This window comes from Apium graveolens, chromosome 1, assembly GCF_009905375.1.
Source record: "Apium graveolens cultivar Ventura chromosome 1, ASM990537v1, whole genome shotgun sequence".
Lineage (NCBI taxonomy): Eukaryota > Viridiplantae > Streptophyta > Magnoliopsida > Apiales > Apiaceae > Apium > Apium graveolens.
Genome location: NC_133647.1, coordinates 193,741,323 through 193,813,411, shown reverse-complemented (window position 1 = coordinate 193,813,411; position 72,089 = coordinate 193,741,323). Strand labels below are relative to the sequence as shown.

The 72,089-nt window shown below is 36.2% G+C and overlaps 2 protein-coding genes and 1 non-coding gene across 4 annotated transcripts; all 3 read left to right on the top strand.

Moving 5' to 3' along the window:
- The first annotated feature begins 3,840 nt into the window (after nucleotides 1-3,840).
- On the top strand, nucleotides 3,841-3,947 carry LOC141680389 (small nucleolar RNA R71). Its single transcript, XR_012558323.1, has one exon. It is a non-coding gene; the product is annotated as a small nucleolar RNA R71 (small nucleolar RNA).
- A 20,080-nt stretch (nucleotides 3,948-24,027) lies between these two features.
- LOC141723531 (uncharacterized) lies at nucleotides 24,028-27,267 on the top strand. Its single transcript, XM_074525362.1, has 2 exons — nucleotides 24,028-26,830; nucleotides 26,997-27,267. Exon 1 carries the CDS (start codon nucleotides 24,039-24,041, stop codon nucleotides 26,826-26,828), a length of 2,790 nt encoding a protein of 929 aa, XP_074381463.1. The 5' UTR covers nucleotides 24,028-24,038; the 3' UTR covers nucleotides 26,829-26,830; nucleotides 26,997-27,267.
- A 1,850-nt stretch (nucleotides 27,268-29,117) lies between these two features.
- On the top strand, nucleotides 29,118-36,230 carry LOC141674724 (uncharacterized). Of its 2 annotated transcripts, XM_074481431.1 has the most exons (4): nucleotides 29,118-29,959; nucleotides 33,363-33,587; nucleotides 33,862-35,897; nucleotides 36,012-36,230. In XM_074481431.1, the coding sequence occupies exons 1-3, from the start codon at nucleotides 29,674-29,676 to the stop codon at nucleotides 35,592-35,594; spliced, it is 2,244 nt and encodes a 747-aa protein (XP_074337532.1). In that variant the 5' UTR covers nucleotides 29,118-29,673; the 3' UTR covers nucleotides 35,595-35,897; nucleotides 36,012-36,230. The 2 variants fall into 2 exon arrangements, with proteins under 2 accessions (XP_074337532.1, XP_074337529.1); XM_074481428.1 differs by lacking the exons at nucleotides 33,363-33,587; nucleotides 33,862-35,897; nucleotides 36,012-36,230 and adding an exon at nucleotides 30,201-33,316 and having other exon boundaries at nucleotides 29,135-29,959.
- Nucleotides 36,231-72,089: the final 35,859 nt, after the last annotated feature.

Genomic DNA, 72,089 nt, shown 5'->3' with positions numbered 1-72,089 from the left:
TATCATCCTTCCTCGTAAGATTTCCCACTCTTTGGCAACGATCACACCTTAAAACAAACTGATGAGATTCCTTAAATAAAGTAGGCCAGAAAAAACCTGCTTGCGAAATACGAGACTGCTAAAAAAAACCTGCTTGCAGAATATGAGCTGCCGTCTTCTCACCACCATAATGTCCACCATAAACTGTGGAGTGGCAGTCTCGTAATATCCTCTCCGTCTCACAGAATGTGATACATCTCCTGATGATCTGGTCAGCTCCCTGTCTAAACAAATACGGTTCATCCCACATATACCACTTCACCTCATGCAGAAACTTCTTCTTTTGAGCTGTATTCAAATTAGGAGGCATTATATTGCTGACAAGATAATTCACAATATCTGCGAACCATGGCTCTTCCTCCTGAACTGCGAACAACTGCTCATCCGGAAAAGATTCGTTGATCAATGTCTTATCATGTGAAGTAGACTCAGGATTCTCCAATCTAGAGAGATGGTCAGCTACTTGATTCTCAGTACCTTTTCGATCCTTGATCTCTAACTCAAATTCCTGTAGCAAGAGCACCCAATGAATGAGTCTAGGCTTCGAATCCTTCTTGGAAACCAAATAGCGAATGGCCGCATGATCAGTGAACACTGTCACCTTTGTCCCAAGCAAATAAGATCGAAATTTTTCGAAACCAAAGACTATATCCAAGAGCTCCTTCTCAGTAGTGGTGTAGTTCATTTGAGCTCCATTTAAGGTTTTTCTAGCATAGTAGACCACATGAAAGAGATTATTCTTGCGCTGCCCAAGAACTGCGCCCACCGCATAATCACTCGCATCACACATCATCTCAAAAGGCTCTGTCCAATCAGGTGCTGTAATAACTGGTGCAGTTATCAAACTCTTCTTGAGGGTCTCGAATGCCGTCAAGCATTCATCATCAAATTTGAAAGGCACATCCTTCTCAAGCAAGTTGCACAACGGCTTAGATATCTTCGAAAAGTCCTTGATGAAACGCCGATAAAAACCCGCATGACCAAGAAAACTACGGATTCCTTTCACAGAAATAGGTGGTGGAAGATTTTCAATGACTCCCACCTTGGCTTTGTCCACCTCAAGACCCTTGCTAGAAACCTTATGCCCAAGAATAATGCCTTCACGCACCATAAAGTGACATTTTTCCCAATTGAGCACCAAATTAGTTTCTACACACCTTTTGAGTACTGCACGAAGATTATTCAAACATTCATCATACGAATGTCCAAAGACGGAGAAGTCGTCCACGAACACCTCGACATTATTTCCAATCATATCAGAGAATATAACCATCATACATCTCTGAAAAGTGGCCGGTGCGCCACATAAACCAAACGAAACTCTGCGAAAAGCAAACGTGCCAAATGGACAAGTGAAGGTAGTATTTTCTTGATACTCTGGTGCAATACATATCTGATTATACCCCGAATAACCATCCAGAAGACAATAATACTCATGACTGGACAACCTGTCAAGCATCTGATCAATAAATGGAAGAGGGAAGTGATCTTTCCTCGTGGCCTTGTTCAACTTTCTGTAGTCCATGCATACCCTCCATCCTGTGACTGTATGAGTGGGGATGAACTCGTTCTTCTCATTTGCTACCACAGTAATACCTCCTTTCTTAGGTACACATTACACGGGGCTCACCCAAGAACTGTCAGAAATAGGATAAATGATTCCTGCATCCAGCCATTTCAGAATTTCTTTCTTCACCACTTCTTTCATGATAGGATTAAGTCTGCGCTGTTGCTCAACAATCGGCTTACTACCCTCCTCTAGCAGAATTTTATGCATGCAGTACGAAGGGCTGATCCCCTTGATGTCTGTTATAGTCCATCCGATAGCCAATTTGAATTCTCTCAAGATCCTCAAGAGCTTGTCCTCCTCACTACCTGAAAGGTCAGATGCAATAATAACAGGTAAAGTAGATGCATCACCTAAAAAAGCATACCTCAAGTGTTCAGGCAATGGTTTAAGCTCCAAGGTAGGTGCTTCCTCAATTGATGGTTTGAGCTTTCCTTCAGCATTCTTGAGGTCAGAAGTACCAAGAGATTCAAATGGCATGTCTAGCTTTCACCTCCAAGGAGAAGCATTTAGATATTGTAGTTGCTCATTGCCATCCTCATCATCACTGTCAAAATCCCCCACTAAGGCTTTCTCTAATGCATCAGTCATTAGCATATGATCAAGTTCTGAAGTAACCGCAGAATCAATCAAATTCACCTTTAAGCACTCCTCGTCTTCTGTAGGGAATTTCATTGCTTTGAATACATTGAATGTCACATCCTGATCCTGCACCCTCATAGTAAGTTCACCCTTCTGCACATCTATCAAGGTACGGCCTGTTGCCAAGAAAGGTCTCCCCAAGATTATGGGAATCTTCTTATCTTCCTCGAAATCCAGAATAACAAAGTCTGCAGGAAAGAAGAGCTTATCCACCTTTACTAGCACATCCTCCACTATGCCTCGCGGGTATGTAATAAAATGATCAGCCAATTGTAGAGACATGTAGGTGGGCTTTGGATCAGGCAAGTTCAACTTTTTAAAGATCGACAACGGCATCAGATTGATGCTTGCTCCCAAATCACACAGGCACTTGTCAAAAGACAACTTGCCAATGATGCAAGGAATGGTGAAGCTACCTGGGTCTTTAAGCTTTGGAGGTAACTTTTGTTGTAGCACAACACTGCATTCTTCCGTTAAAGCAACGGTCTCAAGTTCATCCAGTTTCACCTTCCTTGAAAGAATACTCTTCATAAATTTCACATAACTAGGCATTTGCTCCAGAGCCTCAGCGAAAGGTATATTAATGTGAAGTTTCTTGAACACCTCCAGAAACATACCGAACTGCTTATCCAGCTTTTGTTGTTACAATCTCTTAGGGAAAGGTGGTTGAGGATAGAGCTGTTTCTCCCCTGTATTACCCTCAGGCAGAGTGTGTTCAACAGTAGTCTTCCTTGGTTCCGCCGTTTTCTCTTTTTGCTTAGCTTCTTCATCGCCAACTTCAGCTTGATCCTTCTTTTGCTTTTTCAGCATCAACAACTTTTCCAGACCTTAAGGTAATAGCCTTGACTTGCTCTTTAGCTTCCTTCCTGCCTGGCACTTCAGTATCACTGGGAAGTGTGCCAGGTTGACGATTGAGCACTGCATTGGCTATTTGACCGATTTGATTTTCCAAGGTCTTGATAGAAACCGCCTGACTTTTGCACAGCAGCTTAGGTTCCTCAAAATCAGCACTAGAGGGTGGAGCTGCACCTCCTTGTTGAGGATATGATTGCCTTTGAGCATAATGCTATGGTTGCTGGAATCCAGGTGGATTGAATTGTTTACTTATGCCTTGCTGATATGGTTGCTAAATAGCATTCTGATTATTACTCCAGCTGAAATTTGGATGATTTCTGTTGTTAGGATGATAAGTAGCTGGCACAGGCTGCTGCGGTCGCTGATAATTGTTCACATACTGAACAGATTCATTAATAAGAGAACACTGATCCGTAGCATGAGAACCTGCACAAAGCTCACAGACCATAGCTATCTGATTGACTCCATAGGTGGCTAGAGAATCGACCTTCATAGACAGCGCTTGGAGCTGCGCTGCAATAGCTGTAGCTGCATCAACTTCCATCCTACTTGCTACCTTCCCATGAATCATCCTTTGAGTTGGGTTTTGATGCTCATTTGCAGCCATAGTCTCAATAAGATTATAAGCCTCAGTATAGCTTTTGGCCCACAAGGCGCTTCCAGCTGCTGCATCGAGCATAGGCCGAGATTGGGCCCCCAAACCATTATAGAAACCAGTTATCACCATCCAATCAGGCATACCATGATGTGGACACTTTCTCAACATCTCCTTGTAGCGCTCCCAAGCTTCGCATATAGATTCTGTAGGTTGCTGCGCAAACTGAGTAAGAGCACTCCTCATAGCTGCAGTCTTCGCCATTGGATAGAACTTCACCAGGAACTTTTGCGCAAGATCTTGCCAAGTAGTGATAGACCCAGCTGGTTCAGAATGTAACCAGTCCTTAGCTTTATCCCTAAGTGAGAATGGGAAAAGCCTCAACTTAATAGACTCATCAGTCACACCATTATATTTGAAAGTACTACAGATCTCGACAAAATTCCTTATGTGCATGTTGGGGTCTTCAGTCGCAGCACCTCCGAAAGAAATGGAATTCTGCACCATCTGAATAGTGCCCGGCTTGATTTCAAAGTTATTGGCCTCAATAGCCGGGTGCATGATGCTAGACTGAATGTCATCAATTTTAGGCCGAGAAAAGTCCATAAGAGCTGGATCAGCCGAAACTATACGATCACCCATGATTACTGGCTCTTTCTGCTCACTTCCTGAATCCGAATCTTCAAAATCTATCTTCTCCGGAATATCAAGAACTTCGTCTGTCTCCTCAGCCGTATATAAAGTCCTCTTGCGAGTACGAGAACGGGTTTACATAAACGCTCGCTAAAGTACCTGAAACACAACCGGAAACAATAAGTAACATGTCTTAATCACTGAGTCCTAATGACCACTGATGGTAAGTACATAAACTAAACAAATACGTCGAGTCCCCAGCAGCGTCGCCAAAAACTTGTTAGGGCGAAAACACGCGCTAATAATACACGCAAGTATACGCGTTCGCAAGTAATATAGAATACTTTCTAGTTCGTTCCCACAGAGACTCAGACCAATTATGTTCAACTAACTCTCACTCACCAATGTATGATTACTTCTCAATGTTAAGGCAATAACACTTAGAATTGATTAACTAATTATTAACTACAATTAACTACGAGAATTAAACACTTAATTAACAATATTTAAACACACATGAGATCACAACTTCATTACTACTTCCTTCAATAGTCATGGTTATTACCCTTAGCATGCAACAGTGATGATATTAATCGAACAACACGAAACTGATAAAAGCCAACTTTCATTGTACTAATACCATTCTACCAAGCATCCACAATTAAGATAGAAGTTGAATAGGCATCAATTATGTTGAGTTCCTATATGTCTACAGAAATTGACAACATAACGATTTAAGCACAAGTTATTCTTTTGATTACATAGGGCAAGTAAAACGGTTAGAGTTGCCCACTAATCATGCATACTCGTACATGAACCTATGCTAGCATGACAAGTTCTAAATCTCAAGATCCACCATCGCTTCACAAGAGATTAACACCCTATCTTATATGTTCGCGACGCACATAAGACGAATAAGCACAACCAATACTAGATATCATACAATCATCACACACTAAGGTATTAAACAACTAACTAAAGAATTCCATAGTAAATCCGTTACGACCCCATGATCACGATTAGTCCATGATAGCACTCATCGTCATCATGGGTTCATATAAAAACATGATAATAACACACGAGAATAATAACTAAAACTACTTATATTAAACCAGAGTACGTCACAAGAGTAAATAGGTTCAAAGTAAAGAAAACTAGCATCCAACGTTACAACGAAATAAAGAATCACAAGAAAATATGCTTCTTCTTCGTTGCGGTGTGCTAAAACGGTCTTCTTCCTTATCTCCTCGCTCTTCGATTAATACTACGATCCAACCTTTGTGAAACGTCTCTGAAAACTACTTATATAGGAGTCCCATAAAACCCAGCTAACTCAGAAGTTGGAAGTTAAACAGAATCAGGAGTCCAAAATAATTATTCTAAAATTCCGTCCCTGAGCGGCCGCTCAGCATTCCTGAGCGGGCGCTCAGACCCCTTCTGGAAAATGCTCTATTTTTCTCCCGTTTCTTGCTGCATTCTGGCTCCTATCTTCCTGCTTGCAATGCCAAACACATGCCAAGGCTTATTCTTGATGAAATCTCTCCACAAATGCAAATAATACCGTGAAATGCACAAACACTAGAAAAACGCATCAAATACACAAAATACTTGATTTCAAGACACCAATTCAAGCCATTATAAGACGTTCTAAGTGGTATAAAATGCCACTTATCACTCATATCTTTCTAATCGTCACATAGACGTTATAAGCTTTTATCTACCATTCGTTTTACCCAAATCTGATTTACGGATTGAAAGTTATAGCAAAAACCGCCAATCAACAACCACATAGGCTTATAACACATCAATCAGATAGCACGTAGCACATAGCACGCAAGATATTCGATCAAAATAATTTTTCAAAGAAGATTCGGGGTCAAAAATGATTTTCCAGGTATTTAATACGAATTTTGGAACATTTTTCGGAATTAAAACGGGACTCCGAATCATTTTATAATTAAATAATAGGGTTCGAACACCCGAATCTGACTTTAAAATAATTTTATAATAATTATCGAGCCTTGAAAATAATTTAAAATAATATTTTAAAGCTCGAAACTACATTTTGGAATTTTTAAATTCAATTAAATAATTAAATCCCATTATTAAATCAATTAAAATCAACTAATAATTAATTAAATTAATTAATCAATTAATATTAAATTAATCAATTAATTAAAATAATTAAAAATTAATTAAAATTAATTAATAAAATAAATCAGATTTATTTTTGAAATTAATAAATAATTGGAATGAATTTTAGAATTAAAAATGAATTTTTAGAATTTATAAATAGGATTTTGAATTAATTTTTAAATAAAAATCTGTAGAAACAGATTTTTAGAAACAGAGTTAAGGGAAATTGGATCGAAGGCGGGTCGGAAAAGAACCCAAACGGGTTGGGAAGAACCGGGTCGGGGCTGCCAAGAACCACCGGCTGAAACCCAGAATCCGGCGACACTTGGGAGCTTCGGCGAGGCACCGATCTCAGTCAAAACATCGCGATTTGGCCTTCCTTTCGACTGTGTTTCAATCAACATCCTAACAGAAATCCAATTACTGCAATAACAACCCCAGACTGTGCCCGTATATAAAATCCGGCGATATCTCCATTAAAACTGGTCAGAAATCCGGCCACCTTGACTGACCACTTCCGAGTATCGTTCTATACAAATAAATACTTGAATTGAATATAAATGATGCCAGGAAACTCTTTATATCATCAAAACTAATCCATAACCCCCGAATCAGAAAATCCTAAATCTCAATTAAGAACATTCATCACTTATAAACCTTAATTTAACAATCCGAGAATCAAACCCAATTTTGAGCATGTTATTGAACTCGATTTTTGACATATAATATACCAAAATGACCAGGAAAAAAAGATCTACATGATTATGCTATCAAATCATATCAAAAATATCAAGAACAAAAATTCCTAATTTAATCCATAAATAATTCGAATTAAAATAATTAAATCAGAAAAATACCTTGATTTCTGCATAAAAATGGATGGTTGATTCAGAAAGGTATTTTCGAGAGCTTCGTTTTGATATATTGCATGCCCAGATCGGAGTTCGATAACGCCTTCATTCATGCGTTTGATTCTCAAGAACGTAACATTTTTAAGGTTTTTCCTCTATAAATTCGATATTTTTACTGATCGATTATGATTATATGAATAAAATGAAATAATAAAAGGACTATATATATTTATGGAATATTGGTTCGTTTTGGATCATTTTGAATCGATAAATTAGTTACTTAGCCGCTAAGTAACTGTAAAAACGATCCGATTTGATACCCGTATTGGATAATTATCCAAACCGGGCTTTTTATATAACACTTTGTACAAAAATAATGTAATAATATCCTGTCTTTTCGAGAATACGGGTTTTGTTGATTCACCGAAATGATTACTATATCCAAAATCTTGCGTCGGGCCACGCACATGTCAAACTGTAATCCGGATTGAAAAAGTCAAAACACGGAAAATGTCCGGAATTACCAGATTAGGTTAGGAAGGAGTATTCGGAAAAGTTCCGGGTTATAAAAAAGTAAAAACGGTTGAAGTTGGACGGTTCCCGGCTTTATAAAATAATTTTGTAATTATTCAGAAAATAATTAATAAGTTCATAAATTAATATAAAATCATATGACAGTCCAAAAATTACCAGAAAAATATCTTAGTTATCTAAATTTTATTCTGGACATAAAATTAACATACTTATACTTTACCACATATCAACATCCACATAACAACACCAATCGTCAAATAATTCACCAAAAAGTCACATAATAATCACATAATAATCATTTATCGATAAAAATAATTACACGCAATATCCCAGATATTACACATAGGAGTGGAGTTTGCTTGATTCAGTAGTGACATGAGTTGCTGGTGCTGTTCAGGATTTAAACTTGCATTGTTGGCATTGGTATTGATCTTACATGAGTCTTCAGAGTGTACACCACCAGTATCTGCATTACTACAGTGTACTTGAGCCACCATCTTGTTATCAACACCAGTAGATGATTTAGAGATCCTCTGAGAATTAGAATTAGGCTTGTTCCTTGGAGGAAATCCAATTATGTGATAAGACCTTTCCTTTGTGTGATTTGTTCCATGACAGTGAGTGCACTCAAGGCTTGGTTTCTTCCCTTAATACCTGTTGGTTTTGTTCTCAGAATTGAACACAACTTTCTTGTTCTCAGATTTGGCAAATCTATTACTAAAATTTCCAGTCACATGCCTTGACATGAGTGTTGCAGATTCAGGAGGTGCATTGTGCAGATGAGAGTAATTTCTTTGTCTCTCATCTTGTTGAAGTAACCCTAATATCTGAGTAAGTTTAGGCATAGTATCCATCATCAAAAGTTATGTTAGATATATTTGATAATGTCATGTCTAATATGATTTATGTTTAGTTTTCAGATCTTACTTAAACAGGACAAATCAGTACTTAACTGGATATCAACACTTATACTGAAGACAGAACTTAAGTTATCAATACTTAAGGTTCAGGAGATATTTATCAGAAGATAATATCAGGACTTAAAGAAGACTTTCAGATAAGGAAGGCGGATGATTGAAAGGAAAGAAGATCAAGACAAACGCAAGAAGAGATATGCATGAAGAAGGAATTATATGAAGAATAGAATACTTGGAAGAAAAGATAACTGGTTGATATATTTTAGGAAGAAGAATTATATTCCATATCAATTATCGATTATCTTGTAACTGTGTAGTATATAAACACAGACATAGGGTTTACACTATAAGTGTTATCATTATCGAGAATAATATTCATTGTAACCCTAGCAGCTCTCGTGATATTTGTTCATCACTGAGAGAGGACAGTTCTACATTGTAACAGAGTTTAATAAAGTTTGTTTTCTGTTACTTGTGTTCTTTGAATTCGATTTGATTGTGCTATACACTGTATTCAACCCCCCTTCTACAGTGTGTGTGACCTAACAAGTTGTATCAGAGCCTATCTGTTAACACACAAACAGTTTAAGATCTAAAAACAATCATGTCTGAAGCAGAAACTCCAACCAAGCCCACCAAAACTGAAGAACCTCCAAAGACTCAAATCCATAGTCGATATGAGGCTATTAGATTTCCCATACTGAAACCATCTGAATATCCCATATGGAAGGTGAGGATGGCTATGTTTCTGGAAGCTACAGATCCAGAATATCTTGACAGAATCAATGAAGGACCTCACAAGCCAACCAAACTCGCTGTTGTAGTTGCAGGCGAAGCAGCAAAGTCTGTACCAAAGGAGAAGAGTGATTACACTGCTGAAGATATCGCATCAATTGCTAAGGATGCTAAGGTACGACACTTGCTGCATAGTGCCATTGATAATGTAATGTCAAACAGGGTAATTAACTTCAAAACTGCAAAGGAGATATGGGATGCCTTGGAGACAAGATGCCAGGGAACTGATTCGATTAAGAAGAACAGGAAGACAATACTCACTCAAGAGTATGCACACTTTGACTCAAAGCCTAATGAGTCATTGACTGATCTATATGACAGATTCGTCAAACTCTTGAATGATTTGTCACTAGTTGATAAGGAGTATGATCTTGAAGATTCAAACCTTAAATTCCTGTTAGCTCTTCCTGAAAGTTGGGATTTGAAGGCCACAATTATAAGAGACAACTATAATCTTTAAGAAACAACTCTTGATGAAATTAATGGGATGCTCAAGACTCATGAACTTGAGATGGAACAAAGAAGCAAGAGGAAAGGAGGAAAGTCAAGGACAGTTGCTCTTAAGGCTGAGGAAGAATCCCCCAAAGCAGCTACCTCAAGGAAAGGCAAGGGAAAAACGCTCATCACAAAGTCTGATACTGAGTCATCAAGTTCTGATAGTGATGATGACTCAGAAACTGAAAGCTTGCCTGAGATGGATACTGATGAAGAGATGATGAAGCTGTGTGCTCTTATGGTGAAAGGAATCACAAGGATTGCATACAGAAAATTCAGGAAGGGAAAGAAATTTTCCAGGAAAGGTGCAAGTTCTAATAAGAAGAGTTTCAGAAAATCTGAAGGCAAAGGAGGGAAGTCTGACAAAGGAGATTACACAAATGTCAAATGCTACAACTGTGGTGAGAAAGGCCACATATCTCCTGATTGCAAGAAAGTGAAGAGTGACAAAGGCAAGGCTTTTGTCACAAAGAAGAAAAGCTAGACAGACACTTCAGATTCTGAAAGTGAGGTGAACTATGCCTTGATGGCAAATGCTGATAGCAGTTCTGAAGCTGCTGAGTTAAAGGTACCTCAAACTACTTATGCCTTTCATACTGATGATATTAATGAGTTGAGAAGATATCTTAAAACCATGTCCATTAGTTATAAAGATCAAACTTTAACATGTGAAAGATTAACTTCTGAAAATCTTGCCTGTAAAAAGAGGAATGATTATTTAGAAAAAGAGTTAGTCATGTTCCATCAAACTCAGAAAGATAGAGATGATGCTTTCTATGTTAGGGATGAAGTACTTAAAATGAATGAATCTCTAAAAATTGAGTTAGAAAAGGAAAAAGAGATTATCAGGACTTGGACTAACTCTGGCAGAACAACTCAGAATTTGTTAAGTAGTGGAAACTAGAAAGAGGCCTTAGGTTATGGAGATGATAAGAATGATAAAAGAACTGTAGAAATTAAGCCTATAGTTGTTAAACAAAAGCCAAAGGTAAAACTTGTTAAGTTTGTAGCTGTAAAGTCTGAAACTGAGAAATCAGAAGTTAAAGAGGAATAAACTTCTGACAAACTAACACAGGAAAAGCCAACTGAAGTTAACATAGGATTAATGACAAATAAGCAGCTTAAGCATAAGCTGAAAGATGTTAAGAATGTAAACAAGGTAAAGTCACCTAGGAAAAATAGGAATGTAAAGGAAGGTGTGAATAAAAGCAATGATTATAAGCCTGTTCCTAATGCCCCTAGAAAAACATGTCATAACTGTGGAAGTTCTAATCATCTGGCTTCTTTTTGCAGGAAGAATAAGAAAATAAACTCCTTACCTTCAAAGTCAGGAGTTAAGAGTCAGTCTGTTAGATATAGGCCACAAAATCCTTGTTTTCATTATGGTAGTTTATGGCATTCCATTTATGCATGTAAGGAATATCATAGTTTGTAATATGATTATTATCAAATAAAACCTTCTTTAAAGAAAGTTAGCATTGTTCCTTCTAGTGTAAGTTCTGATACAAAGTCTGATAGTGTAAATGCTGATAAGAAAATTGTTAACATAAACTCTGATGCTAAATCCGCTGCAAATGTTAACAAACTTAATAAGGCCAAAGGATCCAAGCTAGTCTGGGTCCTTAAAACTAATCATTAGTGGTATTTGTGATTGCAGGGCAACAGGAAAAACATCCTAGTTCTGGACAGTGGATGCTCAGGACATATGACTGGAAATAAAGCCCTGCTATCACACTTTGTGGAGAAAGCTGGCCCAAGTGTTTCTTATGGAGATGGAAATATTGGAAAAACACTGGGATATGGCAATATCAATCTTGGGAATGTCATCATTAAAGAAGTAGCTCTGGTCTCAGGACTTAAACACAATCTGCTGAGTGTTAGTCAAATCTGTGACAGAGATTATCATGTGTATTTCTTTGAAGAACACTGTGAAGTTGTAAGCAAATCTACATGCAAAGTTGTTCTGAAAGGATACAGGCATGGTAACATTTATGAAGCCAAGCTTTCAACAAGTACTGATGGTTCTGCAATCTGTCTGTTAAGTAGAGCATCAATTGAAGAAAGCTGGAATTGGCACAAGAAACTCTCTCATTTAAATTTCAACAATATAAATGAACTAGTCAAGAAAGATCTGGTGAGAGGACTGCAAAATCAGTATTTGCTCCTGATGGCCTTTGTGATTCATGTTAGAAGGCTAAACAAAGAAAATCTTCATTCAAGAGCAAGACCGAATCATCAATTCTTGAGCCTTATCACCTACTACATGTAGATCTATTTGGTCCAGTGAATGGCATGTCTATTGCAAAGAAGAAATATGCTATGGTCATAGTGGATGAGTTCACCAGATACACATGGGTGTATTTCTTGCACACAAAAAAGTGAAATCGCATCTATCTGGATTGATCATGTGAAGCAACTGGATAAATTGGTCAAAGATTTTATGAAGATCATAAGAAGTGATAATGATACTGAGTTCAAGAATTTAATCATGGAAGAGTTCTGCAAAGACCATGGAATCAAGCAGGAATTTTCTGCTCCTGGAACTCCACAGCAAAATAGAGTTGTTGAAAGAAAGAATAGAACTTTTATTGAAGTTGCACGAACAATGCTTGATGAAGAAAAACTACCAACCTATTTTTGGGCTGAAGCTGTGCAGACTGCTTGTTTTACTCAGAATGCTACACTCATTAACAAGAATATCAAGTTCTAATGAGCCAAGTTCTGATAATTCTGGAAACTCAAATTCTGAAGGATCCAACTAAGAGAGCATAATTTCAGGGGGAGCATCAGAAAATGTTGATGAAGACAGCATGGATCATGGGGGAGCATCCAGTTCTAGAGAAAACCTTCCATCTGCAAGGAAGTGGACTAAATCACATACACCTGACTTAATTATTGGAAATCCTGATGCAGGTGTCAGAACTAGAACAACTACTTCAAATGAATGTCTCTATAATTCTTTTCTTTCTCAGACTGAACCAAAGAAAGTGGAAGAAGCTCTTCAAGATGCTGATTGGGTGCAAGCAATGCAGGAAGAGTTAAATGAATTTGAAAGAAACAAAGTCTGGACCCTAGTGCCAAGACCAAAGAACAGATCTGTTGTTGGTACAAAGTGGGTGTTCAGAAACAAAACTGATAGTGATGGCATAATTACAAGGAATAAAGCAAGGCTGGTTGCAAAAGGATATACTCAACATGAGGGAATTAATTATGATGAAACATTTGCACCAGTTGCTAGATTAGAAGCCATAAGGATATTTTTGGCTTATGCTGCTCACAAAAAGTTTACTGTCTTTCAAATGGACGTGGAAAGTGCTTTTCTCAATAGAGAATTGGAAGAGGAAGTATATGTTGAACAACCTCCAGGCTTTGTAGATTCCAAATTTCCAAATCATGTCTACAGGCTTGATAAAGCACTTTATGGCCTTAAGCAAGCTCCAAGAGCATGTTATGAGACTTTAGCTCAGTTTCTTCTAGAAAGTGGATTTAACAGAGGAACTATTGACAAAACTCTGTTCTACCTCAACCATGGAAAGGACTTACTTTTGGTGCAGATATATGTTGATGATATCTTTTTTGGTTCTACAAATGACAGACTTTGCAAGAAGTTTGCCAAACTGATGCAGTAAATATATCAAATGAGTATGATGGGGGAACTTAGCTATTTTCTGGGCCTTCAAGTCAAGCAGAATGAAGAAGGCACTTTTATTTGTCAATCCAAGTACACCAGAAATTTGCTGAAGAAATTTGGAATGCAAGATTGTTCAAGTGCATCCACTCCCATGGCTACTGCAACAAAATTGGATAAGGATACTGGTATATTAGTAGATATTACTGATTACAGAGGTATGATTGGCTCACTACTCTATCTAACTGCTAGTGGACCGGATATCATGTGTGCTACCTGTCTTTGTGCAAGATTTCAAGCAGATCCAAGAGAACCTCACTTAAGAGCTGTGAAAAGAATTTTAAAGTATCTTAAGGGAACAGCTGATCTGGGATTGTGGTATCCTAGAGAATCGGATTTTAAATTAATAGGTTACTCAGATGCAGATTTTGCAAGATGCAAAATTGACAGGAAAAGCACAAGTGGAAGCTGCCAATTTCTTGGAGGCGGATTGGTTTCTTGGTTTAGCAAGAAACAAAAGTCAATTTCCACATCAACTGTAGAAGCAGAGTATATTGCTGCAGGAAGCTGTTGTGCACAGATTCTTTGGATGAAGAATCAGTTACTGGATTATGGGTTAACATATTTTAAAATCCCTATTTACTGTGATAATCAAAGTGCTATTGCTATGACAGGTAATCCAGTTTAACACTCAATGAACAAGCACATCAGCATTAGGTACCACTTCATAAGGGAACATGTGGATGAAGGTACATTGGAATTACACTTTGTTCCAACAGATCAACAACTAGCAGATATCTTCACAAAACCACAGTGTGAAGCTACTTTTACAAGATTGGTAAATAAACTTGGAATGGTTTCAGGTTCTTTCTCTAAGTCTGCTTAGTTTATGATTCTGTTTCATCAGACTTTATGATTAGTATTTACAGATATTACTATCTTTTTGTATTTTGTGCTTAATTGAAAATTGCTTAAGTACTGATTGTTGTCTGATGTGAATTTCTACACTCTGATAGTGATATGAATGTTTCTGTGACTATTCAATCCAATGAGGATAATTGTGCTAGATGCAGACCTAGTAGTCTTTAATATACTAACAAGTCCCATATTTGAAGTAATTATTTATGTGGAAATCTTTTAACACAAGCAAATTCTGATATTGAGCTTAGTTAAGTTTACTTTGTCTATCTTATTACTAAGTCAAAAACTAGAATAATGCTTCTTATCTGTTATGTTCTGATGTTAGTAAATCTGGTGAATGTACTAAGTGCTGATAAGCCTCACTTATCAAAAGAAACGAAAAAAGTAATAAAAATCAGGTACTCCTTTGAGATCTAGAGTAAAAATGTGGAAGGGAAGACCCAAGTGCATTGCTGGTATTAAGTAATATACATCAGAAAAGCAAAATAAATATTTTTTTGGTGACTTTTCACACTCTATGATTACTGGAGAAATACTCTGATAATAGCATAAATTCTGATAAGCAGTCGTGACTCACTTACATTGGGAAGCCACTGTAAAATGGAATTTCAAAAGATGCATAAAATGAGCACAAAACAGTTGAGGTGGATTCATGCATGAACTCATTCTAAAGTAGACTTCAGAATCATGACAGATTTTGAGCAAAGTTCTTAGTTATGCCTTATTTCTAAGATATACTGAAGTTAATCAGACTTTAATCTTTATCTGATATTTAGCTTACTGCACACACATACACTCCATATGAATGATGAAAATTATTGTGGTGATAAATGTTATTTTAGATGAACATTTAAGTGTCAGTTGCATAAATTCCGAGGACAAGTAATGATGGAAGTTCTGATGATTAAGTTCTGAAGAAACGAAATCAGAATTTGTGTGAAAAATTACAGAAACAGACATTCACTTTTCGAGTTAAGGAATCATGCTCTGATGACTGTTAAGTTCTGATATAAGTCTAAGTTCTGATATTAAATTCTGATTCTTTACTTGACTTATTAGTGGTTAAAATCTAAAACAGTCTTATTTAAAATCAGAATATGTTTGGGTTAGTGGTACTCGTCTATGCACAGTAATTTTTACTTGTTTCGTGTGCGCATTAAATCCTGTTTTAAGCTTCCAATGGCTGTTATTATTCTCATCAGTCTAGGGAGACGAGGTATAATTATTTCTACCTGTAACCATTCAATTTTCCTTGCGTCTCTTGATATTCTATTGGTTATATAAACCAACGCCTTATTCCAGCCAACACATCTCTCATTTTCTCTCAAACTCATTTTTTTTCTCTCATAAAAAACATGGTTCATTTCAACTTAGTTCTGAACTATGACACTTTCACTATCGAGTTGAGGTGTACTGAATGGCAGCAGGAATGGCATGTCGTTGCCATTCCTGATGAAATCTGGGACTCAGTTCCCAAAGAGGTTCTCACAGACCTCTTGTTCTTCTATATGGACTATCATCGCCATCTTGAGCGTCTGGAAGAAGAAAGGAGAGAAGCTCTTCGATAGTAGGAGCGAATCATTCGTCTTGCTGTTCTCTTTGTTGAGAGTAGGAAAAAGAAATAATTGCAGCTATCTGTTTCTCTTCACCGTCATCTTTGTCTGGCTTCTTAGCTTAAGACTAAAGCTGTTGATGTTAGGATTTGTGGATTAGGACAATCTTGTAATTTTAAGCATGTAATTTAAATTTCATGAAATGTATTTGCTCAATATATTAATGAAATTTTATATTTATGCAAGAATTTGTCTCTGAGTCGTTTGATATTCTGATAATATTATAAATCCTGATACTAACCATAGTCTGATGATTTTTTTAGCTCTGATGCAAATCAAGTTCTGATTCTGACGTGGCAGTATTTGTTTACTTGGTTTATTTCTGATCATTCTCTCATTGGTCATATTTTTACAGAAAATTGGTAAAGCAGTAATAATAATTTATTAAGTGGGAACAGTTTTAAAATTTAAAATAAAACTGAACGACCTTGATTAATGGGATTACTTGGTAAGTGGAACGGTTTTTCCTTGAAAAACTGTATGTGATAAGTAATGATTACTAAATACCCGTGCCCATTAATTATCTTTTACTGCTGCATGTCTGACAGGTGTCTCAACGATTACTTTTTCTATCGTGTATAAGTAAAAGAGAGAAAAGATTGTAAAATCTTTTATTTACTTTCATATTTTATCTCTCTCTTTTTACTTTTATTCTCTCTCATCTACTGACGATTTTTCATACAGACATTCTATCAAACACCTTACAGGCAATTTTCTTTCTCACAAATTCTCATGGCACCCAAGGACATAATTTTCGATGGAGCTACGTTTGTTCCTAATAACTTCTCTGCTATTCTTAGCAAGTCAGAAGCACCCTCTGAACTTCACTTCATTCAGGACTTTCTTGCTAGTTCTGATATTGGGTATGCTCTGACTGAACCCGAAGCAGTCTCTGATACTCAAGTACTGGAGTTCTGGAGAAGCGGTGTATATGATGATGGTGGTGCTCAAGGGTCCCCAAGTATTATTTTTTCATCAGGGGAGGATGAGTATGTTGTGACATTGTTTACGGTTCGACAAGCACTGCAGCTACCTGAGAACTGTGTTTATTCTACTGTTGACGAGCCAATTCTTCAAAACATGATGGCCAGTCTGGGATATGAGAGGACATTGGAAAAGCTGGGCCAGTTGAAGAGATCTTTCATAAGGAGGGAATGGAGTTTCTTCTTTGATTGCATAACCAAGGCTTTTGCAAACAAATGTTCCAATTTTGATGCAATTCCCATATTCAGCCAACAAATCAGGTATGCTCTCATAAATCAAACTGATTTTGACTATGCAAGTGCTGTCTTAGGTTTCATTGGGGACAGAATGAATGAAGATAGATCTACTATTTATTTTGCTAGATTCTGTCAGCTTATCTATAGTTTTGTTGTGATAATAAGCCCCGAAATGCTAGTGAATTAATTTCATCATTCAGAATAGCTAAAAGAGCTTTTACTGACTTATTATCTACTGATAATAAGAAGGCTGTGTTAAGACCCCTCTTAATTCCTTTATCTGTCAAACAAGCCTTAATAACCTATGATCCCGTTAAATACACTGCACTATATCCTGATGTCCAACCGTCTGCACATCATCCATCAGCACCTACCACCTCTACTCAATCACCTCAAACTTCTCCACCTCAAACTTCAGAACCTACAGTGTAGCCTTCCTCTTCCAAACCTAAGAGGACTAAGAGAGTACCTCAGACATAACAGAAGAGAAGGAGATTCATTCTGCGAGATGAATCAGATGCTGAGGAACAGGTTCCTGTATTAGAACCTGTTGTTAGAGAAGCTGAGAAGGTCTCTTCTCAGGAGGATGTTGATATTGGGAGTTCTAGGCCCCTAAAAAGGCTTAGAAAGCGTATTTCTGATGATACAGCTCCTAAAGTCTCCTTAAAAGCTGAAAGATTCAAAACATTGGCAAAAAGGCCTGAAGATTCTGGTAAAGGAACGGAAGCAGCAGCTAAGGAAGGGGGTCAGGAATCTCTGATCTCACAAGACCCTGTTGAAGCTCACAATTCTCCTAGTGCTGATCTAGACCTTCATGCAACTCATCAATCTCCAGTTCATGCTGATACCAAGGAGCCAAGTGATGAAATTGACATACATAACTTGGAAGTGCCTCAGGTTTTGAATCTAGAAGCTCCACCAACTCATGTCACTCCACCAACAACACCAATTCCTGATGCTGATTTTAATCCAGAATTGCCTACAACACCTTCTCTACATTTAGATACTGAAGATCAGATGTTAGGTGAGCATCAGAATATGGCTTTTGATCAGAACTTAGTTGGAGATCAGCACTTAGAGGATGATGTTGAAGCCTCCATAGCCTCTCATACTATTCTTTTATTAGAGGATGTTGATGATGCTGATTCTATAAGTTCTGATGCTGCAAATGTTGATGATACTGGTAATGCTGCTACAAATGCAGATGCAGCTGGTCCTTCTGGACATGCACCTCTACAAGCTCCTTCAAAAGCTGAGATAGTCAAGAAGTTTGTTACAGGGGAAGCACCAGTCCCTTGGATTGAAACTCCTAGAGGACATGAGTGGACTAAAGAATGGAACTCAGTCAGTTTTGTCCCTTCTGAAAAGATTCTTGCTCAGCACTTGGCAAAAGCTGATGAGATGCTAGTCAATGATGATTTCAAGACACAGCTAAGAGTTACTTCACTTAGTACAAGGCACCTTCAAGGTCAACAATCTGTAACTCAGGCCAAGGTGGACAAGATTCAAGAATCCTTGAATCAGCAAGATACAATTGCAAAGCTGGACAAGAAGATGTTTTTTAAACCTACCTTTGACAGAATTGCCTACATTGAGAAAACCCAAGAGAAACAACAGTCTCAGATTGATGAAATTTTGAAAAATCAAGCTTCTCAGCAAGATCAACTCAATGAGATCCAATCCTCAGTGGAATTTCTTGTCTCTCTTCTTTTACCTACTGATGCCAAAAAGGGGGAGAAAGTAATTAAGTCCAAATGCAAACCTGATAAGACACTGAAGGGAAAGGATGATAATGACCCGGGAAACTCTGAAATGGGTGGAGGTCATGGTCAAGGTAAAGATCATTCATTAAGAAAAGCTGGAACTACAAGTCATAGAACAAGTTCTGATACCAGGAGAAGAATAACTTCTGATACTGGTTAAAGGATAAGTTCTGATGAACTTTTGAAACTTGATGAAGAAATTTCAAGACAGTTATTTCTGAAAGAAAATCCAGGAATGGACTTTGAGAGTCTAAAGGAAGAAGAAGCTAGACTTAAGTTAGAAAAAGTCATCTCCAAATCTGAAGCTTCTGTTGTTGAAAAGAAACTTCCTACGGCTAAAGGCATTGTGATAAGAGAAAGGACAAATCCTGTGGCAACCAAGGCCAAATCACAATTGCAGATAGATCCAAGGTCCAAGGGCAAAGAAAAAGTTGGTGAACCTGTAAAGGTTTATGTGCCTCCTATGGATGAAGAAATTTCTGATGAAGATGCTAATCTTACTCTGACTTCAAGAAAGATTTCTAAGACAACCTCTGACATGGCTCAAGTTGTTCAGAGTCAAGATATAGTTAGTTCTGATATAACTATGAAGCAAACAACCTCTGACATAGCTCAAGTTGGCTTGATATTAGAAGATAAGTCAAAGGAAACCTCTGACACTGCTCATGTTAAATCCTCAAAGTTACTCCTACCAGGATTCACTAAAGCCAAACAGACTCAACCTTTGAAGACTGCAACAAGTGGTTTTGAAGCAAGAGTGGTTACTGGAAAGGAAGCAAGAGATAAATCTGGATTGGGTAGTGCTGATGAAAGAAGAGTGCAAAACACAACCAATGATCCAACTTCCTTAAGTGAACCAGGTGTTGGAGCAACTCCTGAAAGATTGAATCAACTTGAATCCGTACAAATGGTTTACCATACCTTCTTGAAAGAACACATCTTGTTATATTTCATGACAGATGGAAGGGTTTACCATATAAGGGAAAATGTTATACCACTGAAGTATTTTGAGGAACTAGAACATGTTTTATTCTTAATTCAAGTGAAGGACAGATTAACAAAAAGTGCTGCAAATTATTTGAAGACTCAAATTCAGAGACATAAAAAGCTTTATTCTGTTAAGTCTGATAGCACATACTGTCCCAAGTACAGAGATCACAAGGGTGATATTGTTGAGATGAAGCCTAATACTGCAAAGATCAGAACATATCTTGGTATTATGGGACTTGAATTCAATCTAGAGTCTGACAAAGCCTATGTCATCAGACTAGATCAGGAGTTGAGAAAAGCAAAAATTAATGATTTCAGATATGCTATCTTCCAAACTGGTGAAGATACTGCAGAGCTTAAAGATGCTAAAAGGAGGATGATTGATGAACTCATATATGCTGAGAGATGTTTGTTAAAGAACTATCTCAGAACAACTCCTGACATCGAAGAGATCAGAAAGTGAAGCCAAGTCAAGATCTACAACTGCTCAAATTCTGATGTGTGTACAGGCTGAAGTTGTTATCAGAAGTTAAAGTTGGTAAAGTTTTAAGGACTGTAAGTTGTAGTTATCTAGTCAAATTCTCATGCATTTGTACTTAATATTTTTGACATCATCAAATATCTGTTAAACTTGTATATTATGCTAATTTATAAGTTGGGGGAGATTGTTAGATATATTTGATAATGTCATGTCTAATATTAGTTGTGTTTAGTTTTCAGATCTTACTTAAACAGGACAAATCAGTACTTAACTGGATATCAACACTTATATTGAAGACATAACTTAAGTTATCAGTACTTAAGGTTCAGGAGATATTTATCAGGAGATAATATCAGGACTTAAATAAGACTTTCAGATAAGGAAGGCGGCTGATTGAAAGGAAAGAAGATCAAGACAAACGCAAGAAGAGATATGCATGAAGAAGAAATTCTATGAAGAATAGAATACTTGGAAGAAAAGATAACTGGTTGATATATTTTAGGAAACAAAATTATATTCCATATCAATTAGCGATTATCTTGTAACTGTGTAGTATATAAACACAGACATAGGGTTTGCACTGTAAGTGTTATCATTATCGAGAATAATATTCATTATAACCCTAGCAGCTCTCGTGATATTTGTTCATCACTGAGAGATGACAATTCTACATTGTAACAGAGTTTAATAAAGTTTGTTTTCTGTTACTTGTGTTCTTTGAATTCGATTTGATTGTGCTATACACTGTATTCAACCCCCCTTCTACAGTGTGTGTGACCTAACAAGTTGACCTCTGATATTAGTGAAACTATCACTAAGTCCCATCAGAAATTGAGTTACTTTCATAGTTTCCTCATATTGTTCAATTTCTCCTTTAGCCTTACAAGTACACATGCAGGAACACTTAGGTATATTTGAGACACTCAACATATCATCATATAGCTTCTTAAATTTTATGTAATAGGCAGATATGGACAAACTTTCTTGAACACATTCAGATAGTTCTTTCTTGATTTCGAACAACCTAGGTCCATTGTTTTGAGTGAATCTGATCTGAAGATCACTCCATATCTCAGAAGCAAGAGACACATAAACTAGACTAGAGTGAATATCATGGGTTATGGAATTCAACATCCAAGTGATAATCATGTCGTTGCATCTTTTCCATGAATCAAAATAGGGAGAATCAATACCTGGAGTTTTATATCTACCAGTTACAAATCTTAACTTGTTTTTGGCTGAAAGTGCAAGAGACATTGATCGTTTCCACTCGTTGAAATTGTCGCCTGTCAATGATGCAGATACAAGGACTTGACCTGGATGATCTGAAGGATGAAGGTACAATGGATGATTTGACTCCAAAACGACTGTGCTAAACTCGCCATCAAACTATGATGCACTTTTCTCAGATTGCGTTCGTGTTTGAGAATCGGTTTGATTATTTGTATGTTCACCTGTTAACGCCATCAAGATGTTTGATAATATGCGTTACCTAACTTGTTACAGATCTAAGATCTTGTTTGATTCAATCGATGTAATTGAATCAATTACAAACTATATATGACGATGTATGAAGTGATGCAGAAGCAATAGAAGCTCTGATACCATGTAGAATTGTACAGAGATATGAACAATTCTTGTGTGAGAGAGATGGAGAATGTGAGAGAGAAACACACACAGAGAGAGAGAAATAGAGAGAGGGAGAAAGATAGAAGATCACAATTACATTTCTCTAACTGAATTCTTCAAGAGATGATTACAGATTATATATCAGAATGATCTAACAACTTTTCCCTCCAAATACAAATCTATACAAAATTACTAAAGTGACCTTGCTGTCTTAAACTAATTACAATGCTTTGACTTGGACTGTGTTTACTTCACTTTGCCTGAGTTGGTTTTCTTCACTTTCTTCCTTAATACTTGCATATTGAACAAAGAAGGCACATCAATGAGAACATATAATCGCTTTGAGGGACGACAATGACACAAATGAATGGTCAGGTTTACATTATATTGAGATTTATTTTCCTAAAACAAGAGAAGATAATCTTGCTGGGGCACGACAATCATAAGTTGTATATTTTTTTTGGACACGACAATCATAAACTATACTTGTGTATTACGCGATGAGATAATTTTGACGTTAAAGACTTGCCTCTTATTGTATAGAGATCATGTAAGCTTAATTATTTATGAAAGGACTTGTGTATTTTTGCAAAACAAAAAAAATTAAAAATTAAAAATCACGACTATAAAAGATAGAGTAAATTACAGAGTGATGGCCGTATTTTACACCGATTTTCAAAATAGTGGCCAAATTTTCAAATTTTCAATAAAAGTGGCCAACTTTTCTTTCCGCCTTTCAAAAAATTGGCTGCCATCAACTCCCGTTAAATCTTCTCCGTTAACTAATATATTTAAAGTGTAAATTGCATACTGGTGGCCGCATTTCACACTTAATTATAAATTAGTGGCTACATTTTTAAAATTTTTAAATAATGACATTTTTAAATTTTCATTGTAGGAAGAGTTTTAAAGAGTTTCCCCAGATTGATCCTAGTGCTAGGTGTCGATTAACAAATCATTATCACTTTGGTTATAAGTTTTTCCGATGGGTGGATACTCTTCTCTATACTTTAGCTAAAAATTTTATTCATATTTTTGTGTGAGAAGGTTGAAAAAATATAGAAGTCAGGCACTTGATTAAATTAGAAAAAGTGAAAAAATTGATAATTATTTAAGTTGTGTTTGTACCTATTTGTTTAGCGATATCATATGTTTTTTGTGACGATAAAGATGTGAGTACGGGTAACAATTTGACGAAACCATTCTTTTAAAAGGTGAAAAATGATTTTAACAATTTATAAAAGTTTAACCACTATTTTGAAAATAAGAATGAAAAACAATCACCATTCTGTAATTTACGCTTTAAATATATTATTTAACGGCGAAAACTTAACGAGAGTCGACGGCGGCCATTTTTTTGATATGCGGAACAAAAAATTGGCCATTATTTTGAAAATTTGAAAATTTGGCAACTATTTTGAAAATCGAGGTAAAATACATCCATAATTTACTCTAAAAGATATTGAAAAATGGGTTTGGAAATGAAGTACTGGTGTGCGCAGGCCATAGCTCTAACATTGTAAACCTTATCTACGCAGTGCTCCGGGCGAGTCCACAGATAGATGACCGACGTCAACTTATCTTTCAACATTTCAACTTTTTCCCAGTCTCCTGTTTTTTTACGCGTACATCAAACAGTGTTCATGTTCCTTTATTTTTACATGTATGATGCATCTGGAAAATAAGACATTCTATAATCTTCCTTTACTTTTCCATACCAAAATGCAAAAAAATATGAGTTTACTCGTACTTGTGTACACAATAGCTATTCTTGCAGGTGCAAAATTTGTTTGCGGGACTACATGCATTGAGACCGAGAAACAAGCTCTGCTACTCCTCAAAGAAAGCCTCGTTGACAACTCGGCTTACTTGTCGTCGTGGGCTGGAGATAATTGTTGTGCATGGCATGGAATTCGTTGCAACAACATAACTGGCCATGTCATGCAACTTGATCTTCGCAATGGTGATTTAAGAGGTGATCACATAAATTCTTCATTGCTTGATTTGAAGTATTTGACTTACTTAGACTTGAGTTGTAACCAGTTTAACGGGATGCAAATTCCTGAATTTTTTGGGTCCTTTAAGGACCTGACTTATCTCAACCTCTCTAATTCTAGTTTCCAGGGTTTAGTTCCACGTCATTTAGGAAACCTTTCAAACTTAAGGTACCTTGATTTGAGTTATAATTTAGATGAATCTGCATTAAGCATCGATAGCATGAGATGGTTATCTACGCTTTCTTTCTTGGAACACCTCGATCTCTCCTTTGTTGATCTTTCTAGCGCCTTTGATTGGTCTCCGGCTATTAACATGCTTCCTGATTCAATTTCAGTACTTCAACTGCAATCTTGTCAACTACCCAGCAAAATCATCAGTCATGTCACCTTTATGAATGTAACATCTCTTATATCACTTAATCTTGGTTTCAACCAGCTTAACTCTTCTTTCCCTTTATGGATTAATAACAATAGTGCTCTTGAACATCTTAATCTCGGGCATAACTATTTTAATGGCCCAACTCCTGAATCTATTGGAAGGTTGACATCTCTTGTTGAACTTGATTTCTCATTTAATAATTTTAATGGTTCAATTCCGGAGTCCATTGGAAATTTGACATCTCTCAGAAATCTTCATCTATGCAACAATAAGTTTCAAGGTCACATTCCTGAATCCATATGCCTTTTGACATCTCTCCGAGATCTTGATCTTTCATTCAATAATTTTCAAGGTTTAATTCCTAAATCGATTGGAAGTTTGTCTGACCTTTCTGTGATTAATCTTTCAAATAATTTTGAACTCCTAGGTATGATTCCTCAGTCTGTTGGAAATTTGACATCACTTAATGAACTTTATCTTTCGAACAATAAGTTAAATGATCCAATTCCACATGAGATGGGTAAGCTCATGGAACTAAAATACCTCGATATAAGCTCAAATGAATTAAGTGGCAGTCTACCACAAGCATTATGCCGACTGTCAAAGCTTGAACATTTGCACATCAAGCATAATCAACTGAGCGGCCTCATTCCTAAATGTATTGGAGGACTATCCAATCTAGTGAGGTTGGCTATTTCTTCGAATTCATGGGAGGGTTTTGTATCAGAGGATCACTTTGCTAACCTCACAAGGCTCACGTTTTTGGATATTTCTTCAAAGTCTAACTTGGTTTTCAATGTTAGTTATGACTGGGTTCCCCCATTTCAACTTGAACAGATTTACATAAATTCCGTGAAAGTGGGCCCTAAATTTCCCCAGTGGCTTCTAACGCAAAAACATGCTAAGCACATTAGGATGCCAAATACAAGCATATCGGATACCATCCCAGTTGATTTGTTTGTGAGTGTGCTGTTGTCTCAGGCCTACTCTATTGATCTATCTGACAATGATATTTACGGGGAACTAGCATCAGTTTCAGGAGCTCCAAATGGTCTGCAAACATTAGCATTATCAAATAACCGCTTGTCAGGTGCAGTCCCTGCCTTTTTATGCAATCTCACAACCTTATATACCTTAGTTCTCTCCAACAATAACTTTTCAAGAGAGCTCCCACAGTGCTTAGGAAACTTGAGCAGATTGCAGTATCTTGATGTGATGAATAACAGTCTCACTGGTAATATTCCTGTTTCTTTGGGTTCTCTAGGATTACTCAATTATTTAAACTTGCACAACAACAATTTCCAAGGAAAAGTCCCTCTGTCCTTCAGAAATTTGACAAATTTGGTTGCACTTGATGTGGGAAAAAATAATTTAAGCGACATTCTTCCTCCTTGGACTCGGAAGTTATCTAGTCTCAAGTATCTAATACTTCGGTCCAACAATTTCTATGGTGAGATTCCTATAGAGCTTTGCCAGCATGCATCAATTCAAGTTTTAAACATGGCACAAAATCATATCATTGGAAATATACCTCCTTGTTTCGGTGATATTAGCTCCATGAAAAGGCAAACCAGTGATTCAGAATTTTTTCCATATGGTGAATCGATAATAGATGATTCGAAAGGTAATGAACTTAAGTACACCTCTACACTCGGGTTGTTGTTTTCCATTGATCTATCAGATAACAGTATCAGTGGAGAGATTCCAGAAGAATTGATGGATCTCAGTGGTTTGTTGAATCTAAATTTAGCGGGTAATCATATATCTGGAAGGATACCTGACATGATTGGGAACCTGAAAAATTTGGAGATTCTTGATCTCTCTAGAAATGAGCTTTATGGTACCATTCCACAAAGTCTGTCGGAGTTAAATTTTTTAAATCGCTTAAATCTCTCATTCAATAAATTATCAGGGAGAATACCCTCAGGAAACCAACTTCAGACGCTTGATGATCCCTCCATCTATGCTGGCAACAATGAGCTCTGTGGCCGGCCAATGCTGAAGTCCTGCACAGAGTCACAAAATGTTCACAACGACAATGAAGCTGATTCAGATGATGAGCGATTGTGGTTCTATGCTGGGATAGGACCTGGTCTCTTGGTTGGCTTTCTGGGATTCTTCGTGTTTTTGCATTTCATCCACTCTTGAAGGTACTCTCACTCATACTTTGTTAAAGAGTTCTTTAGCTATATAACAGTTTCACATTTTTTTGGGGGGAGGAAGTTCGATAACTGACAATTGCACACGCAATAAAACTCGATAAAAAAATGACTTCTGAGACTATTTGATATCTTTTTTTTTCCCCTTAAATTTTAGAATTCAGAGCTCTGGAAGTTTCATAAATTTGTCAAGCGACTATGATACACGCTGATGTTATTGATACACATCCGACAGTGGTTCAAGTTCCTCATCAAGCCATAGCTTCGAAGGAAGACCATGAAATAGAAGCCTACAAGGAAAAGTATTTCCAGTTGTTTTATATATTATTTGTACTTGAAGTTCTATGTTCATATGTTCTTGTTTCTGTTTCTACGTGTAATTATCTATAATAATAAGGCACAGTGACTGGATGATTATATATTCTGTAACTTCGTCTTATACAACTACATAATTAAAATTTGTAATTCTTTGCATCTGCTAATGATTATTGGAAGTTTCCGAAAAGGGAATTTCACCTGTGCAAAAATTGCAGTCAGAAAGAGCATTTGCCAGGAATGACTCTTTCATCTAAATTTATTTTAGAGAGAATTACATTTTGCACCCCTTATATTTGGTCAAAACTCAATTTTGTATACTTATTTTCATAAATTACAGTTTGCATCCTCCTACTTTGAAATCCGCTTCAAGTTGCACACTTTTTGCCAAATTTTGTCAATTTTTTTGCCCAAATTATTATTTTCAACAACATATATAATCTATTATTGAAGATAAAAGATGAGATATATTGTTGGAGACAACAATTAGGGCTAAAAAAATAGGCAAAAAGGGTGCATGTCGAAGCGGATTTCAAACTAGGGAGATGCAAACTGCAATTTATGAAAATAGGTATACAAAATTGAGTTTTGGCCAAATATAAGGGGTGCAAAATACAATTCTCTCTTTATTTTATCATCTTTTAATTTGACAATTCACAAATGATCTTTAACTGGTCAATGACATGCAATCTTTTAAATTTGATATTACCTGCGGTCTTTACAAAGTTCTTAGATAGTTTATTGCTAGTAATTTTTGATTATCTAAAAGTCTATCCTCCGATTTGCTGATTTTAATTTTTACAATATTGCTATACCATCCTTGATCCTACTAACTTCTTCGTCCTGATGGTAAGACTTTTCCTAATCCTATTTGTTCATGACGTTTCCTATAATAAAATTTATGTTCACTTACAAACATATAGAGTTTAAGCAAGTTTAAGCAAAATTTCCGACTGATGGCATCAAATTTGTAGTCTCCCCATGGTTGTAGCCATAAGGACCCTAAATTAAAATGTGGCCTCTCTCATTCCATTTCCACTATGGATCTAAGAAACCTATTAATAATAAAAAGCCTACGACCCCGTAGGCATGACGTGCCTTCGGAGTTCGTAAGGTATAGTATCTAAAGATCACGAATGATAAGAAATTATCATCGAAAGCTGAATATTCGTAAGCCGTATGCCCCACAACTCAACCTTATCCTCTAAACTTTTACACGTGTCATTCACCAAAGTACCATGTCATATCCCCTTCTTCTCTTTACCCTCCACGTGCCCAAATAGTTTATGATAGTCACCTCTCCTACCAAACTAGAGGGGCTAGTCATATATGAAATAAAAAGGAGAATAAACACAACAAGACAATTAAAAAGAAAATCAACACAACACCTTAAGGACCACAACCTGAAAACACAAACACACCATCACCGACTACTATTCATTTCTAGCTATGGAAATACCAAGACATATGAGCTTATTACTTGTATATGCGTTGTGTGCCGCGACATAATCAAAGTTTGGTTGCAGGAGCATAACCGGAGGCCATAAGAATAGAAGCTGCATTGAGAATGAGAAAAAGCTTGTACTGTTTATACTATATGTCAATCAAGATGAATACTTGTACGTTCATATGTTCTGTTCTTATTATTTATTTCCTATGTTCAAGATCATAATATTAGTACATTTTAGTAGCTTTCTAAATCATCTGTAGTTTAAAGATGACAAGTTTTAATGGAATATCTATAAGTCATCATGAGGACATGTATGAGTTGTATGACCTGAGTGGTGTATCCACTGCTCACAAATGGTCAAGGGATGAACATTATGCTATATTTCTGTCATGTAGAAACTGACTTGCAAACACTTAGTGGTAGACTGCATATTCAAGTCACAAAGGCGAGGGTGACCTTGTCTACAGGGGAGCAAGACTTATGCCTGAGCCCTACACTCAAGGCCCCCAGAAATTTCAACTTTTCTTTTAAGTAAATATGTACGAAGTTGCATGATATATGCATGTTAGGATCTCATAAACTGATTTTGACTAGGGTCCCCGGAATCTCAGGGCGGACCGAGATCGACCTTGGAGTAAAGTAGAGGTAAAATCATCCAAGGGATAGCAACTATCGATGCAGCCTGCAGGGGAGAGCAAGTCTCCTTTTTCCCTTATGCATATATCGATATTTAAATATGATATTTTCCTCAATTTCCTGCTCTTAACTTCATAGTTTTACTAATAGTTACGATTAATTAATGTAAAATTTTAGACTAGGTTTTAATCAGCTTTATGAAGAACCAAAAAAAGCAAAGTCTATTCAGTTGTAGAGATGAAGTCTTCGTTTAGTGGAAGACTAGAAGTTTAAAGATGAGCTGATACTTTTTCTAGTAGTTGTTCATGACTTGAAAAATTTCTTTTACCTGCTCATATATGTACAACCAAATGTTTGATAGAAATGTACATGTTTAGATACTTGCAGCACAAAATTAATTACAACTATAGTTATTAATCTATACTAGGTATATATGGAGATGCAAAAGACTGTGAGTTTATTGTTTCTTGTTTGTGTTATAGGTGTTCTGACAAGTTCAAAATTCGGTTATGGGAACATTATACGAGGACACCGGAATAAAAGTTGCATCAAGGGGGAAAGACAAGCATTGCTACTCCTTAAAAAGAGTCTAAATGATTCATGGGCGAATTGTTTGTCGTCGTGGACTGGTGATGAGTGTTGTTCATGGGATGGAATTGAATGCAACAACCTAACCGGCCACATTATCCATCTTAATCTTGGAAGTTGTAGTCTAAAAGGTGATCAAATGCTTTCTTCTTTACTCTAATCTTAATGTAATGGTAATATTAAGAGCTATTAACTTAAAACCAGTTGAATTTATAAGAAAAAGCTTAACCATTATCAATGCAAAATACATAACTTCTTTGCTAGCATCACTTGGATAGTTTAAATTCTTTTAACCTTTTAAATGACCAGAATATGATTGAATTTTAACGGTAATGATCTTAGGCCTAACTACTTTATTTGATAACTTTTCAGGTTTAATTCCTGAATCAATAGGAAATCTGACTGCTCTTAAGAAACTTGATCTTTATGATAACTTGATTGAAGGTTACATCCCTAAATCTTTAGGGACGGTGACATCTCTTAGCATTCTTGATCTTTCATTCAATGATATGCGAGGTTTTATTCCCAAATCGTTCGAAAATTTGACTGCTCTTTCTGAAGTTGATCTATCCAAAAATAATTTTAAAGGTCCAATCCCTGAATTTATAGGCTCTTGGCCATCTCTTACTTCTCTTGATCTTTCTGCTAATAATTTCCAAGGTTTGCTTCCTCAGTCCATAGGAAATTTATCATCTCTTACTAATTTTCGTATTTGGACAAATAAAGTTAATGGTTCCATTCCACTTGGGGTGGGCAATCTCACAGCACTTACAGACTTTATGGTAAACTCAAATGAACTAACTGGTTGTCTACCCGAGGCATTTTGTAAGTTGTCAAAGTTAGAAACCTTGGATGTCAGTTATAATCAGCTAAGTGGAAGCATTCCTGAATGCATGGGAGGATTGTCAAATCTTTACAATTTGGATCTTCAGTCTAATTCATGGGAGGGTTTTGTATCAGAACAACACTTTGTTAATCTCACGACGTTGATGTACTTGTATATTTCTTCAAGGTCTGACTTGGTGTTAAATATTAGTAGTTCCCAGTGGATTCCTCCATTTCAGCTCCAAGATTTATACATGGACTCTGTAAAAGTAGGGCCCAAGTTTCCCCAATGGCTACTAACACAGAGAGACATTATGTACATAAAGATGCGCAATGCAAGCATATCAGGTGCCTTATTAGGAGTTCCAAATGGTTTGCTTACATTAGACCTCTCAAACAACAGGTTGTCTGGTGAAATTCCCACATCTTTGTGCAATATGACATCCTTGAGGGTACTATTACTCCCCAACAACAACTTTTGGGGAGAGCTCCCCCAGTGTTTAGGAAACTTAACAACCTTGATAGCTTTCGATGTGATGAACAACAACCTCTCTGGTAATATTCCAATTTCCTTAGGTTCTTTGGAATCCCTTATTTATCTAAACTTGCACAACAACAAGTTTCAAGGAAAACTTCCTCTGTCATTCCAGAATCTGAGAACTCTGGTGGCACTCGACGTGGGAAAGAACAATTTGACTGATATCCTTCCCCCTTGGTCCGGTGGGCTACCTTTTCTTAAGTTTTTATCACTGCAGTCCAACAATTTCTATGGTAGAATTCCCACACATCTTTGCCACCATCCATCAATTCAAGTTTTGAACTTGGCAAAAAATCAATTCACAGGGAACATTCCCCTTTGTTTCGGCACTTTTAGTATCATGAAAACAGGTGAAAGTGATGATACTTATCCCTTCATGAGTGGGGTAGATGGTGAAACGGTCATCGATGATGCTAAAGGAAATGATCTAGCATATACCACTTCACTGGGGTTTCTGTTTTCCATTAACTTATCAAACAACAACCTCAGTGGACAGATTCCAGAAGTGTTGATGGATCTCCATGGCTTGTTGTATTTAAACTTGGCCGGTAATAATTTAACTGGGAAAATCCCTGATATGATTGGGAACCTGCATAACCTGGAATCTCTTGATCTCTCTAGAAATAAACTTTATGGTTCTGTTCCACAGAGTCTATCCTATTTAAACTTTTTAAGCCACTTAAACCTCTCCTTCAATGATTTATCTGGGAGAATACCCACAGGAAACCAACTCCAAACCCTTGACGATCCCTCCATTTATGTTGGCAACAATCAGCTCTGTGGTCGACCTATCCTCAAGCCCTGCCCTGGTGACATGAATTCACATAATTTTCAAAACAACAGTAAAGCTGATTTCTATTCAGATGATGAGCACATGTGGATTTACGCTGGGATAGGACCAGGTCTCTTGGTCGGCTTTTTGGGAGTCTGCGCTTCTTTGCATTTTATTAAGTCCTGGAGATATTCTTATTTTGACTATGTCGAACAGGTGTTCAACAAGATAGCGGTTGTCATTGCTTTGTTATGGAAGAAGCTTCTTAACTTAATGTAAATGCCAGTTCTGAGTGAATTATTTTTTCTCCATATGTTTTCTTAAGTGAGATTATGGAACTAGTAAAGCACTATAACATGTGTTGCTGTTGTTCGTATATCAAGTGGTAGTGGTGGGATCAGAGGAACACGTATCTGTAAAATTCTGCATCTTCATATGAATAAGTTTCATAACAGTGTTTTGCGTAGTACTATTGATACTCTATGTCAATCAAGACGAATACTTGTATGTTCATGTGCTCTGTTCTTATCATTGATTCCCTATGTTCCGTTTGATACTTTGTACCTGTATTAGGAAGTCATAATGAGGAGAGTACTGTATGACCTAAGTGGTGTATTCAATACCTACAAGTGATTCAAACTTCAAAATTCCGTTCAACTACAGATATTTCCTCAAGTTATGTTGATGATCTTCTTGGACTAGAACTAGAAATTTTAAAAGCATAGCATTATGACGAATTTCATAAGTAATTATGACTGGGAGGGAACACATAGAAAATTCATTTAAAGACAGTAAGCTTTGAAGAAGCAGGGCAGGCGAGTCTCATTTTTCTCATATTTATGGTCAAGGAATTAAGATTATGGTGTATGTATTCCATGTAGAAAATGACTTGCAAACACTTAGTGGTAGACTCCCTAGTCAATCAGTTAACGGCGACGACAAGGAAGAATAATCTCATTACTCAGGTGATGGTGACGACGACATTGGAGTAACACTGTATGCAAGGGAAGAAAATGTACAAGTCATCTAATAATGATAATTAGTGATGCAGTAACATAGTAACACTCACTAGTCTTTGGCAAGGTTTAGTCAGCTTGACGAAGAACAGAAAACGCAAGTTTATTTAGTAATGCAGAGCAACTCTCCTCTGAGTGGGAGTAATGGGAGACTAAAAGTTGACATAGATGGTAGTGCTGGCGACGACTGACCTGAAGACTACATCCAATGTCGTCGATGATATTTTATAAGTTGTTCATGACTTCACGAACCTACATATACAAATTTATTCGATAAGAATAGATATTAAGTACTGGGAACTGCAAATATATTTTTATTGTAGCTATGGAAATACAAAAACATATGAGTTTACTACAAGTTGTATACACCTTATGTGTTGCAGGAAGTTTAAAGTTTGGTTGTGGGAGCATAATCGGAGACCATCTGAATAGAAGCTGCATTCACAGGGAGAAACAAGCTTTGCTGCTCTTAAAAAAAGGCCTTGTTGATGAGTTAAATCTCTTGTCTTCGTGGGTTGGAGATGATTGTTGTTCATGGCACAAAATTGAGTGCCACAAAATAACCGGCCAGGTCACCAAACTTCATCTTGGAGATAGTCATCTCAAAGGTGATCATACTATCTCTTTGTGCTTAATTTGAAAATCTTGAGAGAGGAGTATCTATCAGACTACGTCTCTTTATTGTTCCTGGTTGGGTTTTTCACCTTGCATAGTTGGATTTTTCACATCTATTTTGTTCTTTATATTACTCGAGACTTATCATCATAGTGTACAGACTATTATACTACTTCTTTCGATGAGCTGAATCGAGAAATGAATTTGCAAGGCATCAATGTAGTTCTGAAAAGCGCAAGCCTAACCATATTATTTGATTATTCACAGGTTCGATTTCTAATTCAATCGGGAATTTGACTGCTCTTACACTCGTTGATCTGTACTACAATTTTCTTGAAGGCACTATTCCTAAATCCATAGGGGCTTTGACATCTCTTACGTATCTTGATCTTTCAAACAATAATCTACATGGTGTGATTCCTGAATCCATTGGAAATTTGTCCAAGCTTTCAAAACATAGTATAGGCAACAATAACTTTGAAGGTTTAATCCCGAAATCTATAGGGGCCTTGACATCTCTCGCTAATCTTGATCTTTATTATAATAATTTTCAAGGTCCAATTCTTCAATATATTGCCAACCTTACATTACTTCATGAGTTTGATCTTACGCACAATAAATTTGATGGTTCGTTTCCTGCCGAGATTGGCAATCTTACAAAACTTTTACGCCTCACCATAAGTATGAATCAGTTTAGTATTCGTCTACCAGAATCATTTTGCCAACTGACGAAGTTGACAGAACTGTGGCTCGATGATAATCAACTGCGGGGAAGCATTCCTAAATGCATTGGAGAACTATCAAATCTAATTAATATGGATCTTGCTTCAAACTCATGGGACGGTTTTGTATCGGAGCATCACTTTGTTAACCTCACTCAGCTTGATTTTTTGCGGATTTCTTCAGAGTCTAACTTAATGTTAAATGTGAGTTCTCAATGGGTTCCTCCGTTTCAGCTTTCTGATATATACATGGACTCCTTGAGAGTTCCTAAATTTCCCAAATGGCTCATTACACAGAGAAAACTTGATTACATTGAGATGACCAATGCCAGCATATCAGATACCATATTAGCTATTCCAAAAAGTGTGACATATATAGACCTCTCAAATAACCACCTGTTCGGTAATATTCCCGCATTTTTATGCAATCTAACGTTGAGGACTCTCCTCGTCTCCGACAACAACTTTTCAGGAGAGCTCCCCCAGTGCTTAGGAAATTTGACATATTTGGAGGGCTTTTCTGTCATGAATAACAACCTCTGTGGTGATATTCCAGTTTCTTTAGGTTCTCTCGGGCTTCTCAGGTATTTAAACTTGCACAATAATAATTTTCAAGGCAAACTCCCATTGTCCTTCCAAAATTTGACATCTATAATAGGACTTGATGTGGGAAAGAACAATTTGAGAGATACTCTTCCTCGGTGGACTTGGAAATTACGGGTTCTCAGGTATTTAATAATTCGGTCCAACAATTTCTACGGTGAAATTCCCACAGATATTTGTCACAGTCCACTAATTCAAGTTTTAAACATGGCAAGAAATGACATCACTGGAAGCATTCCTCTTTGCTTCGGCAATTTTACTGTCATAATTACAAGTTATAACAGCCAAGCTGATGACAGTCCACCATACATGAGACTGAGTTATGATGATATGATTGTGGATGATCCGAAAGGATCTGAACTAACATATACTTCTACACTCGATTCTCTGTACTCTATTGATTTATCAAATAACCAAATCAGTGGAGAGATTCCAGAGGAGTTGATGGATCTCCGCGGTTTATTGAGTTTAAACTTAGCTGGTAACAATCTTTCCGGAAGGAGTCCAGACAGGATTGGGAAACTGGAGAAACTGGAATTTCTTGATCTCTCCAGAAATGAACTTTATGGTCCTATTCCACAGAGCCTGTCATTTTTGACCTTTTTAAGCCGTTTGAACCTCTCCTTCAATGATTTTCGGGTAAAGTACCATCCGGAAACCAACTCCAGACCCTAAACGATCCCTCCATTTATGTTGGCAACAATCAGCTCTGTGGTAGACCTATCCTGAAGCCCTGCCCTAGTGACACGGATTCACATGATTTTCAAGTCAACAGTAAAGCTGATACTTATTCAGATGATGAGCGCATATGGTTTTAGGCTGGGATAGGACCTGGCCTCTTGGTTGGCTTTTTAGGATTCTGCGCTTGTTTGCATTGTATTAAGTCTTGGAGGTATTTTACTTTCACCATGTCGAGCAAGTCTTCGACAAGATAGCAGTTGCCATTGCTTTGTTTTGGAGGAAGTTCCATAACTAAATGTAAGTGCATTTTCTGAGTGACAAATATTTTTTCTCCGTTTGTTTTCTCAAGTGAGTTTATGGAACTAGTAAACCAGTATAACATGTGTTGGCGTGTTGCTGTATTTGTATCAGGTGGCAGGCTTGAAGAAAGATGGATCTGTAAAATTCTGCACCACCAGCACCACCAAATAAATAAGTTTCATACCAGTAATTTTTTTTTCTTTTTCTTGAAAGTTGAAATTCAAAGGCCCAATCGAAATAAACAATAGTCTAACTGATATGACAAATGAGACAGTCTCCTATGTAAATGGGAGAGACCCTTTACTAATGAGACAGACAATAAGACATTCTCAATTAACTGTAGAATGTAAATTGCTGAAATATAAATGTAGTAATATGGAAATTGAACAATGTAAAAATACAGGAGTTTTCACTTGGTTCGGCCCATACACCTAGTCTATGGCCTACATCCAAGTCTCTATGCAAACTAGCATAGATAATGTATTATATCAACTTCAATAAAAGAACTTACAATTTTTTGCTTGATTACAAATGGATAGCACCGAAAGAAACTATTTCCCTAGCAAACCTTGCTACCTAGCACACCTGCTATACCTTAGTCCTCTGACTATCTTTGCTATCCTTGTGGAATCAAGTTTTACCACAACCCGGCACAAGTTGATATGAATACACGTTACAATGTAAAGATATGAAATTTACAACTCAAAACTATTATCTCGTTCAACTAGATATTCGAGTGAAAGAATAGAGAACAAGAAAGATGTATTTCAGATGGAGATTAGACGTGAAAACATTAGTTACAATTCTGAAATCATGAGTTGTATAAATAGCTACAAGATCTAACACATTTGTTATTCAAACAAATGGATAAGATATTATGAAAACTAGTTTGTTTGAAAACAATTTGGATAAGTCTTTGAAAGAATAATCTGTTAGTTTGTTGAAAGAGATAAACTTAGTAAAAGATAAGTGTTTGAATAGTTTAAACTAAGTTTATTAGGGTTTGTTTAAGATGAGAGTTATCCAGTTAAACACGATTTACATAAATCCTAACAAACCTATCCTAGTAAACTGCAGACTCCTGAAGTTGTCTGAACCTCCAAGCTTTGCTCGGACAGTATATCTGATTATTTGTTGCTTGAAAATATATCATCATAAACCTGTGTTCCAACATTCTCCCTCTTTAATGATGATGACGAAGAGAACATAAAAGCTCCCCCTTTCAAAAACACTTTAAGGCCTGTAAAAGAGTTAGTGGCAACAAAAAATATTTTGCAGTTTATGATATAAGTGCAACAGATATATGAATGAGACAATAATAAGAATGAGACAATAGATAAATATGAATGAAAGAAACAGTCTCATAAAAACACCTTAATTAAGCAATTCAAACAAACAACCCACCCATAAACCAGGGTGTCCAGTTGTAGCATAAAAACATATCAGTTAAACACATAAACCAAATCATCCAAAAAACAAGTTCAAGCAGCAACACAAACATAACATAGTTCTTAAACCCAATTGAGACAACGTCTTAAAAACATTAAAACTTCTCCCCCTTCATCATAAAAGGGGTCTTCAATCGGAGCCATCAGAAGAGGAGAGATCCACTTGAGTCTTGCCCTTGCCTTTGCCTGATCCTGAGGACTTGTCCTTTGATTGAGGATAAACCGGAGCCTTTCCATACTCAGAAAACAGCTTCTCAGAGTAATCTTGATCAGGAGCTTTTCCATCTCTTTCCTTCATCCATTCAAAAATCTTCGAATTATACTCTTCTCTGGTCATGCCAAACACAGATGGAGGCGAAACTGCTGGAAGCGGAAGAGGCGCTGTAATTTCCTCAAGTGTAAAATCTCCAATCCAATTTTTCTTCTTATGCCAATACATCTTAACTTTATCCTGCATGGCTAGTAATTGCTATGACAAAAACTTTGTTTCTGAACCGAGTTGGAAAAATAATTTCACAAACTCCTTCTCCCAGGATTTTGCTGTTGAAACCATACCCTCTTGTAAAGAACCAAACTCAAGGTCAATGGTCTTAGCAATTTTTTTGTCATGAGCATATAAAACAGAAAGCTTGGCATTAATACCATCAAGAGATTGACACACGTGTTTGTTAAACAGCTTGTATGATGCTCGCATCATACTCACTTGAGAGGTCAAGGAAGAAAGAGACTCTATTGATGCGAAATGCTGGTTCATGGATGCTAAGGCTTCAGAGTTCTCATTAAGTTTGGCTAAAAGAGAATTTAACAAGACATTTGTGTTCTGATTAAATGGGTCTGAGGCATAGTTTGGTTACTTAGGCAGTCCACCAAAACTCTTGTGGGTTTCATCAAACAAAAGCTCATTAAACTTAGAGACTATGATACCATTCAAGGTCAAAACAGACAAGTCAAAAATAATCGAAATCTTATCAGAAACAACAGTTGGGGTCAACACTCTAAAATACTCAAAGACACGAGATAACAGACCGGGATAAGGGAGGTGCATAGACTCGTGCTTAACACAATGACTCATATTTGAAATAATCAACGAAGCAATGTCACAGGGAATCTTTTTCACAAAAACATATAAAAGAACAGATTCCTGAAAGGTTACTCTATCGCGACCACTTTTACGCGGAAGAACATTAGAATGAAACAACCTAAACAATAACAAAGAGACAGGGGTCAAATCATTTACCGAGGGTTTAACAGAGACTGAGACAAAATTATCACCGAGGATTGCCTTAAGTTATTCCTCATACTGAAGGCCTGGAATCTCTTCAAAAGCCTGGTAAGTCGTGAAAGGACAAAGACCTTGATCTGAGACACCGGTAAGCTTTGCAAGTAGATCGGCCTTGAAACATACCTGACTTCCTAGAACCTTAGAGAAAACAATGTTATCAGATAAAATCCTAAAATTGGCATAGAACTCCTTGACTAACTCAGGGTAGATCACATCTGGGGGCGACATCAACAATGCACAACTGACGGCTTCAAACAAAGACGAAACACCAACCCTATTGAGAAGTTTGAGATCACAGAGCCTTTATTTCAAAATCGGCTTGGATAAAACTTTAAAACCGCTTGCTTTTGCATGTCATGGAAATGAGTCGTGAGACGCTCTACTGGAAGCTTCTGATTCAAGTTTACCAACACGGCGACGCTTGGAGCCTGAGGCACCAGCTGTTGGGGTTTGGTGAGCTACGGACCTTGATCGAGTAAAGTGGGTTGATTGGCGAGCCATGGTTAGAGAGAAGGTAGAGGATCAAGAGAAAAAGGGTAAAATCTTTAGAGAGAATGTGTGAAAGCAGTGAAGAAACCGAAAAGATTAGAAAAAAAAATATATAGGAATAAGAAGAGGAAGAGGTAGAATATGAAACGAAGTGTAGAGTTAACAGGAAAAAGGAGATGTATAGAACTCAAAAGGCATGCACGAAAACCAAGGAGAAGTGAAGTGATAAGTCAGGTCTTGTCAAAGATAATCACAAATAATTTGCATGCAACACGGTAAAACACGCCATCATTAATAATAAAATAATTACTAAACTAAAAATACACAATAACCACGTATTAACATATATATAATAAATATAAATGAGCAAAGAAGATATCCTCGAATAAGAACTAGAATTAAGAAAATAAGAAAACAAATTAAAATCACAAAATAACATACATAAAATCACGTAACAAATTACAAGGAACACATACCTAGTTCACGACGCATTATACAAAAACGATCTTCAGCTAAAGGTTTAATGAAGATATCTGCACGCTGTTTCTCAGTAGATACGTAAATAAGCTCAATATTACCAAAATCCCGTAATATTTGTTGCATCCACAAAATCTGAGCACAACAACTATCAACTGCTATGTACTCTCCTTCTGCAGTAGAAAGAGCTATAGATGTTTTCTTTTTACTATGTCATGCAACCAAACAATCACCTAAAAATTCACAAGCACCACTTGTGCTTTTTCTTTCAACATGTGACCCAACATAGTCAGCATATGAAAAACCGATTAAGTCAAAGGAAGAGGAGCTTGGATAAAACAATCCCAAGTCACTCGTACCTTTCAAATATTTAAAAATACGTTTAATGGAATTCAAATGGGATTCTTTAGGTTGAGACTGAAAACGAGCACACAAGCATACACTGTACATAATGTCTGGACGAAAGGTAGTTAAATATAAAAGAGATCCGATCATACCTCGAAATTTAGTGACATCTACAGGTGTACCTATTCATCTTTCGTGAGTTTAACTGAAGTACTCATTGGTGTAGATTTAGGTGTAACATGTTCAAGTGCAAATCGTTTGAGTAGATCCTTAATGTACTTGCCTTGGTGAAATAATATTTCTACATTAGACTGATTAATTTGAAATCCTAAAAAGTATTATAGTTCACCCATTAAACTCATATCAAATTCCTTATGCATGCAATCAGAAAACCACTTACACAAAGATTCATTAGTAGATCTAAACACAATGTCATCTACATAAACTTGAACTAAGAGAAAATGATCACGTTTATGAAAAATAAAGAGAGTGGGATCGAGTGTACCACGAGTGAAACCATTGTTTACAAGAAATTGACCGAGACGCTCATACCAATAGTGAGGGGACTGTCTCAATCCGTAAACATATTTCTTTAGCCTGTAAACATAGTTAGGATACTTTTCATGAACAAAACCTGGGGACTGCTTGACGTATACTTCTTCCTTGAGATAGTCATTTAGAAAAGCGCTCTTGATGTCCATTTGATAAAGCTTGAACTTCTTGTGAGCTGCAAAAGCCATTAAGATTCGAATAGCTTCCAATCGAGCTACTGGAGCATAAGTCTCATCATAATCGATACCTTCCTGTTGATTATATCCCTGAGCAATCAAGCGAGCTTTGTTTCGAATAATGTTTCCATTTCCATCCTTCTTGTTCTTGAAAACCCAACGAGTACCAATGATTTTGGCATCCCGAGGAGGTGGGACAAGTTCCCAAACATCACAACATTCGAACTGATTAAGTTCTTCCTGCATTGCAACTGACCAGTGTTCATCTGCAACCGCTTCTTGAGCGTTCTTTGGTTCGAATTCAGCAACAAAAGCACATAATATATACAAATTGTGAAGTATGCTACAATTTGAGATTCCTTGATCCAAATTTGTAAGAAGATTATCTGAAGGGTGATTCTTCACTGTTCTGGAAGACTTTGGAAGATGATGTTACTCATTTCTTCTTCATTCAAATTGTCTGCCTGAAACTGAATAGGAGTTGTCTCATTTGAATGAGACAGTCTCATTTCAGCTTGTGAAGATTTATCCGATTGAGAAGTAGTGGATACGCTTGGAGAATCATCAGGAGTCTTTGGAGAATCAGAGGAATCATTAGAACCTTGAGGAGAACCTGGCGAATCACCAGAAGACCGAGATGTACTAGGAGAATCTTGACTGTTAGACTTGTCTGGAAGAGACTGACTCTTTTGAGAAAGAGGCTATCTCATTTGAGAATGAGACGACATATCTGCATCATCTTCTTCAATTTGAGAGAATTTACAAGTAGATTCATTGTAAGCAATGTTGATAGATTCTTCCACTTTGTTCTTGTCCGGATTGTAGACACGATACACTTTGCTTGTTGTAGAATATCCTAAGAAAATTCCTTCTATCGATCTAGGATCGAACTTACCTCGATTATTCTGAGTATCTAAAATAAAACATTTTGAACCAAATACTCGAAAATAACTGATGTTAGGAATCTTTTTCTTAAGCAATTCATAAGGAGTTTTAAGAAAAATAGGATGAATAAGTACTCTATTAAAAACATAACAAGAAGTGTGTACCGCTTCAACCCAAAATTTTCTTGGGAGCTTACTCTCATGGAGTAGAGTTCTCGCAGTTTCCTGTAGTGTCCTGTTCTTACGTTCCACTACTCCGTTCTGTTGAGGAGTACGAGGAGCTGAAAATTCATGAGTAATCCCTCTTGATTTGTAGAAGGTTATGAAATCCTTCGAGAATTTACCTCCATGATCACTACGAATTGTTTTGAGCTTAAAGGAATACTTAGTCTCAAGGTTAGTAATAAGATCTTTAAACTCAACAAAAGCTTTGTTAGGTCACACACACTGTAGAAGGGGGTTGAATACAGTGTTTATCACAATCAAATCGAATATAAGAACACAAGTAACAGAAAATAGATTTTATTCAACACAATAAAATCCGTTACAATATGGAACTGTCATCTCTCAGTGATGAACAACTTATCACGAGAGCTGCTAGGGTTACACTAAATAATAACTTCGATTATGATAACACATATAGTGTAAACCCTATGTCTGTGTTTATATACTACACAGTTACAAGATAATCTCTAATTGATATTGAATATGATTCTGTATCCTAAAATATATCAATTAGATATCTTCTTTTCCAAGTCTTCTATCATCCATATAAATCTTCTCCATGCATATCTCTTCTTTATTTAGCCTTGATCTTCTTTCCTTTCAATCAACCTTTCCTTAACTATTCGTCCTTCCGCACTTAAGTTCTGATATCCATCTTCTGATAATTATCTCCTGATAATTTAAGTACTGATATCCTTAAGTTCTGACTTCCAGTAAGTGCTGATTTCAGTAGGTACCGATATTTCCTGTTTGTTAAGATCTGAAAACTAAACATGAAACACATTAGACATGACATCTCAAATATATATAACAATCTCCCCCAACTTGTAAATTAGCATAATATACAAGTTCAATATATATTTGATGATGTCAAAAATATTAAGTACAAATGCACATGAGAATTTGACTAAGAAACTACAACTTACAGTACTTGTAGCTTTTACCATCCTTAAAGTCTGATATCAGCTTTAGCCTGTATGTTCTTCAGAATTTAGCAGTTGCAGTCCCTGACTTGGCTTCATTATGTGATCTTTTTAATATCAGGAGTTTTCCTGAGATAATTCTTCAAAAGACATCTCTCAGCATATGCAAGTTCATTCAACATCCTTCATTTGGCTTCTTTTAGCTCAGCTGTATCTTCACTTATCTGAAAGATAGTAGCTCTAAGATCATTGATCTTTGCCTATCTTATATCCTCATTAAGTATGATATACTAGGCTTTGTCTGATTCTATGTTGAATTCAACAGCCCTATAACCCAGAAAGGTAGTAACAATCTTTGTAGTGTTAGGCTTCATTTCAACAATCTTTCCATCATGAGCTCTGTACTTAGGATAGTATGAGTTGTCAGACTTTATCCTGTAAAGTTTCTTCTGTCTCTCAATATTAGACCTTAAGAATTTGACAGCATCATCTGTAGACTTGTTCTTTACTTGAAGCAAATATAGCACATGTTCCAGTTCTTCATAGTACTTCAAGTTAATAACATCCTGCCTAATCTGGAATACCCTCCCATCTGTCATGAAATATAACATAACCTGTTCTTTCAGTGCATAGTGGTAAACCATCTGTACAGACTCCAATTGATCCAATCTTTCAGGAGTTGTGCCTATTACTGGTTCAGACGGAGATGTAGGATCTACAGTTATGTTGCTTACTCTTCTTTCATCAGCATTTCCCAAACCAGTTTTATCTCTTGCCTCATTTCCTAGAAGGAATCTACTCTGAATACCTCTTGATGTACTCTTCAGAGTTTGAGCAGATTGTTTAGCTTGGGTGAATCCTGGTAGAGTAGTTGAAGGTTTAACATGAGCAATGTCAGAGGTTATTCCCTTATCTCCTGATGTCAAGCTAACTTGAGCTGTGTCAGAGGTTGCTTGCTTCCTTGTAGTATCTGAATTTACTAACTCCTGACTTTGAACAACTTGAGCTCTGTCAGAGGTTGTTTGAGAATCTTTCTTTTTCTTCAAAATCAAATCAGTATCTTCATCAGCATCTATTTGTTCATCCATAGTTGGCATGTAAACCCTTACAGGTTCATCAACTTTACCTTTGCCCTTAAACTTTAGATCATACTCCACTTGTGATTTGGCTTTAGATGCCTCAACACTTGTTCTTTCTTTAATCACAATGCCTTTAGCCTGTGGAGGTTTCTTTGCTGTTGCAGAAGCTTTAGACTTAGATTGTGACTTATCAATTACAGCTTCCAGTCTAGCTTCTTCTTCTTCCAGCATTTCAAGATCCATCCCTGGATTTTCTTTAAGAAACAGCTTCATTGAGATCTCTTCATCAAGATCTTCAGGATTGACTAGAACTTGTTTCCCTGAGCTTGATTTCTTGCCAGCATCAGAACTTAGCCTTTGACTTGTAGTTCTGTCTTTCTGTAATGAAGAGCCTTTGCTTTTTCTTTGACCTCCACCCTTTTCAGAGTTTCCCGAGTTTCCCTGATCTTTATTTTCATCATCTTTTTCTTTCTGTGATTTAGTAGACTTGCATTTGGACTTAATTACTTTCTCCCCCTTTTTGGCATCATCAGGAAGAAGCAGAGAGACAAGCAATTCCACAGAATTTTGAAGTTCATTAAGCTGAACTTGTTGAGTAGTTTGATTTTGTAAAAGATCAGAAATTTGAGCTTGCTGCTTGTCTTGAGACTTTTCAATATTTGCTAAACGATCAAAGTTAGGCTTGAAAAACTTCCTTAGCTGCTGCTTCCATTCCTTTACCAGAATCTGCAGGCATGTTTGCCAATGTTTTAAATCTTTTTGCTTTTGAAGAGACTGTAGGAGCTGCATCATCAGAATTAATTATTTTAGGCCTTTTCAGGGACCTAGAACTCCCAGTCTCTATATCTTTTTGAGAAGAGACTTTCTCAGCCATAGGAACAACAGGTTCTGTAGGTTGAACCTGTGCCTCATCATCTGATTCATCTCTCAAGATGATCCTCCTTCTTTTCTGCTGTGAAACTTTCTTAGATCTTGATGCTGTTGCTCTAGCAGAAGAAGGCTGCACTGTAGTATGTGCTGATGGATAATGAGCATATTCTGATATTTGTGTTTGAGGAGGGATAGGAGTAGATTCTGATGGTTGTGGTTGAGGTTGTGGTTGTGGTACATCAGGATAAATTATAGAGTATTTGGAAACATCAGCATTTACCAGGGCTTGTTTGACAACTAAGGGAATTCTAAGAGGTCTCAAAATTGCCTTTTTGTTATCAGCATTTAGTAAATCAGTAAAAGCCCTTTTGGCTATCTTAAAGGATTCTAACAGGTCACTGGCTAAGATATGTTCATCTTCTGTACAGTGACTATAAATTAATTGACAGAATCTAGCAAAATAGACAATATTCCTATCCTCTTTCATTCTGTCACCAATAAAGCATAACACAGTTCTAGCAAAATCAAAATGAGACTGATGGAGAAGAGCATACCCAATTTGTTGAGACAAGATTGGAATGACATCAAAATTTGTACATTTGTTACCAAATGCCTTTGTGATGCAGTCAAAGAAAAAGCTCCATTCTCGGCGCATGTGTGCACGTTTGAGTTGACCCATTTTTGCTAAACTTTCTTCATAGCCTAAATCAACCATCATTCCCTGAAGTAGTGGTTCCTCAACAGCAGCACTAAATTGAACATTTTCTGGTAAATGGAGAGCCCTGTGAACCACTGTCGGAGTGACAACATAATCCTCCTCATTTGCTGTAAAGACAATACTAGGAGATCCAAGCTTACCACCATCATCATAAACCCCTGTTCTCCAGAATGTCAGCACTTGTGATCCAGAAAAACTTGATGATTGAGTCAAAGCGTATCCGATTTCACTATTAGCTAAGAAGTCCTGAACAAAGTGAAGTTCTGACGGAGCTTCTTGCGTGGAAAGAATGGCAGCATAGTTATTAGGAACAAACTTTGCTCCATTGAAGATAATACTTTTAGGTGCCATTGAGAAATCAGTGAAAATTTTGAGTGTCTGAAAGGTGTTCGAGAAAATGCCTGTGTGATAAATCGTCAGAAAATAGTGAGAGTATAAGAGTAAAAAGAGAGAGATAGAGTATAAAAGTGAATAAAAGATTTTACAATCTCTCTTTTACTTATACATGGTAAAAGATAACCGTTGAGACGAATATAAAAGGTCTTTGGACACCTGTCAGGCATGCAACAGTAAAAAATAATGAATGGGCACGGGTATTCAGTAATCATTACTTATCACATGAAGTTTTTCAAGGAGAAAAACCGCCCCACTAACCAAGTAATCCCATTAATCAAATAATTAACTGTTCCCACTAAATAAATGATTATTACTGCTTTATCTCTCATAAACCAATATTCTGTAAAATATGACCGTTCAAGTAATGACCAAAAATAAACCAAGTAAATAAATACTACCACATCAGCATCAGAACTTGATTATTATCAGAATTTAAGAGTCATCAGAATATGGCTCCTTAACTCGAAAAGTGAATATCTATTTTTGTAATTCTTCACACAAGTACTGATATGGTTTTATCAGAACTTAATCATCAGAACTTTCATCAGAACATGTCCTCAGAATTTATGCAACTGACACTTGAACTGTTCATCTAAAATAACATTTATCACCACAGTAATTGTCATCATTCATATGGAGTGTATGTGTGTGCAGTAAGCTAAATATCAGATAAAGATTAAAGTCTGATTCACTTCAGTATATCTTAGAAATAAGGCATAACTAAGAACTTTGCTCAAAATCTGTCATTATTCTGAAGTCTACTATAGAATGAGTTCATGCATGAGTCCACCTCAAATGTTTTGTGCTCATTTTATGCATCTTTTGAAATTCCATTTTACAGTGGCTTCTCAGTGTAAGTGAGTCACGACTGCTTATCAGAATTTATGCTATTATCAGAGTATTTCTCCAGTAATCAGAGAATGTGAAAAATCACCAAGAAAATTTCATTTTTCTTTTCTAATGCATATAACTTAATACCAGCAATGCACTTGGGTCTTCCCTTCCACATTTTTACTCTAAATCTCAAAGGAGTACCTGATTTTTCTTTTCTTTTCTTTTCTTTTTCTTTTGATAAGTGAGGCTTATCAGCACTTAGTACATCCATCAGATTTACCAACATCAGAACTTAACAGATAAGAAGCACTATTCTAGTTTTTGACTTAGTAACAAGATACATAAAGTAAACTTTCACTAAGCTCAATATCAGAATTTGCTTGTGTTAAAAGATTTCCACATAAACAATTACTTCAACCATGGGATCTTTAGTATATTAAAGACTACTAGGTCAATATCTAGAACAGTTATCCTCATTGGATTGAATAGTCACAAAAACATTCATATCACTATCAGAGTTTAGAAATTCACATCAGACAACAATCAACACTTTAACAAATTTCAATTTAAGCACATAGTACACAAAGATAGTAATATCTGTAAATACTGATCATAAAGTATGATGTATCAGAACATAAACTAAGCAGATTTAGAGAAAGAACCTGAAACCATTCCAAGTTCATTTACCAATCTTATAAAAGTAGCTTCACACAGTGGTTTTATGAAGATATCTGCTAGTTGTTGATCTGTTGGAACAAAATGCAATTCCACTGTACCTTCATCCACATGTTCCCTTATGAAGTGGTACCTAATGCTGATGTGCTTTGTCATTGAGTGTTGAACTGGATTACCTGTCATAGCAATAGCACTTTGATTATCACAGTAAATAGGAATTTTAGAAAATTCTAACCCATAATCCAGTAACTGATTCTTCATCCAAAGAATCTATGCACAACAGCTTTCTGTAGCAATATATTCTGCTTCTACAGTTGATGTGGAAATTGACTTCTGTTTCTTGCTAAACCAAGAAACTAATCTGCCTCCAAGAAATTGGCAGCTTCCATTTGTGCTTTTCCTGTCAATTTGCATCCTGCAAAATCTGCATCTGAGTAACCTATTAGCTTAAAGTCTGATTCTCTAGGATACCACAATCCCAGATCAACTGAACCCTTAAGGTACTTGAAAATTCTTTTCACAGCTATTAAGTGAGGTTCTCTTGGATCTACTTGAAATCTTGCACAAAGACAGGTAGCATACATGATATCAGGTCTACTTGCAGTAAGATAGAGTAGTGAGCCAATCATACCTCTGTAATCAGTAATATCTACTGATGTACCAGTATCCTTATCCAATTTTGTTGCAGTGGCCATGGGAGTGGATGCACTTGAACAATCTTGCATTCCAAATTTCTTCAACAAATTTCTGGTGTACTTAGATTGACAAATAAAAGTGCATTCTTCATTCTGCTTGACTTGAAAGCCCAGAAAATAGCTAAGTTCTCCCATCATACTCATTTGATATCTTGACTGCGTCAGCTTGGCAAAATTTTTACAAAGTCTGTCATTTCTAGAACCAAAAATGATATCATCAACATATATTTGCACCAAAAGTAAGTCCTTTCCATGGTTGAGATAAAACAATGTTTTGTCAATAGTCCCTCTGTTAAATCCACTTTCTAGAAGAAACTGAGCTAGTGTCTCATACCATGCTCTTGGAGCTTGCTTAAGGCCATAAAGTGCTTTGTCAAGTCTGTAGACATGATTAGGAAATTTTGAATCTACAAAACCTGAAGGTTGTTCAACATATACTTTCTCTTCCAGTTATCCATTGAGAAAAGCACTTTTTACATCCATTTGAAAGACTGTAAACTTTTTGTGAGCAGCATAAGCCAAAAATATCCTTATGGCTTCCAATCTAGCAACTGGTGCAAATGTTTCATCATAATCAATTCCCTCATGTTGAGAATATCCTTTTGCAACCAGCCTTGCTTTATTCCTTGTAATTATGCCATCACTATCAGTTTTGTTTCTGAACACCCACTTTGTACCAACAAAGATCCGCTTTTTGGTCTTGGCACTAGGGTCCAGACTTTCTGACACCTGCATCAGGATTTCTAATAATTAAGTCAGGTGTATGTGCTTTAGTCCACTTCCTTGCAGATGGAAGATTTTCTATAGAACTAAATACTCCCCCATGATCCATGCTATCTTCATCAACATTTTCTGATGCTCCCCCTGAAATTATGATCTCTGAGTTGGACCCTTCAGAATTTGAGTTTCCAGAATTATCAGAACTTGGCCCATCAGAACTTGATGAATCAGAACTTGAAGAGCCTGTTGTAGGTTCTGATGCTTCTTGAGATGTGGTTGTACCTTTAGTATGCCCCCCTGCACAGGTGCATCTTCCTTTGGCGTAGTCACCACAGTTTCAATAATATCAGAGTTTAATCCATCAGAGTTTGCAATATCAGGATTTAGGCTGTCAGGATTTACAGTATCAGAATTTAAAACTTTATTCTTAAATCTCAGCTGATCATGATCATTGAAATCTTCAAGTCCTGTAATCTTCTTATCATCAAAAGAGACATTGATAGATTCCATGACAACCCTTGTTCTTAAATTGTAGACTCTGAAGACTTTTGTGGAAAGTGGATATCCAACAAAAATTCCTTCATCAGCTTTTAGATCAAATTTGGATAGCTGTTCAGGATGAGTCTTAAGAACAAAACACTTGCATCCAAATACATAAAAATACTTCAAATTTGGCTTCTTTTTCTTCACCATCTCATATGGTGTTTTTCCATGCTTGTTAATGAATATTGCATTCTGAGTAAAACAAGCAGTCTGCATAGCTCCAGCCCAAAAGTAGGTTGGCAACTTTGCTTCATCAAGCATAGTTCGTGCAGCTTCAATAAGAGTTTTATTCTTTCTTTCAACAACTCCATTTTGTTGTGGAGTTCCAGGAGCATAAAATTCCTGCTTTATTCCATGGTCTTTGTAGAACCCTTCCTTGATCAAATTCTTGAACTCAGTGCCATTATCACTTCTTATGATCTTCACTGAATCTTTGACCAATTTATCAAGTTGCTTGACATGATCAATCAAAATAGATGCAGTTTCACTTTTTATGTGCATGAAATACACCCTTGTGTATCTGGTGAACTCATCCACTATGACCATATCATATTTCTTCTTTGTAATAGACATGACATTCACTGGACCAAATAGATCAACATGTAGTAGGTGATAAGGCTCAAGAATTGAAGATTCAGTCTTGCTCTTGAATGAAGATTTTCTTTATTTTGCCTTTTGACAGGAATCACAAAGGCCATCAGGAGCAAATACTGATTTTGGAAAACCTCTCATAAGATCTTTCTTGACTAGTTCATTTATATTGTTGAAATTTAAATGAGAGAGTTTCTTGTGCCAATTCCAGCTTTCTTCAATTGATGCTCTCCTTAACAGACAGATTATAGAACCATCAGTACTTGTTGAAAGATTGGCTTCATAAATGTTAATATGCCTGTATCCTTTCAGAACAAGTTTGCCTGTAGATATGCTTATAACTTCACAGTGTTCTTCAAAGAAATCCACATGATAACATCTGTCACAGATTTGACTAACACTGAGCAAATTATGTTTAAGTCCTGAGACAAGAGCTACTTTTTCAATGATGACATTCCCCAGATTGATATTGCCATATTATGACGTCCTCAATCTCGGGGTTAGGGAATGAGGACTCACACACCTCTAATCTAGAATTAAATAAGCATAAACCCCGATTAACTACTAACAGGATCAACATGACAAAGTATGAGACAAGATTACAACTACCAATCATAACATATAACTTACAAACCCAAAATATTACTAAATAAACAATATCGATTCCGGCTGGGAACCGACAGATAACCCATTATATCTTTAAACATTTCCTTCTAGGCGCGAGCTCACTCATAAATACCACTACCTGCTCTGGCAACCGGAAGCCCTCAACACGGTAGGGACCACCAGGTATGCTCTTACGAGCAGTGTGCCTAAGCCTGGCCATCTTCTTGCTTAACTGCCATGGTTAGATTAAAACAAAACAAATGAGTATAAAACTCAGCAAGTAACTATATAGTAGTTCTATAATATCAATTCACAATATGCTTTACCAATCTCAGGGCATTCTACTTTATTTGATCTAGGTGGCAGATTTCCAGCTTTTGGGTTAAGGAAAGGTTTTGAAGTATAATGTGGGGCTTTCAAGGAACAAGGCTCAAAGCAGGACGAAAGCCGACATTCATCACAAATCATTAAAGGATCAGAATAGATCTTTCAATAGAGGAAAGCAACAGTATTTCATTATATGGAATCAATCATATGATCAACAAATGCAAGAATCAGGGTTCTTGAGCTTTAAGCTTCACATTAACATAATCAACTCTTTTCAAAACCATTTTCATTTTCAAGAATCAATTTACTGAACAGAAAGTTTCAGTTCCCTTTTAAATAACCAATTAGAACCCTTGATTGGATCACTCTATCTTTCCATTTTATTATAATAAGGGTGATCAGCCCGTACCGGCCTCCATCCGGTCTTTAAGGTACCAATCGACATAATTTCAGCCTTAAGTTGGACTAGCCCCGCTAGCCTCTTACCATGACTGGACTAGTCCCACTAGCCTCTTACGTCCCAATCCAATTCATCAGGAATTCATTTGGGAAACCTTGAGTTGGAAAAATAAATAGGTTTTCTAAAACTCATTTTATCATTACCAAGAATATGAAATCATTCAGACTCTTTCAAGTCGAAACTCATTCTTAAGTCAGATTTAGAGGAAACAAAGTTCAGGGAGTGATTCAAAGATAAACAAGGAACAATTCATAAGGATTTTGTATCAAGGATAACAAGGCACTTAAGTTAGAAGGATCAACATCTGTTTAAGGATCGATGGGGTGATCAGGAAAACAGGGTATCATTAAACAGGGTTAACAAGGATAATCAGAGGGTTCAATATAATCCATGGCTTAATAAATAACTTGAACAGAAAGAACAGATTATTAAAGGGTTGAATCATTAAGCTTATCAATAACAGTTTATCAAGAACAAGGGCAGGGTATCTCAAATCAATATCAAAGTTTCATAATTAAATAGTTCAATACTCTACATGGTATGAATAACATTCTCTTTATAACCATTTACACAAGTAATCAGAGTTACTTGCCTGAATTTGCTTTTCTGAAGGTTGAACTATTGCCACCTAGTATATCCTTTCCTTTCCTAGCCTGAATGCCCTCACGCTCCGAATCTACAATCCAAAACCAAAACCTTAATCAGATTCTCAACTCTCGTTCCCGGAACGATCACTCAATACGATAACTCGATTATATCTTTGACTCGAATATACGATTATAGCTTATACACATAAGCACATAGCACATAGCATATAACATAACCCTTTTCTCACAACTTTTATATTCTTATACACTTAACAATCAAAGCCAACTTGCTTAACCTTAGCTATTTCTCAAATCACACTAATATAACTCTTTTACGACCATATCTATCCCTTATAGCTCTTAATAACAAACGATTTAATTTCCTTTTTCTTTTATTCCTTAATTCGAACCATACATACAAAACACAACCATATATATTCAATTTCAATCTCATATAATCATGCACAACTAATGCAAATCACAAGAGTCATTTACTCACTTAACCTCATCCTTTTTTTATCAAAAATCCGAATCATAACACATTAAAAATCGAAATCAACACTTTCTTTTAATTATCAAAATTCGAACATAAAAACCACTCAATCTTTATCATGCAATCAAGTTCTCACTAGCCATTAAGATAATTGAAAAAACCATCTTAATTCCTCTTTGTTTTTTTACTCCTAAGACCCATTCGGGTTTTCTATAAATCAAACATGCAAGAATCAATTTTGACATGCAAGGTTATATATCACATTTCCCACTTGTTTTAATCCTTTACTAGATAATTCCATTCATTTAAACACCAAACCATGCATTACCTAGTGACTTCAACTTAATCAATCCATTCAATCAATATGCATCCACTTAATCATCAAATTAATCCCTTTTTAAACTCATTTTCCATTCGTCAAGACTCAAATTCACAACTCAAGGACTAAACATTGACATGCACAACTTGATCTTCTTTAAAACTAACATGCAATCACTTTTTAGGCTATATAAGCTTAGTGTTTACTAAGATCAACTCATCAAATCCAATTCCTCTTTCTAATTAGCATAAAGCCGAATTAAAACTCACATGCAAACCTTAATTTTTGATTTTCTAAACAACAATCACTTACACACATCCATTTACTTCCTAAAACAATCAATGCAACCATTTTATCAATCACACATTCGAGTTTCAACAAAAGAAACAAAACCCTTTTTCAAGCTTTCAAGAAACCATAACATGCAAAGCTGAAAAATCAAATTATCATATCATGGAAAATCCACCGGCTCTCCTTTGGATCATAGCCGGTGGTGGTCGAAGTTGAGAGAGCCCATAACGGGTCTCCTCTCGAGTTTATGACCCCAAAAATCTCTTGAAATCACTCTTATAGTTATGTTTCAAGAAATCTTTTTCCTTGAACACTACCATAGTGATTAATCAACAAACCTCTTACAAAAACTTACATGCAAATGGGAATCAAGAAGTATACTGAAGATAAAGACTAAAGGTAGCAATATCTTTGAGTTTGAGTAAGTTTTGAGGGTTGCATGCAAGTGAGAAAGATGAGAGATGGAGAGAGCCGGGAGAGAGAGTGAGAGTGTTCGAGAGAGAAAGAAAAGAAAAGAGAAGGGGAAAGTGGGTGCACGGGAGGAAAAAGAAAAAAAAGGGGGAAGGGAAGTGGGTTTATATACCACTAAAAACAAGGGCAAACTTGTAATATACTAATTCCATTTTATGCTCATTGTCCCTTTTCTTTTTACTCAAATGCAACAAAATTTAAATATAAAATATATCTCTCTCGGGAAGTCGAGAATTATTGAAAATGATAATTTTAATACGTAGGCCTCGAAATTAGCTTTTTAACCATTACTTATAATAGATTTTTGAGCATACGGTTGATTTTATATGAATATTGCAAGCTCGCTCTAATAATAACATTTTCCACATAAAATTAATTTAAAAATGCAAAGACCATCAAATAAATCCACTCATCATTTTTAAAAAGTCTCTGGGACTACTAGGAAGATATCAGAACAAATCCCATGTTTTTATCTTACTCGGATGACTTTATAAAAATGCGCGAAGGTTAATTAAACCTTTATTTAAATCACATAATCCCTTTAAAATTCATAAATATTGTCACAGAACACATAGCCATGCACAGACAACAATCTCACATATATAATCACATAATGACTCAGGTCTGATCATAGAATTTATCCCTCTTTAATCTTTTATCCTTTTCTACGCGTACCGGGTCACGTTCAGCCTGACGGCCCGACGCTCAGCGTTTCAATTACGCTTCTCATTATCATTATCAATCAACACGTCACTTAGGACGAAATACTTTATTTAAACATTCATTTCATTCAATCACACATAATTCACATTTTATATTCTTTAACTCCATATTAGGATGGGTTCCGTTCTACCTGACGGCCGACACCACAGCTTAACTTCTAAGCCGACTCTTTAAATTGGAACGTTTTTGTAACACCCCCAAATCCGGGGTCGGGGATTTGGGTTGTCACGAGTTCCATTTCCCTTATCAATACTTAATCTTAACAGTCAACCAACTACTGAGTACTGTGACCCCACAATATACACACACACACACCACAAGTTATAGTCTCAGAGATGAATACCAAAAATAACACAAGCCATTTTATTCCACAATTATAAGTCAATACACCTCAAAAGGGTTTCTGAATAAATTTACATATTCTTTGCCATTATTACAATTCATAATATACATAAGTCTGGTAAATCAAAAGTTGAAAGCCTAGCCTATTGGTAGCTCCTACCTCAGCCACAACGGCATCAACGCCTACAGGAAACTGCGGAACGTTTCCTATCCGCTCACGAATTGGAAGCTTGGTCCTGCTCATCTTGTCTATCTGTTGTTGTGTGATGAAAGAAGAAAGCAAGGGTGAGCAACAAGCCCACTGAAATAATATGTATAATAATTTACAATATATGAGCATTCTCATAGTACTCATGAAAGTCTTGGTCAAGAAGAAATGAACCAAGTTTGAAATCTTAATGCGACAAAGTCGCAAAATATTAAGTATATATATACATATATACTTCCCAAATCTTGGAAGTCCTCTTTCATGCATAATACACACAGAGTTCCAGTGTATAACTATATAAAATATCGTTACAAGGTGATCTCATATATCTAACCTTGTCTCAACATTTTTCTGAAAATCTTTGTCATGCATAAGATAATCATTTACTAGATATAAGTTGAAAAGATGATGTTACAAGATACTCCAATATACTTATATCTTTTCCGAATACTACTTGAACTACCACCGTTCAAGGTATAACCAGTTCAAAAGTTCATCACATAGATGAGACTACAAGATAAGATTTGAATAGATTCAATCTTTGAAATATCATTCAAAAGAAATGAAGTTACGGGATACTTCATTAAGTCCTGATATAGATATATACACCTATATATATATCTCATACTTTTCTCAGAAACCTCTGTTATGAAAAATATAAACAGAGTTATAATATTCAATGAATTTGGAAAGAAGAAAACCTTGGCATAAACCTGATATCTTGCTGATCAGGCAAAGATACCAATAAGTAACCTTTTCTACTAGTAGATGGACGAATTCCCCACTGGTCATCACCCTGGCCGCATTAGGACCTATGCTGGACTGCCACTCAGCCACTTACATATTGATGGACTCCCACTGAGCCACTTACACTTTCATGGACGCCCACTGAGCCCATGTTGCTTATGCCGACTCAAATAGATGGACTTACTTCCCGAACGTTGGGTAAGTAATCAATTCATTTATCAAAACAGCAACCTCGTTGCGAATATAAAATACACCACAGAGCCGGATCCCTTAGATTTTTGAGCGAGTATTCAAGTCCCCTTCAAAAAGGAAGATCTTAAATTTGAAAACGAGTTTTGGTATCCGCTCTAACCTTTAAAAATCATTTTGAAGACTCGAAAACATTTTTAAGAATGTTTGGAGTAATGCTGATTTAATGAAATAAATCAGTCCCGATATATTAGAAAATATCTGAATATTATTATTTAAATAATATTCCCATAAATGATAATCTCTATAAAAATAATTGAAGTAGAAGTTTTAAAACTCATACTTGAAATGAATAATAAATAACCAAAGATATACTTATACGAAAGTACGATCTTTATTTGAATAATCGAAAATAAGTTTGATTATCAAAACATTATTCTTTAATAAAATAAAGAATATTATTTAATAAAATGAGCGGAGTCATAAGTCCTCAAATGAATATTCAAAATAATATTCATTAAATAAAATAAGCGGAGTCATAAGTCCTGAATGAATATTCAAAATAATGTTCATTAAATAAAATAAGCAGAGTCATAAGTCCTCGAATGAATATTCAAAATAATATTCATTAGATAAAATAAGCGGAGTCATAAGTCCTCGAATAAATATTCAAAATAATATTCATTAAATAAAATAAAGTTATCGAATAAACCTTATTCGATTAATTGTTTTGAAAACTATATCTGTATATATATATATATATATATATATATATATATATATATATATATATATATATATATATATATATATTATACTCGGGAACATCGACTCCCGGTTTAGAAATATGTTCACCTTTGGGTCCCCTATACTAAGGGTATACGCAACTACTGCTTATCTCTAGCATAGGTATTATGCAACTTATAAGCAATTGAATCAATAATTAGATATCAAGATTACGAAACAGACATGCATATATACCATATCAGCATGCTCCAATATATCGCAAGATTTGCTAATCACAATCATGCACTTATCACAAGATAATGCATATACATATATACATCACAACAACAGTATAACGGGTAGAAAACTTGCCTGAGTGCTCTGGGGTAGACTTAAGCTTAGAGTGGGTCCAGTAACCTATGAACAACAACATAAGCCGGAATTAAACCACGGTCGCTTAAGAAACTAGACTTTATCCACTTAGACCCTAACGTTCGCTTATACGCTTAACGATTTGCGTTAATCGTTCGCACACCCTGGGCTCCACCAATTTTAATAAATTAATCGTTATGAATTTTAAGGCGAATCTTTCGTGAGTACCCTACCAACTTCCTAATCTACCTTACATAATTGTTTCGTAATCCAATTAGTCTTTTAGGGGACTTAAACAAGGTCTCAAAGTAAAGCGAGGGGTAAAGATTCATTCGTGAAACGCCGTTACTTAAAACGTTCGTTTCTCCTAAACTGTACATCGGAACCAAGCGATCCACATATCAAAACGAAGCTTACGACACACTCTAGCTAAAAATGGCAATTTTACAGATTGTTTGTTAAGTTTTCTTTCCTGAACACTAAGAACAAGCAGTTGAATAAAAATGGGCATTACGACGACTATGTTTATGCGATTACCAATGTTTAAACTACTCCAATTAACCACCAACCAACTCATAACCATCAATACAACAAAACTTCACCTAAACCATACCACATCAGTCCATAACCTCCAAGTTTTTCAACTCAAACAACCACAATCAAGACCTATGAACTATAATCAAGCTTCAATTACCAAAACACTTCCAAATCAAACCAAACTACTAATAATCACAATCAATGCTTCTCATTTCACAAAACCAACCATTAAACGTAATAACAAATAAATTAAAGGCTAGGTTTTGAAGTTTATACCTTCCTTGGGAGGTGTTAAGTTGCTAGGAAGCCTTAGGGAGCCTCCTACAAGCTTGATCTTTCCAAAGAAATCAAGAACACAAAGTTAGGCTTTGAAGTTTCTAAAAGTCCGATTGAAAGAACTGTACAAATGAGGGTCTTACCTTGATTATTTGGACAAGACTTGTGAACAAGAGTTGTAGGTCATCTCAATACCTTTCCAACGAGCTATAGAACACAACATTTGAGTGAGAAATGAAGGAGATACAGCAGTTTTAATGTGCTGGTTCTGTTTTGGCCGAGAGCAATGGAAATGGGGGAGGAAATGCTTTTGCTTTCTTGTGTTGGTGGAATAATGTGGTGGATAATGATGGGTTGTCTTGATATTTTGCTAGGTTAATAATAAACAAAGGAGTTAGTGGAAGATGATCTCACCATTTGCCATGTGTTGGTGATTTGTGGTGAGATGAGATCATCCCTAGTTAACTATATAATTAACTAGCCATTCCTTCCTAACTATCACTTGGTTTCTTGTTTGATCAACCATCCACTTGCCTTGCCACTTGCAAAGGTATTTACAAGAGTCGTTATTCATTTCTTTGTTCGGTTATCACTCAATCTCGTTGATCGTTTGGTTAAATACCTTAATGGTTTTATTGATAAAATCTTCTTGGTATTTTTAATACCTAAATTAATTCTCCTTTATAATCCTTGAATTTAAAATCCTTCATCTTAATATTAATTTCTTAAATCCCTTAATATCTAGTGGAAATCTCGGGGAAAAATAAAAGTGCTCGTTTTCGAAATCCGACGGCTTTTACATACACTTATTTTCTTTATGGAATACTAATACGATCTTAGAATTTCCATAACAGTACTCCTATATATCGTGGTCTGATAATTTTTCTTATCAGCATTGTCAGCAAACGTTACTATTCATCCGGGTTTCAAAAATTTCCAAAAATTGGGGTTATTACAGTCTCCCCTCCTTAAAAGGATTCCGTCCCGGAATCAGATAGAAAACAGTTGGGGATGCTTTTCTAGCATTGTGCCTTCTAACTCTCAAGTCAATTTTCCACATTATGGTTCTACCACCAAACTCTGACTAGTTTGATAACCCTTCTCCTAAGCACTTGTCCTTTTTCGATCTATAACCCTTCCTGGTTGCTCCATATAGGTTACGTCTGGTTGCATGTCTATGCGCTCATACGCCCTTATTTTTCTGGCATCCGAATTACACTTCCTTAACATTGATACATGGAACACATTATGAACTTGCTACAGGTTCGGGGGTAGGCCTATCTCATATGCTAACTTCCCAATACGTCTTAATACCTCAAAGGGTCCTACAATTCGAGGGCTTAGCTTTCCTTTCTTTCCGAACATCATCCATCCTTTCCAAGGGAATACCTATAACTGCACTAGGTCCCCTACTTCCTACTCTTTGTCCTTTCGTGTCAATCAACATACTTCTTCTGTCCATCTTGGGCTACTACCAGCCGCCCTCTGATTAGATCTATTATATCCCTGGTCCTTTGGACCACTGCTGGTCCGAGCATCTAGCGCTCTGCAACTTCATCCTAACGTAAGGGAGATCGACATTGTGTTCCCTCAAGGATCTCATAAGGCGACATCTCGATAATGACATATGATGTATTATCGTAAGAAAACTCAATCCGCGTTAAGTGATCATTCCAAATTCTTTCAAGTCTATTTCACAGATTCTCATCATAGCTTCTAGCATTATAGCTTTTGCTTCTCAATACCCATTCTTTTCCAGTTCGTAATCGGTACTATCTTCCATACAGAATACTATTCTAGATATACCTTTACTCGCTAGAGTTTTATAACCTTTTAATAATCTCGTCAACTTTAGTATCACGAACGCGTTAGAATCAGAATACCATCGTACTTGGTACCACTTCATCTCTAGCTGCCTCCATCTTCGAAAGCTTGGTCCTTCGTATAGAAGTAAAAGAATTTATTGAGAGATCATTATGATCATGAACACTTATTCTATTGCATAGTTAGTACAGAAGGTGGCCAGCCTTTAGTACTTGACAAGCAATTAAACAATATGTGGTATCCTACTAGGCTTCTATCACACAGATAGATAGTCATTCGGCAATACCTCCCCTTCTGGAAGGGTTGTTCTTCTCAGCTTACATGAAATGAAAAGAAGAGAAAAGAACGAACTGAAAGGAATTGTATATATGAAAAAAATACTGCCATAAAATATCTGGCTTGGAATGTACCTCTGAACTATAGAGGTTTGTCATAGGAGAACAAAACGTATACGTATATATATCAACATCAAGTATTATAGCATCATATTTCACCTGCTTAAATATTTTTGCTATTCTGTCCATCATTCTATGGACCCATGCTCTTGCTCTAGCTTATACATAATCACCCTTGAAACTCCCTCGAGAACGAAAATCGAATCTGGGATTTCATTCTAGACCTCATCGTTACTAGAATCCATTTCTATACAACAACCTTTTTCGTATGGGTAATACTACTCTTTATCGATAAGAAGGAATAAATATATCATAGGTAAATGTTCGGCTTAGTCGGTCTATCATTAATAACTTATACATCACCACGACCCGATTAGTTGTACTCAATCTCAACACCATTCCAATACAACTCTCACGGTTGTAATCGGCTCATTACTCGCAGAATCATTGCTACATTACTATAGTCCACCACGGACCTACTATAGTCATTCATTTTCCATGAAATCTTAATATCTAACCATACAAAGTCCATAGCTATCGTATCCAATTCTTCTAAGGAGTCAACATGATCACCGTTCATGATTTATGAAGAACACTCCTGAACTTGATGTACATATGACATGAAGCAGATAAAATTGCAGAAGAGTTTCAATAAAATCAACGATATCAGGTTAATACCATTATTAACCATATGTCTTTATTGGGAGACATGAAGCTCAAAGGTCCATTTAGTCCTTTCGTAACATGGTCCTGGCTTATCTCAAGATAGGCTAAGATAGATAGCCCGCTCACGGCGATTACATGAATTAAATCTTTATTAAACTACTATTACGGTTGAGTATCGCACAATCATTAGAAGGAATGTCAATCTTTCAAACCATAATACAACCTTCACGGATTTAACCATCATCACTGTATTCCTCTGGCACGAGCGCCTATAATTGCTCTCTTACACTTAGAGTGTCGGCCACCTCTTTGGCCTTTCGTGATAGTAAAATTTCCTTACAATCAATGTCATTTTAACCACCTCCAACTAAATTTTCTACCTCATTTCAATCACTGCTTATGTGAAAATGCTATTCTTAAGTCCCGGTGAGAAAAAAATCACCATTTTTCCATAAGTCATTGCCTTAGTCTTCAGATGTAAACATTGTCACGACTGACTCTCGATCATACTTAGGACGTCTCTTACCTTGGGTCCTTCTCGTTTTCACCAATCTCGACCCTCATTGGGTCGATCTATACTTTCTTATGGTCCAACACGTGCCCCACCTGACATTATTATAATTACGTCATATTTCCTTTATCAAAATTTCTATTCTTGAGAACTTTGAATATTACCTTTCTCCTTGTAAAACTCTAAGGTTATCCTTAAATCCTTCATCAGGTACACCCTAGGTACAGGGCATATCAAGATACCATTTACTAATACCAGAATCATTGTCTATATAGTTCTGAAAACTTTCTCCACTGATCTTTAAAGGTTGTTGTTGCCTTAGTCCTTCATTCCGTACTACCAAACTCATAATGTCCCTATTAAGGGTGAAATGCCATCCTTTATGCATCCCCCCATGGTTCATCTCAAGCTATTGAGGTTATATCCTCAATTCTACCTTTAAAAAGGTACTTGCATCCTTACATGGATAAATCAAGTCATATATCCCTGATAAGGGTATCTTATTCAATCATTCCCACCTTGATAGTATATGCCTAATTTCACAATAATATCTATATTCAAAATGAAGTCAATCAATATGGCCTCCAAAAGATAACAACGGTTATCCGCTTTTCTTGCCTGATTCAGTAATGATAACAGGGATGTTCTAGAAGATATTGGTCGTGTTCAACGTAAACTTTTTAGTTCTAACTACTCATTTACCTCTTTTATTTATCTCAACAGTCATCTCAATGTTGGTATATCTTTTATACCCGGTGTCCCCCTTTTTGGGTATCAATTCACATGCGTTACTTATACTTCACATTCTTGAAGGTCACTTCCTTCATCCAATTTCCTAATTTCTTACTTTCTTGTCTCCTCAGTCTATCTGCGTCTCATTATTTATCCTTCAAACTATCTCAAGGTTTCCTCGAATCCTCCCAACTTAAAGGGTATAAAATATATTTATCTCTTATACCTTCAACCATCAACTTTAACTCATAGTGAATCACGCTCATCCTGACGATTGCATACTTTTCTATTTCTATTGCTACGAGTCTTTAGGGTCTCCTCATACCCAACTCCCTTATCATTCCTCAAACTCTATTGCCTTTATATTCCTTTCCACTTCAGTTTCTTTTTTTTATTACAATCATTTCATGAACCCATTAATCATTGACTTCAAACATCACGTTGTTCTGGGATTCGTGTCCTCAGGATGAATCTTGCCAACTTTTACCACTTAGATTCATAATTCATCATACTCGTCCGCCTTGGTTCTGGCTCTAAAGCTTTTACACTATCTCTATAATCTTGGGAAGTACTTTCCCGAAAACAATTGACTGAACTTTAATCGGTTTATTATAACCTCTGGCCCCATGTCTTTCTTGGCCTTTCACCAACGGGTGGCCTCTCTCTTAGGAAGGTAAGTGAAAAAAACAGTCTTTTTCGCTTCGTCAATCATTTAGAATCTTAAATGATTCCTATATTTCCTTTAGGCAGGCTCTTGCCTCGATTGGGTCAACTTGTTCCTTGGAACACTGAGAGCTTAGCGACTTAAAGGTCTTAAAAGAATTTCCCACTACACTGTTTCCTCAGGGTGGTGGTTGGGGGGTAAAAGTATAATTTCTGTTTAGGCAGCTCCATGAATTGCCCCATAGGTGTACCGTCCTGGTTTCCCTATCTTGCTCGACTTCTGTTTTCTCGATATAAAATGTTTCATCCTTCCCCCATAATCAGGGTTATCTTATACGTTAAAATCCTTGTTTTCCATTTCATTATGTTATGGGTTCTTTCTTTCTTGATATGGATCTCTTCTCCGGTCATTGACTCTCTGCCTTCATTCATTACTTTTTCTTGGCACAATATGATCTTTTTCAATAATTCGGGCTGTATTACAATCTCAAACAGCTTTTCAGTTCTGGCTCCGATTACCTTTACTTCTATTTCCATTTTCTCGAAATCTCTTATCAACTCAAAGACATTATCATCTTGAGTCTCTCCTTTCTACTAAGGGCATTAGCCACCATTTTGGCTTTCCCTGGATGATAAAGAATCTCATAATCGTAATCCTTGATTAGCACTAACCACCTCCTCTGGCGCATGTTGAGCACTTTCTGCGTTAAAATGTACTAGAGCACTTATGGCTTGTGTAAATCTCGCACTTCTCTCCATACAAGTAGTGCCTCCAATCTTTAGGGCAAAACTATTGCCACGAGCCCAAGCTCATGGGTAGGATATTGGATTTTCATATTCCCTTAATTATCTTGACGCGTACGCGATTACCTTGTTGTGCTGTATAAGAAGCACCCTAATTCCTTATGCGAAGCGTCAATACAAATCACAAAATCTCATTTTCCATCCGGTAACGCCAACATAGGAGCCTTCACCAACCTTTGCTTCAGTTCTTGAAAGCTGTTCTCGCATTTCTCTGTCCATTCGAACTTCTCAGTCTTATGAGTAAGCCGCGTTAAAGGGGCTACTATCTTTACAAACTTGAACGAACCTCCGGTAGTGACCGACCAATCCTACCTCTAGTAGTTTCCCTAACCATGGTTATCAATTCCTCAGTGGTCCTTTATTCATTCTTGTCAGGATCTCCCACGGGATCCTCCTCAGCAACAATCCCTTCTAAGACAACATCCTCAACCGCTACATCCTCAATATGAACATCTTCCGGTCCCTTATTAGGACGCTCTATCGGATCCGCAATCTGATCCCCAATATGTAGTAAAACATCATCGCGATGTTGCTCCTCAACCTCAGGGTTCGGAGTCCCGCTACCATATACGATAACGAACTATGCTTCTATCACGATATTTATAAGGGGTCCCATAAGGGTTTTAACTATCAGTACTATGTTAGGTAGTCCGACTATGAACTTGGCAAAAGTTCTTATTATCTTAGTGAACTTATTATTTTAACGTCACATCATCTCTGAGGTTTAGAACGCTTAGCTCTGATACCATTTCTGTAACACCCCCAAATCCGGGGTCGGGGATTCGGGTTGTCACGAGTTCCATTTCCCTTATCAATACTTAATCTTAACAGTCAACCAACTACTGAGTACTGTGACCCCACAATATACACACACACACACCACAAGTTATAGTCTCAGAGATGAATACCAAAAATAACACAAGTCATTTTATTCCAAAATTATAAGTCATTACACCTCAAAAGGGTTTCTGAATAAATTTACATATTCTTTGCCATTATTACAATTCATAATATACATAAGTCTGGTACATCAAAAGTTGAAAGCCTAGCCTATTGGTAGCTCCTACCTCAGCCACAACGGCATCAACGCCTACAGGAAACTGCGGAACGTTTCCTATCCGCTCACGAATTGGGAGCTTGGTCCTGCTCATCTTGTCTATCTGTTGTTGTGTGATAAAAGAAGAAAGCAAGAGTGAGCAACAAGCCCACCGAAATAATATGTATAATAATTTACAATATATGAGCATTCTCATTGTACTCATGAAAGTCTTGGTCAAGAAGAAATAAACCAAGTTTGAAATCTTAATACGACAAAGTCGCAAAATATTTAGTATATATATACATATATACTTCCCAAATCTTGGAAGTCCTCTTTCATGCATAATACACACAGAGTTCCAGTGTATAACTATATAAAATATCGTTACAAGGTGATCTCATATATCTAACCTTGTCTCAACATTTTTCTGAAAATCTTTGTCATGCATAAGATAATCATTTACTAGATATAAGTTGAAAAGATGAAGTTACAAGATACTCCAATATACTTATATCTTTTCCGAATACTACTTGAACTACCACCGTTCAAGGTATAACCAGTTCAAAAGTTCATCACATAGATGAGACTACAAGATAAGATTTGAATAGATTCAATCTTTGAAATATCATTCAAAAGAAATGAAGTTACGGGATACTTCATTAAGTCCCGATATATATATATATATACACCTATATATATATCTCATACTTTCCTCGGAAACCTCTGTTATGAAAAATATAAACAGAGTTATAATATCCAATGAATTTGGAAAGAAGAAAACCTTGGCATAAACCTGATATCTTGCTGATCAGGCAAAGATACCAATAAGTAACCTTTTCTACTAGTAGATGGACGAATTCCCCACTGGTCATCACCCTGGCCGCATTAGGACCTATGTTGGACTGCCACTCAGCCACTTACGCATTCATGGACTCCCACTGAGCCACTTATACTTTCATGGACGCCCACTGAGCCCATGTTGCTTATGCCGACTCAAATAGATGGACTTACTTCCCGAACGTTGGGTAAGTAATCAATTCATTTATCAAAACAGCAACCTCGTTGCGAATATAAAATACACCACAGAGCCGGATCTCTTAGATTTTTGAGCGAGTATTCAAGTCCCCTTCAAAAAGGAAGATCTTAAATTTGAAAACGAGTTTTGGGATCCGCTCTAACCTTTAAAAATCATTTTGAAGACTTGAAAATATTTTTAAGAATGTTTGGAGTAATGCTGATTTAATGAAATAAATCAGTCCTGATATATTAGAAAATATCTGAATATTATTATTTAAATAATATTCCCATAAAGGATAATCTCTATAAAATTAATTGAAGTAGAAGTTTTAAAACTCATACTTGAAATGAATAATAAATAACCAAAGATATACTTATACGAAAGTACGATCTTTATTTGAATAATCGAAAATAAGTTTGATTATCGAAACATTATTCTTTAATAAAATAAAGAATATTATTTAATAAAATGAGCGGAGTCATAAGTCCTCGAATGAATATTCAAAATAATATTCATTAAATAAAATAAGCGGAGTCATAAGTCCTGAATGAATATTCAAATAATGTTAATTAAATAAAATAAGAAGAGTCATAAGTCCTCGAATGAATATTCAAAATAATATTCATTAGATAAAATAAGCGGAGTCATAAGTCCTCGAATGAATATTCAAAATAATATTCATTAAATAAAATAAAGTTATCGAATAAACCTTATTCGATTAATAGTTTTGAAAACTATATCTGTATATATATATATATATATATATATATTATACTCGGGAACATCGACTCCCGGTTTAGAAATATGTTCACCTTTGGGTCCCCTATACTAAGGGTATACGCAACTACTGCTTATCTCTAGCATAGGTATTATGCAACTTATAAGCAATTGAATCAATAATTAGATATCAAGATTACGAAACAGACATACATATATACCATATCAGCATGCTCCAATATATCGCAAGATTTGCTAATCACAATCATGCATTTATCACAAGATAATGCATATACATATATACATCACAACAACAGTATAATGGGTAGAAAACTTGCCTGAGTGCTCTGGGGTAGACTTAAGCTTAGAATGGGTCCAGTAACCTATGAACAACAACATAAGCCGGAATTAAACCACGGTCGCTTAAGAAACTAGACTTTATCCACTTAGACCCTAACGTTCGCTTATACGCTTAACGATTTGCGTGAATCGTTCGCACACCCTCGGCTCCACCAATTTTAATAAATTAATCGTTACGAATTTTAAGGCTAATCTTTCGCGAGTACGCTACCAACTTCGTAATCTACCTTACATAATTGTTTCGTAATCCAATTAGTCTTTTAGGGGACTTAAAGAAGGTCTCAAAGTAAAGCGAGGGGTAAAGATTCGTTCGTGAAACGCCGTTACTTAAAACGGTCGTTTCTCCTAAACCGTACATCGGAACCAAGCGATCCACATATCAAAACGAAGCTTACGACACGCTCTAGCTAAACATGACAATGTTACAGATTGTTTGTTAAGTTTTATTTCCTGAACACTAAGAACAAGCAGTTGAATAAAAATGGACATTACGACGGCTATGTTTACGCGATTACCAATGTTTAAACTACTTCAATTAACCACCAACCAACTCATAACCATCAATAAAACAAAACTTCACCTAAACCATACCACATCAGTCTATAACCTCCAAGTTTTTTAACTCAAACAACCACAATCAAGACCTATGAACTATAATCAAGCTTCAATTACCAAAACACTTCCAAATCAAACCAAACTACTAATAATCACAATCCATGCTTCTCATTTCACAAAACCAACCATTAAACGTAATAACAAATAAATTAAAGGCTAGGTTTTGAAGTTTATACCTTCCTTGGGAGGTGTTAAGTTTCTAGGAAGCCTTAGGGAGCCTCCTACAAGCTTGATCTTTCCAAAGAAATCAAGAACACAAAGTTAGGCTTTGAAGTTTCTAAAAGTCTGATTGAAAGAACTGTAAAAATGAGGGTCTTACCTTAATTATTTGGACAAGACTTGTGAACAAGAGTTGTAGGTCATCTCAATACCTTTCCAACGAGCTATAGAACACAACATTTGAGTGAGAAATGAAGGAGATACAACAGTTTTAATGTGCTGGTTCTGTTTTGGCCGAGAGCAATGGAAATGGGGGAGGAAATGCTTTTGCTTTCTTGTGTTGGTGGAATAATGTGGTGGATAATGATGGGTTGTCTTGATATTTTGCTAGGTTAATAATAAACAAAGGAGTTAGTGGAAGATGATCTCACCATTTGCCATGTGTTGGTGATTTGTAGTGAGATGAGATCATCCCTAGTTAACTATATAATTAACTAGCCATTCCTTCCTAACTATCACTTGGTTTCTTGTTTGATCAACCATCCACTTGCCTTGCCACTTGCAAAGGTATTTACAAGAGTCGTTATTCATTTCTTTATCCGGTTATCACTCAATCTCGTTGATCGTTTGGTTAAATACCTTAATGGTTTTATTGATAAAATCTTCTTGGTATTTTTAATACCTAAATTAATTCTCCTTTATAATCCTTGAATTTAAAATACTTCATCTTAATATTAATTTCTTAAATCCCTTAATGTCTAGTGGAAATCTTGGGGAAGAATAAAAGTGCTCGTTTTCGAAATCCGACGGCTTTTACATACACTTATTTTCTTTATGGAATACTAATATGATCTTAGAATTTCCATAACAGTACTCCTATATATCGTGGTCTGATAATTTTTCTTATCAGCATTGTCAGCAAACGTTATTATTCATCCGGGTTTCAAAAATTTCCAAAAATTGGGGTTATTAAAATTTTTATCTACGCTCCTATACTCTAATATACAGAAAAGACAATTAATCAGCACTTAGTCACATAATTATAATCACATCACATAACACATACTTTATTGACTTAATTACGTCGAAAAATTCTCAGTCGTCACACATATCCCAAAAATTTTCCCATGTTGCCATCTCCATAAGAAACACTTGGGCCAGCTTTCTCCACAAAGTCTGATAGCAGTGCTTTATTTCCAGTAATATGTCCTGAACATCCACTGTCCAGAACTAGGATGTTTTTCCTATTGCCCTGCAATCACAAAGACCACTAATGATTAGTTTTAAGGACCCAGACTTGCTTGGATCCTTTGGTCTTATTAAGTTTGTTAACATTTGCAGCAGATTTAGCATCAGAGTTTATGTTAACATTTTTCTTATCAGCATTTACACTATCCGACTTTGCATCAGAACTTACACTAGAAGGAATAATGCTAACTTTCTTTAAAGAAGGTTTTATTTGATAATAATCATAGTACAAACTATGATATTTCTTACAAGTATAAATGGAATGCCATAAACTACCACAATGAAAACAAGTATTTTGTGGCCTATATCTAACAGACTGACTCTTAACTCCTGACTTTGAAGGAAGGAGATTATGTTCTTATTTTTCCTGTAAAAAGATGCCAGATGGTTAGAATTTCCACAGTTATAACATTTCTTTCTAGGAGCATTAGGAACAGGCTTATAATCATTACTTTTATTCACACCTTCCTTTCCATTCCTATTTTTCCTAGGCGGCTTTACCTTGTTTACATTCTTAACAGCTTTGTGCTTATGCTTAAGCTGCTTCTTTGTCATTAAGCTTATATTTACTTCAGTTGGCTTACCCTGTTTTGGTTTGTCAGAAGTTAATTTCTCTTTAACTTCTGATTTATCAATATTAGACTTTACAGCTACAAACTTAACATGATTTACCTTTGGATTTTGTTTAACGACTATAGGCTCAATCTCTACAGTTCCCTTATCATTCTTATCATCTCCATAACCTAAGCCCTCTTTCCAGTTTCCACTACTAAGAATATCCTGAGTTGCTTTACCAGAGTTAGTCCAAGTCCTGATAATCTCTCTTTCCTTCTCTAACTCAGTTTTTAGAGATTCATTCATTTTAAGTACTTCATCCCTAACATAGAAAGCATCATCTCTATCTTCCGGGTTTGATGGAACATGACTAACTCTTTTTCTAAATAATCATTCCTCTTTTTATAAGCAAGATTTTCAGAAGTTAATCTTTCACATGTTAAAGTTTAATCTCTATAACTAATGAACATGGTTTTAAGATATCTTCTCAACTCATTAATATCATCAGTATGAAAGCCATAAGTAGTTTGAGGTACCTTTAACTCAGCAGCATTAGAACTGATATCAGCATTTGCCATCAAGGCATAGTTCACCTCACTTTCAGAATCTGAAGTGTCTTTCCAGCTTTTCTTCTTTGTGACAAGAGCCTTGCCTTTGTCACTCCTTACTTTCTTGCAATCAGGAGATATGTGGCCTTTCTCACCACAGTTGTAGCATTTGACATTTATGTATTCTCCTTTGTCAGACTTTCCTCCTTTGCCTTCAGATATTCTGAAACTCTTCTTATCAGAACTTGCACCTTTCCTGGAAGACTTCTTTCCCTTTCTGAATTTCCTATATGCAATCCTTGTGATTCCTTTCACCATAAGAGCATACAGCTTCATCATCTCTTCATCAGGATCCATCTCAGGTAAGCTTTCAGTTTCTGAGTCATCATCAGTATCAGAACTTGATGATTCCGTATCAGACTTTGTGATGACAGCTTTTCCCTTGCCCTTCCTTGAGGCAGCTGCTTTGGGGGATTCCTCCTCAGCCTTAAGAGCAACTGTCCTTGACTTTCTTCCAATCATCTTGCTTCTTTGTTCCATCTCAAGTTCATGAGACTTGAGCATCCCATAAATTTCATCAAGAGTTGTTTCTTCAAAAGCATAGTTGTCTCTTATAGTGGTGGCCTTCAACTAGTGACAAATCATTCAAGAGTTTGACAAATCATATTCCTTGTCAACTAGTGACAAATCATTCAAGAGTTTGACAAATCTGTCATATAAACCAGTTAATGACTCATCAGGCTTTGAGTCAAAGTGCTCATACTCTTGAGTGAGTATAGTCTCCCTGTTCTTCTTAATTGAATCAGTTCCCTAACATCTTGTCTCCAAGGCATCCCATATCTCCTTTGCAGTCTTACAGTTGATTACCCTGTTTGACATTATATTATCAATGGCACTATGTAGCAAGTGTCGTACCTTAGCATCCTTAGCAATTGATGAGATATCTTCAGTAGTGTAATCACCCTTCTCCTTTGGTACAGACTTTGCTGGTTCACCTGCAACTACAATAGAGAGTTTGGTTGGCTTGTGTGGTCCTTCATTGATTCTGTCAAGGTATTCTGGATCAGTAGCTTCCAGAAACATAGACAGCCTCACCTTCTATATGGGATATTCAAATGGTTTCAGTATGGGAACTCTAATAGTCTCATATCGACTGTGGATTTGAGTCTTTGAAGGTTCTTCAGTTTTGGTGGGCTTGGTTGGAGTTTGTTCTTCTTCAGACATGATTGTTTTTGGATCTTAAACTGTTTGTGTGTTAACAGATCTGCTCTGATACCACTTGTTAGGTCACACACACTATAGAAGGGGGTTGAATACAGTGTTTATCACAATCAAATCGAATATAAGAACATAAGTAACAGAGAACAAATTTTATTCAACACAATAAACTTTGTTACAATATGGAACTGTCCTCTATCAGTGATGAACAACTTATCACGAGAGCTGCTAGGATTACAATAAATAATAACTTCGATTATGATAACACATATAGTGTAAACCCTATGTCCGTGTTTATATACTACACAGTTACAAGATAATCTCTAATTGATATTGAATATTATCCTAAAATATATCAATTAGATATCTTCTTTTCCAAGTCTTCTATCTTCCATAAAAATCTTCTCCACGCATATCTCTTCTTTATTTAGTCTTGATCTTCTTTCCTTTCAATCAGCCTTTCCTTAACTGTTCATCCTTCCGCACTTAAGTTCTGATATCCATCTTCTGATAATTATCTCCTGATAATTTAAGTACTAATATCCTTAAGTCCTGACTTCCAGTAAGTGCTGATTTCAGTAATTACTGATATTTCCTATTTGTTAAGATCTGAAAACTAAACATGAAATACATTAAACATGACATCTCAAATATATCTAACAAGCTTCATCTTTAGTACGTAAAAATAATACCCAAGTAAAACGAGAGTAATCATCAACTATAACAAACGCATAATTCTTACCACCAAGACTTACATAGCGTTCAGGACCAAAAAGATCAAGATGGAGTAACTACAACGGGTCAGTAGTTGAAACTCGATTCTTAGCAATAAAGGAAGTTTTAACCTGTTTTCCAAGCTGACATGCCGAACGAGTTTCCACCTTCTTGTATTTAAGCTTTGGTAGTCCTCGTACAAGACCATGAGATGATATCTTTTGAAGCAAGTCCATGTGAACATGACCAAGATGCCTATGCCAGAGATTCCGCTGATCTTGAACAGTAGCAATACATATTTCTTCGTGCTATTCGTCAAAATCTAGAACAAAAAATTTCCTTTTCTTTTGGCAACTAAAGCAAACTCGTTAGTTTTAGTACCAATATAACAAACATTTTTATCGAATTTGACTTTATGACCAGCATCAGTAAGTTGACTTACACTAATCAGATTATATTTTAAACCATCAACTAAACGAACATTAGAAATAACAAACCTGTCATTACCAATGGTGCCTTTACCAATGATACGAAAGGTGTTAGAATCACCAAGTGTAACTAGACCTCCCTCTTTAGCCATAAGTGAGAGAAACTTGGTTTTATCACCGGTCATATGGTGAAAGCAACCATTATCGATTATCCATTTATTGCATGGAACATGGACCTTCAAGCATACCTGCAAAAGTTGCTTTATTTCTTAGGTACCCACTTAACTTTGGGTCCTTGTTGGTTAGTATCACAGATCTTATATAAATGTCTATCTGGTTTCTTAATCCACATCTGAACAACAGTAATAGATGCATTAAC

Coding starts and splice junctions, on each gene's coding strand:
- LOC141723531 (XM_074525362.1), top strand. CDS start 24,039: ATGAGTTTACTCGTACTTGTGTACACAATAGCTATTCTTGCAGGTGCA.
- LOC141674724 (XM_074481428.1), top strand. CDS start 29,674: ATGGAGATGCAAAAGACTGTGAGTTTATTGTTTCTTGTTTGTGTTATA. Junction 29,960..30,200: donor TGGAAGTTGTAGTCTAAAAG/GTGATCAAATGC, acceptor ATAACTTTTCAG/GTTTAATTCCTGAATCAATA.